At 40.8% G+C, this 72,089-nt stretch overlaps 6 protein-coding genes across 6 annotated transcripts; 4 read left to right on the top strand and 2 right to left on the bottom strand.

Moving 5' to 3' along the window:
* The first annotated feature begins 19,776 nt into the window (after positions 1 to 19,776).
* Positions 19,777 to 29,586, top strand: LOC111982251 (neuroblast differentiation-associated protein AHNAK). The gene is made up of 5 exons (XM_024013795.3): positions 19,777 to 20,115; positions 26,263 to 26,319; positions 26,616 to 26,736; positions 26,951 to 27,123; positions 27,537 to 29,586. The coding sequence occupies exons 2-5, from the start codon at positions 26,317 to 26,319 to the stop codon at positions 29,583 to 29,585; spliced, it is 2,346 nt and encodes a 781-aa protein (XP_023869563.1). The 5' UTR covers positions 19,777 to 20,115; positions 26,263 to 26,316; the 3' UTR covers position 29,586.
* Positions 29,587 to 29,608: 22 nt separating this feature from the next.
* On the top strand, positions 29,609 to 33,117 carry LOC111982314 (neuroblast differentiation-associated protein AHNAK-like). The gene is made up of 2 exons (XM_024013880.2): positions 29,609 to 30,553; positions 30,749 to 33,117. Exon 2 carries the CDS (start codon positions 30,884 to 30,886, stop codon positions 32,885 to 32,887), a length of 2,004 nt encoding a protein of 667 aa, XP_023869648.1. The 5' UTR covers positions 29,609 to 30,553; positions 30,749 to 30,883; the 3' UTR covers positions 32,888 to 33,117.
* A 414-nt stretch (positions 33,118 to 33,531) lies between these two features.
* mrpl4 (mitochondrial ribosomal protein L4) lies at positions 33,532 to 36,098 on the top strand. Its single transcript, XM_024013973.2, has 9 exons — positions 33,532 to 33,738; positions 33,866 to 33,947; positions 34,192 to 34,363; positions 34,500 to 34,551; positions 34,709 to 34,826; positions 35,080 to 35,186; positions 35,327 to 35,436; positions 35,514 to 35,587; positions 35,792 to 36,098. Exons 1-9 carry the CDS (start codon positions 33,691 to 33,693, stop codon positions 35,935 to 35,937), a joined length of 909 nt encoding a protein of 302 aa, XP_023869741.1. The 5' UTR covers positions 33,532 to 33,690; the 3' UTR covers positions 35,938 to 36,098.
* Positions 35,987 to 43,276, bottom strand: hyls1 (HYLS1 centriolar and ciliogenesis associated). The gene is made up of 12 exons (XM_070433793.1): positions 42,971 to 43,276; positions 42,408 to 42,510; positions 42,128 to 42,244; positions 41,799 to 41,869; positions 41,417 to 41,658; positions 41,263 to 41,318; positions 38,708 to 38,862; positions 38,249 to 38,294; positions 38,100 to 38,163; positions 37,914 to 37,995; positions 37,744 to 37,770; positions 35,987 to 36,238 (listed from the first exon to the last, which is right to left on the bottom strand). Exons 2-12 carry the CDS (start codon positions 42,505 to 42,507, stop codon positions 36,107 to 36,109), a joined length of 1,092 nt encoding a protein of 363 aa, XP_070289894.1. The 5' UTR covers positions 42,508 to 42,510; positions 42,971 to 43,276; the 3' UTR covers positions 35,987 to 36,106.
* Positions 43,277 to 44,161: 885 nt separating this feature from the next.
* LOC111982253 (collagen alpha-1(IX) chain) lies at positions 44,162 to 60,718 on the top strand. The gene is made up of 32 exons (XM_024013797.3): positions 44,162 to 44,419; positions 45,012 to 45,086; positions 45,264 to 45,302; positions 45,393 to 45,455; positions 46,911 to 46,964; positions 47,192 to 47,227; positions 51,077 to 51,100; positions 51,209 to 51,262; positions 51,409 to 51,462; positions 51,738 to 51,770; positions 51,913 to 51,969; positions 52,102 to 52,155; positions 52,249 to 52,302; positions 52,470 to 52,523; positions 52,756 to 52,809; positions 52,948 to 53,001; positions 53,174 to 53,227; positions 53,413 to 53,466; positions 53,570 to 53,623; positions 53,736 to 53,780; positions 53,883 to 53,936; positions 54,084 to 54,137; positions 54,512 to 54,565; positions 56,489 to 56,560; positions 56,648 to 56,683; positions 56,935 to 56,979; positions 57,060 to 57,092; positions 57,495 to 57,641; positions 58,334 to 58,388; positions 58,526 to 58,714; positions 58,935 to 59,012; positions 59,202 to 60,718. The coding sequence occupies exons 1-32, from the start codon at positions 44,345 to 44,347 to the stop codon at positions 59,405 to 59,407; spliced, it is 2,064 nt and encodes a 687-aa protein (XP_023869565.1). The 5' UTR covers positions 44,162 to 44,344; the 3' UTR covers positions 59,408 to 60,718.
* Positions 60,719 to 61,167: 449 nt separating this feature from the next.
* Positions 61,168 to 63,402, bottom strand: ptp4a1 (protein tyrosine phosphatase 4A1). Its single transcript, XM_024147824.2, has 5 exons — positions 63,298 to 63,402; positions 62,995 to 63,087; positions 62,740 to 62,870; positions 62,418 to 62,492; positions 61,168 to 62,271 (listed from the first exon to the last, which is right to left on the bottom strand). Exons 1-5 carry the CDS (start codon positions 63,400 to 63,402, stop codon positions 62,154 to 62,156), a joined length of 522 nt encoding a protein of 173 aa, XP_024003592.1. The 3' UTR covers positions 61,168 to 62,153.
* Positions 63,403 to 72,089: the final 8,687 nt, after the last annotated feature.

Genomic DNA, 72,089 nt, shown 5'->3' with positions numbered 1-72,089 from the left:
GCAGATCTGATATCCCAGGTAGAGCACATATAAAAGATTTGATATGCCAGGTGGAGTATATATAAAAGTGCCTGTTGGGAAGTCTAGGAAGGTCAAAGGAAGGGCTACGTATCCCATTGCAGATATTGATTTGCCAAAAGTTGATTACCAAGTGTTTGGTGTGGATCTGAGAGGTTCAGACGTTAACCTTGACGACCTCACAGTGAAATCATAAATTCCCAATACCAAGACTTCTAAATTGGGTAGTTATACCAGATATAGACTCAAGTCTTCCCAGTATTAACGCCTCAACCCCTATATTCCCACTCCAAAGTGTGGATTAGTGGTTTCACAGACAGATTTTAATTTGAGAAGAACTGACCTCAAGGGCAATAAACAATYGGAAACCCCAACTGGTGAATGAAACCGGCAGATAGAAAAAGTACAAAACAGTCTAAAATTGTAGTCCATGACAATTTTGACTCATGGTTCAAACCCCCAAATTTCTGAAGATCAAATATATTTAATCACTGTACAGTATTTCCCAAACATGCCAAAGATGATGTACCAGACGGAACTGGGAGCCTGAAAAATTGGCACAAGGAAGAGTCAAACCGTAGATCTCATACACTCAGATGTCTCGACTTCAGTGCATCAAATGTGGACCTTAAAGTTCCAGAAGATGAGACCTTAAAAGGGTCAAAGCTTATATAGGATTCAGACAACTGACTAAATGTAATTTTAGGCTTGTTTGAATCACAATCTTCTGTTGAAACATAATGCAGAAAACTTCTGTTACTTGCACTTATTTGTACTTTTTATGTAAATTGATTGGTGTTTGTTATGAACATGTTGAAAATGTATGTGTAAAGGGTTCTCATTTTGTCAAATTGTTTTACAAAATGGATGAAAAGCTATTTGAAAAGGTGTTTTTACTGTACACTTGCTGTATTACAATAATTTGTTTTATCTTTACATTAATGCAACAAAACAATTAATTCTAAATAAATTCTTAATGCATTAGCCTAGACAACATTATTCTGACCAGATTCTGACAGTAGGCCTTATTTTCCATATTTTTGCTCTTGAAATAACGTCTGGAAAATTAATTTTGTCAAGTATGATAAAACATTTAACTCAACTGCTATTTTTGTCGACATTTTTATTTATTAGTTTGATTTTAAAAATTATAGTATTGCTTCAGCTATTAGAGATTTTCACCTCCGCACCGCTCGGTGGTAGTCTTACCACACTTGACTTTACACAATATAAACGTCATCAGTACAATATCTTTTGCACCATCTCGCAACCTTTCTGGTATTTCATTCCAAACAATGTTTTTATTAAATTGGGAGGTCTTCAATTTTTACTGAAATGTAATTATATTCCTGAATGATTACCCGCTAAATTGGCTAGGTTTCACCAACAAGCTTTAATCAAATATAATAAAATCAAACTTTATTTGTCACATGCGCCGAATACAAGTGTAGACGTTACCGTGAAATGCTTACTTACAAGCCCTTAACCAACAGTGCAGTTCAAGAAGAGTTAAGAAAATATTTACCAAATAAACTAAAGTTAAAAGTTATACATTAACATAACAATAACGAGGCTATATACAGAGGGTACCGGTACCGAGTCCGTGTGCGGGGGTACAGGTTAGTTGAGGTAATTGTACATGTTGGTAGGGGTGAAGTGACTATGCATAGATAATAAACAGCGAGTAGCAGCAGTGTACAAAACAAATGGGGGGAGGGGTCAACTTAATAGTCCGGTGGCCATTTGATTAATTGTTCAGCAGTCTTATGGCTTGGGGGTAGAACCTGTTAAGGAGCATTTTGGTCTTAGACTTGGCGCTCCGGTACCATTTGCAGTGGGGTAGCAGAGAAAACAATCTATGACTTGGGTGACTGGAGTCTGACAATTTTATGGGCTTTCCTCTGACACCGGCTATTATATAGATCCTGAATTGCAGGAAGCTTGGCCCCAGTGATGTACTGGGCCGTACGCACTACCCTCTGTAGCGCCTTACGGTCAGATGCCGAGCAGTTGCATTACCAGGTGGTGATGCAACCAGTCAGGATGCTCTCGATGGTGCAGCCATAAAACCGTTTGAGGATCTGAGGACCCATACCAAATATTTTTAGTCTCCTGAGGGGGGAACGGTTTTGCCGTGCCCTCTTCACAACTGTCTTGGTGTGTTTGGACCATAATAGTTTGTTGGTGTGGACACCAAGGAACTTGAAACTCTTAACCCGCTCCATTACAGCCTCGTTGATGATAATGGGAGCCTGTTCGGCCCGCCTTGTCCCGTAGTCCACGATCAGCTCCTTTGTCTTGCTCATATTGAGGGAGAGATTGTTGTCCTTGCACAACACTGCCAGTTCTCTGACCTCCTCCCTATAGGCTGTCTCATCGTTGTCGGTGATCAGGCCTACCACTGTTGTGTCGTAAGCAAACTTCATGATGGTGTTGGAATCGTGTTTGGCTACGCGTTTGTGGGTGAACAGAGAGTACAAGAGGGGATTAAGTACACACCCTTGAGGGGCTACAGTGTTGAGGATCAGCGTGGCAGATGTGTTGTTGTCTACCCTTATCACCTGGGGGCAGCCCGTCAGGAAGTCCAGGATCCAGTTGTAGAGCGAGGTGTTTAGTCCCAGGGTCCTTAGCTTAGTGATTATCTTCATGGGCACTATGGTGTTGAATGCTGAGCTGTAGTCAATGAATAGTATTCTCACATAGGTGTTCCTTTTGTCCAGGTGGGAAAGGGCAGTGTGGAGTGCGATTGAGATGTGTCATCTGTGGATCTGTTGGGGCGGTATGCAAATTGGAGTGGGTCTAGGGTATCCGGGAGGATGCTGTTGATGTGAGCCATGACCAGCCTTTCAAAGCACTTCATGGCTACCGACGTGAGCGCTACGGGCGGTAATCATTTAGGCAGGTTACCTTCGCTTCCTTGGGCACAGGGACTATGGTGGTCTGTTTGAAACATGTTGGTATTACAGACTCAGTCAGAGAGAGGTTGAAAATGTCAGTGAAGACACTTGCTAGTTGGTCCGAACATTCTTTGAGTACACGTCCTGGTAATCCATCTGGCCCCGCGGCTTTGTGAATGTTGACCTGTTCAAAGGTCTTGCTCACATCGCCTACCGAGAGCGTTATCACACAATCATCCACAACAGTTGGAGCTCTCGTACATGCTTCAGTGTTGCTTGCCTCGAAGCGAGCATAAAAGGCATTTAGCTTCTCTGGTATGCTCGCGTCACTGGGCAGCTCGCGTCTGGGTTTCCCTTTGTAGTCCGTAATAGTTTTCAAGCCCAGCCACATCCGACGAGCATAAGAGCCGGTGTAGTAGGATTCAATCTTAGTTCTGTATTGATGCTTTGCTTGTTTGATAGTTCGTCTGAGGGCATAGCGGGATTTCTTATAAGAGTCTGGATTTGTGTCCCGCTCCTTGAAAGTGGCAGCTCTAGCCTTTAGCTCCATGTGGATGTTGCCTGTAATCCATTGCTTCTGGTTGGGATATGTACGTACGGTCACTGTGGGGATGACGTCGTTGATGCACATATTGATGAAGCCGATGACCGAGGTGGTATACTCCTCAATGCCATTGAATGAATCCCGGAACATATTCCAGTCTGTGTTGGCAAAACAGTCCTGTAGCGTAGCATCCGCGTCATCTGACCACTTCCGTATTGTGAAAGTCACTGGTACTTCCTGCTTTAGTTTTTGCTTGTAAGCAGGAATCAGGAGGATAGAATTATGGTCAGATTTGCCAAATGGAGGGTGTGGAAGAGCTTTGTATGCATCTCTGTGTGTGGAGTAAAGGTGGTCGAGAGTTTTTTCCCCTGTGGTTGCACATGTGACATGCTGGTAAAAATTTTGTAAAACTGATTTGTCTGCCTGCCTTAAAGTCCCCGGCCGCTAGGAGAACCGCTTCTGGGTGAGCATTTTCTTGTTTGCTTATGGCCTTATAGAGTTGGTTGAGTGCGGTCTTACTGCCAGCATCGGTCTGTGGTGGTAAATAGACGGCTTCAAATAACATAGGTAGATAGTGTGGTCTATAGCTTATCATAAGGTACTCTACCTCAGGAGAGCAATACCTCGAGACTTCTTTAATATTAGACATCGTGCACCAGCTGTTATTGACAAAAGACACACACCCCCACCCCTCGTCTTACCAGACGTAGCTTTTCTGTTCTGCCGGAGCATGGAAAATCCCACCAGCTCTTTATTATCCATGTCGTCGTTCAGCCACGACTCGGTGAAACATAAGATATTATAGTTCTTCATGTCCCGTTGGTAGGATAATTGTAATCATAGGTCATCAATTTCATTTTCCAATGATTGCATATTAGCAAGTAGAATGGATGGCAGTGGGAGTTTACTCGCTTGCTTACGGATTCTCAGAAGGTAGCCCAATCTGCGTCCTCTTTTCCTCCGTCTTTTCTAAACGCAAATTATGGGGATTTGGGCCTGTTCCCGGGAGAGCAGTATATCCTTCTCATCGGACTTGTTAAAGGAAAAAGGTTCTTCCAGTTCGTGGTGAGTAATTACTGTTCTGATGTCCAGAAGTTATTTTCGGGCATAAGAGACGGTAGCAGCAACATTACGTACAAAATAAGTTACAAACAACGCAAAAAAACTAACAAAATAGCACAATTGGTTAAGAGTATGTAAAACGTCAGCCATCCTCTTCGGCGCCATCTTAATGTTGTCACGTCTGCTCCCGCACTTGAGGGTGCCAGGCTTCCCTGCATCACGCACTCCTATCAACCATTATGCACACCTGTCTTCCCTCGTCACGCGCATCAGCGATATTGGACTCACCTGGACTCCCTCATCACCTGTTATTACCTCCCCTATATTTGTCAGTTCCCCATCTCTGTTCCCCGCTTCTGCATTGATTGTCTTTTGTTTGTATTACTAGTTTGCTGACGCTGTTCCTGTCTCATTCCATGTCCGTTCTTTATTAAATGTTTGACTCCCCGTACGTGCTTCGTCTCTCCAGCGTCATCCCATGTGACAGAATGCAGAAGACATCACACAAAGCATCGGGGAGTACTGGCGTTCCGGTTGATATGGTGACATCGGCTCTGGGTTGCCACCGATGAAACCGGGGGTGCCTAGTCAGCTCATCGGGCTTCCACGCCCTAGCTGGCTCGAGAGGTTTCCTTGCCCCGGTTGGCTCGGATGGCGCCCATTCCACGTCGGGCCTCAGCCGGATTGTCAGCTCTTGTTCGCTCAGCCGGTCCAGGAGTTTTTTTTGTTTGTTTTTTGTTTTGTTGGTGATGTCGGGGTGGATTCCACCGCCGATGGAACTGAGGGTGCCTAAGCCAGCCCGTCGGGCTTTCACGCCCTGGCCTGCTCGAGAGGTTTCCTTGCCTCTGTTGGCTCGGCGGCTTCCCATCCCACGTCACACTCCACCGGATCTTCGGGCTCCCTCTCTGCAGTCGGATCGTCGGGCTTCCATGCCTCAGCCGGCTCGCCAGGCTCTCACGCTCCTGCCGGTTCGTTGGGCTTCCACGCCCCAACCGGCTTGCCCAATGCCCATGTCTCAGGCCGGTTCGCCCAGGTGGGACGCCGGGTGGCACCCCTGGGGGGGTACTGTCACATCTGCTCCCGCTCCCCCCCCCTGGCGCTTAAGGGCACCAGGCTGCCCTGCATCATGCACTCCTATCATCCATTACGCACATAATGTTTCCTGCACAATTTTTCCCCACATAAAGCTCTTTTGTGGAATAATTCAAACATAACTATGAGCAATAAGTCATTGTTCTACCCTAGCTGGCATGAGAGTAATATTCACTTTGTTCTTATTGCTTTCGACGACAGGGGTAATATTCTTGAATATGAACAGTTTCCAATACCTTTCAGAGAGTTTATTTCTGTGATCAAAACCATTCCCAGTGGTCTAACTACACTAATGAAAACTCATCTTCAGTTAGGTGATGATCACAGAGCTTATCCAGAACTCAGTTTGGAAGGCGTGGGCTTACTTGAGAAATCTTCTTGTAATAAATACATAAGTCAAATTTTCCATTCACGGAATCAACTTACGCCTAGAGGAATATATTTTTTGGAACATGCTTATTCCTGACATTGTCTGGAAAAAAGCTTGGTTGATGCCTTACAAATATTGTATACCAAACAAATGTAAGGAGGTGCACTTTAAGGTTCTACATAAGATATATCCATGTAATTCTATGTTGTCCAAATGTGTGGCTGTTGATGATATCTGCGTTTTCTGTGAAAAAGGTGAAAATCTGACTCACTTGTTCTATGAATGTATATCTGTGATAGATTTTGGGGAAAACCTTGCAGAATACTTATTACCTTTTTGAACACTACCCATGTTTTTGACATGAAGGATATAATATATTACTATTGCAATGATAACAAGACCATTGAAATGATTGTGAATTTTTTTATTCTTGTTGCCAAATATACATAAACCAAAATTCCAGAATTCTATACCAAAATATTTTTGATTGAATTAAATAATCTTGTTAAGACATTAACCCTAGTGAATAACAAAAATAATAACATTTTCCTGAATCATTATAATGATACTTTTTCAGAGTGAATACAATTGCACTAGAATTGGCGTTCTTTAAAACAATTATTTTGTTTATATATTTTTTGGTTTGTTATTTATATATATTATTTTTTGTATGTATTTAGTAATTTCTTGTTTATATCTGTGTTTTTTTTTCTTTCTTAGACATGTTTGATATAGGGATGGATGTAAGTTGTTGGTCATTTTTTATTATGAATAAACAAACAAAAAGAAAAAATATTTTAAAAAAATACAAGAAATGTGTTGTTGCTATATCAGTTAATGTTACAGTGTGTGGTAGAGGCATTACTAAAAGTTTGAGTATTAAAACGGGCTAATGCTAACTTAGCTAGCGGTCACTTTATTGTAGAAATGTAGTGGCTGGTATGACCAATAGTACATATAAATGCTGATCATCAAATGTCCTTTTTTAAGTTGCCTTTATCTTTCTTTGGAGTGAATGCTCTACCCTTGAATGTATCCATTCCTTACAAATTTGTGGACCCTGCAAGATCAAGTAGGTCTTCTGCTTTTCATTCATTGCCTTCTTATTATGCACTTAGCCAGAATAGATTCTGGAATCTACAGTATTAAAGATCAGAATATATTAAGGCTTTAATGGGGCAGGTTTGCAAGTTCTATACAGATGTATGTAGACTGCAGAACCCTGTCCAGACTCCAGACACAAGCAGATTATTCCCTTATTCTTGAATGCAATGTTGGTCTGTCATTTTCAGAGCATTCATTTCCAACTAGGTCAGATGTAAGAAAGCAATTTGATGTTTTATGATCTCTTCCCAGAGAGGTACCCTCCTCCATCAGACTCCAGTCTTCCTGTGTTGAGGAGGTGTGATGCTGCCGTCCCCGTACACTTGAGCCCAGTACAGACATGGGTGGAGACGTTGGAGAGGCGGGACAGTGAAACTTTGGGTTTGGTTGACAGCCACCCTGATATCTTTGCAGTCCCTACAAGGTAAAACTGTCAATGTGTAGCCATTCTATTTACATTTAAAGGACAAGTTCACTGTTTTACAAATGTATGTTAATGGTTCCTCACCCTGAAATTAGTCTATGTAATCCATGGTTCAGTTTTCAATAACCCCTTAAGGTCGATGTCGGCCAATAAAATCGAATTAGCATAATACAATCCCCATCAAAATCTTTGTTTAAGCTAGAGATCTGAGGTGGCAGAGCTAGAGCAGTGTTTCTCAGACCATGAGACATCCCGAAAATCATTCTTCTCACAAAATCATCTGTAGCGTCCGAATCATTTGGCCTAAAACTATTATGACCCCTCTATGGAAAGATGAGACTCTCATGAACACGATGTTGTTTTGCTCTAGGATGCCCACAAGCCTCACAAGACTCGTCTGAAGGTCACCGGTACTAGTGTGCAAAGCTGTCATCAAGGCAAAGGGTGGCTACTTTGAAGGATCTCAAATATAAAATATATTTTGATTTATTTAACACTTTTTTGGTTACTACATGATTCCATATGTGTTATTTCATAGTTTTGATGTCTTCACTATTATTCTACAATGTAGAAAATAGTAAAAAATAAAGAAAAGCCCTGCAATGAATAGGAGTGTCCAAACTTTTGACTGGTACTGTATATGGAGATAGTTTGGTGCCAAAAATAAAGGGTTAAAGGGGAATGGAAACACTAGGATTTAGAACACTAGCTAACTGTAACTGTAAATCGCCGTATTGGCATTGTTGCGTCACTGGCAGGAGAGAAAATGTTGGAACTCCCAAAAATGTCTGAATTTACAGAGTAGATCTGAGTCTGAGAATAACTTTATTACAGAGAATGAAATAAATGTTAGTTAGGGAGCCAATAAACCTACTGAAGCCGTTCACGTTTGAGCTGATCGTTGCCCCAGATCAAAGAGTTCATTCTCGTAGCAGTGACAACACAGACGTGCCGCCTAAAACACCTCAGCTAAAGGGTCGGTGTAGCCAAACACAAACTGGTGTGAGTGGGGATGCTGCCAGATAATGGCTAGAGTATGAGTATTTGTCTTGTAGAGAGATGGTGGTGATACAGCACAAAATTCCAGCGGATGGTGGCTGTATTATATCCAGTCAGAGGTTCCTGTCAGTCTGTCTGGATGGCGATGTATTTATTGGACGTGCCACTAATCCTTATGAAGGACTTCCTGGCAGAAGAGGTTACTCGACCAGTCAGCAGCCAATATACTGGTTAAATAATTGGTGAAATTTAGCTTGATTATAAATTATTTAGGTTAATATCAGTAGGTGGGTGCTCAATATATACAGTTGAAGTTGGAAGTTCACATACACCTTAGCCAAATACATTTAAACTCAGTTTTTCATAATTCCTGACATATAATCCTAGTAAAAAATTAGGTCAGTTAGGATCACCACTTTATTTTAAGAATGTGAAATGTGAGAATAATAGTAGAGAGAATKATGTATTTCAGCTTTTATTTCTTTCATCACATTCCCAGTGGGTCAGAAGTTTACATACACTCAATTAGTACTTGGTAGGGTTGCCTTTAAATTGTTTAACTTGGGTCAAATGTTTCAGGTAGCCTTCCTCAAGCTTCCCACAATAAGTTGGGTGAATTTTGGCCCATTCCTCCTGACAGAGCTGGTGTAACTGAGTCAGGTTTGTAAGCCTCCTTGCTCACACACGCTTTTTCAGTTCTGCCCACAAATCTTCTATGGGATTGAGGTCAGGGTTTTTGTGATGGCCACTCCAATACCTTGACTTTGTTGTCCTTAAGTCATTTTGCCACAACTTTGGAAGTATGCTGGGTGTCATTGTCCATTTGGAAGACCCATTTGCGACAAAACTTTAACTTCCTGACTGATGTCTTGAGATGTTGCTTCAATATATCCACATAATTTTCCTGCCTCATGATGCATTCTATTTTGTGAAGTGCACCAGTCCCTCCTGCAGCAAAGCACCCCCACAATATGATGCTGCCACCCCCGTGCTTCACGGTTGGGATGGTGTTCTTCGGCTTGCAAGCGTCCTCCTTTTTCCTCCAAACATAACAATGGTCATCATGGCCAAACAGTTCTATTTTTGTTTCATCAGACCAGAGGACATTTCTCAAAAAAGTACGATCTTTGTCCCCATGTGCAGTTGCAAACCGTAGTCTGGCTTTTTTTATGGCAGTTTTGGAGCAGTGGCTTCTTCCTTGCTGAGCGGCCTTTCAGGTTATGTTGATATAGGACTCGTTTTACTGTGGATATAGAGACTTTTGTACCTGTTTCCTCCTGYATCTTCACAAGGTCCTTTGTTGTTGTTCTGGGATTGATTTGCACTTTTCGCACCAAAGTACGTTCATCTCTAGGAGACAGAACGCGTCTTCTTCCTGAGCGGTATGAGGGCTGCGTGGTTCCATGGTGTTTATACTTGCGTACTATTGTTTGTAAAGATAAATGTTGTACCTTCAGGCATTTGGAAATTGCTCTCAAGGATGAACCAGACTTGTGGAGGTCTACAATTTTTTTCTGAGGTCTTGGCTGATTTTTTTTGATTTTCACATGATGTCAAGCAAAGAGGCACTGAGTTTGAAGGTAGGGCTTGAAATACATCCACAGGTACACCTCCAATTGACTCAAATAATGTCAATTAGCCTATCAGAAGCTTCGAAAGCCATGACATMATTTTCTGGAATTTTCCAAGCTGTTTAAAGGCACAGTCAACTTAGTGTATGTAAACTTCTGACCCACTGGAATTGTGATACAGTGAAATATAAGTGAAATAATCTGCATGTAAACAATTGTTGGAAAAACTACTTGTGTCATGCACAAAGTAGATGTCCTAACCAACTTGCCAAAACTATAGTTTGTTAACAACTGTCACGACTTCCCCCGAATTCGGTTCYTCTCCTTGTTCGGGCGGCATTCGGCGGTCGACGTCACCGGTCTTCTAGCCATCGCCGATCCACCTTTCATTTTCCATTTGTTTTGTCTTGTTTTGTTTTCCCACACACCTGGTTTACATTCCCTCATTATTTGTTGTGTATATAACCCTCTGTTCCCCCCGTGACTGTGTGTGGAATTGTTTGTTGTAAAGTGTATGTGCACTTCTGACTGGTTCGCGACGGGWATTTTGTACTCATATTTTGTTGTTCTGGGTCCCGTTGGTTTTGCTTATTAAATTTCTCMGATTTTTACCCAGTTCTGCTCTCCTGCGCCTGACTTCCCTGCAGCCAGTCAYGCACCTCTTACAACAAGACATTTGTGGAGTGGTTGAAAAACGATTTGTAATGACTACAACCTAAGTGTATGTAAATTTCCGACTTCAACTGTATAATCAGTATCCTATAACACTGTTTATCACCAGCACTGTTTGGCGCGATGGTAACACATATACCTTTTGATTAGATGACCGGAGTTTGAATCGCAGACAGCATCATGATTTATTAAATCTAATTTTAACCAATAATGGGGCGTGCTCATTATAAATACATTGTGATTTAGTTTCGGTATCAGACTAACTTTTCTTATGATTTTTGTTTGCAGAGCATACAGGCTGGCAGTTTATCGCCAGTTCACCCTATGGGCAAATGGGAGAATTGGACGTGTGTCATTTCTTCCATAAAGCGCACATACAGTGTTGCCAACTCCTCAGTAAGGAAAGTAGCTATTGGCTGTCCTAAAAGTCGCTAGAAGTCGCTAAATGACGTCATCACCTAATTTGCATAATTTGCCATGTGCATGTAATTGTGATGGACGCTGTAGGAGAGTGGAATAACGTCGTGGGAGAGACAAAAAGTGGGTAAAGAACACCCTAAATATGTTTAGAACTATAAATGAGCACGCTGCAGAGAGTGGCACACACAGCGAATAAGAACCAGATATTTGAGGCCTGTCGTGGCAATTTCCTGTATTACCAAATGAGGAGAGTTACAAACCACACACCAGTCAGAGTTATACTTAAACTTCATCTTTAATTATATGAGCTTCACCATAGCCCTTTGACTCTCAGATCAATTCAGTGTCTATAATGAATTCTGAGAGTCCCTACATTCGAATACAAAGATATAGCATTGGCTATAAATTATTGTTCAGTTTGGTCTCTAAGACGAGGYTCTAATCTCGTTCCTGGTACTTCATAGTACCAAAACATTACCTCATCCAATGCATAACTCAATTGTCAACTCTATATTCTCACATCTCAAGTAAACCCCCTCTTCTCCCCACTCCTGGACAAGCTCACTGAGGGGAGTGACTTGCGCACAGACATTGTGGAGCCAAGAGATAATTGGTTCCCCCTTAATCACACCATCCCTTCACATGGTTTAACAGATACATTCACATATGAAGACAATGTTCCATTCTGACCTCTCCCTTTCTGATATTCTGCATATTACCAGACATGTAAAAGACAAGCCTGACCTCTCCCCTCTCTGGGCCCCAAGTGACTTTTCCCTAGCTGAGAAGGGAAAAGTGCAACTGCCAACAGTATAGTCCAAAGGGAGACATTCTAATAACAAGTATCTCACATAAGCATATTATGTAAATAAAACATCTTATTTATCTATGTTACCCAAGTAATTCTGATTCATCCTCCACAGGCCATACTCCTCCTTCAGCACTTTATGGACCCCATTGTTAATCCCCGTCATAACAGAGGCATTGTCAGTCCCTATCCCCAGGAGTTTCTCTTTTTTAAGACAACATTTCTCGAGGAAAGCCACAACAGCATGGGCTATAGATTTGGCATCTCCTCCCTCCAACTCAACAAGCCCCAGAAATGGTTATACAATTGTCTGCTTGGTGTCACTAAAGTACCTTATCACAACCGCCAGGTACTTAGAAACACTTACATCCGTGGACTCATCGAGGAGGAGGCTGAAACGCTGGTCACCCACATCTGCAACCAACTTTTTCAGAAAGTATGGTGCTAGAACACCATTAATAATTTCTGTGCACTYTGTCCTGTGCATTTTGAAGTGGGTAGCAGCAGTGGAGTCTGAGAAAGCAGCTCTACGTGCTTCTCCAATGTGATCACATGCCAGCATGGAACAGTGTTCAGCGATAGCTAATGCCATGGTGGCCTCAGCCTATTTTTTTAACCATAAATTGCAGCTTGTTTTGGGTGGAACTGTTATAAGGCTTTGCCTTTGAGTATGTTTTTGAGTTGTCATGTGTGTTTTTACATCACTAAGTTTGGCGTAGAAATCAGCCTTAGAATACAGGCAGTATGCCCATGTATCATCTMCAATTCAACCAGCCTTTGAATTCAGGGTTTGATTCCCACTCCTTTCTGTATTTTTGAGTGCATAGTTTAGACTGAGACATGATGAGCTAGCCAGCTAGATGTTTAGCTTATGTCACAGAGAGGCACACACACAGTGGACAAGGTGAGTAAGTGACTGAGGYTGTGTGAGTCAAATGCAGTGATTTATTTTTGTGCAGTGATTTATTTCAGACAAAGAACATTTTACATTTACATCCCGCACTGAATGTAAGCCATGATGGKATCAGCCAGCGACGGCTTCCCGCATGCGCGATTCATTTGCAGTCTGGACGCGGAGGGGTGAACATCTCCTGGGAGGGACTGCTGCGCGAGGACTGGGCCGCCTGTGAGTGCTTTGGGTCGCTAGAGGGGTCTGAATACACGCTAAATATAGCGACATGGTCGTTAACTTGGCAACACTGCGCACATACCCAGAAGCAAAGTYATTTACATAGAGTTTGAGTTTGAATAAAACCAATTCATTTGGTAAATCTAGCCTGCTATAATTATTTCAAGACATAGACCTAATGCCTGCGCCTTATGTAAAAATAGTCTTAGTTAGCTTGTCCACTATAAAAACAGGTTCAAGCATAACCAGATAACCTTGCTTGGAAGATAAAACTACTTTCAACGCACACTAATCCCATGTCCCTGTTGCTAGAGTARTGAATTCAAATAGCTTTGGCTGCTACTATTGGAAAGGAATGGTAACTACACGGAGTCAAAGTAGACTTAAATAATATATGCTATTTAGCAGACGCCTTTATCTGGGTACATGGTAGTCTAAACAGATCATAGAAACAGGATTACAATTTTGATATCATGGATGGTCAGTCCTTGCATCTATTGCTCTGTCTACGAATTTGAGAGTGAATACATTTCTCCAGCCCCATCCCTCAGCTTTTTACCAAAAGAGGAGCGGGGAGGCACTTTGTTATTGTTTCTAATGCTGATTGCCACTAAGAAGTTAAAATGCAGATTAAATACACACCAGAATATGTTACAGATCATGTACAAATGTCCCATCACTCAGACAGTTAGTGAATACACCACGTCCAGCACAGCAATCAATCAATCAATCAAATGTATTTTACAAAAGCCCCTTTTACATCAAAAGAATAACCACAGTGGTTATAGAGGGTGCAACAGTTCAACACCTCAGGAGCAAATGTCAATTGTCTTTTCATAGCTGAGCATTCATAGGTTGAGAAAGAGAGTCGAAACAGCAGGACCGGAACAAGGTAGCACATCCGTTGAAACGGGTATAAAAAAAAAAAAAGTGGAAAAACAATTCCACTCCGATTCCCTTCGTGGATGGGTGTAACTTTGAATTCATTGTTGAATGTCCTCCTCTATTTTTGGAACACCAGCCCGCTCCCCCAAGGTGATCGATAGTATATCTTGGCTCGCACTGTGATTATTGTGATTCTGAGCTCGCAGGTTCATACAGCGASTTATGGTCTTCACTGATCTCACTCTCCGTCAGCTCCATCTGTGGCGTATAGGGGCRGGACTATGACCTCTTCTCCACCGCAGCACCGGAACACTCTGGCACCCAGGGGTCAGTTTGGCATGCTGTACTAACCGTTCTTTCCTATTGGTAGAAAACAATTAAGGCATCTATTAGGCTATAGTTATATTCAAGAAACACTGCATATACTTGAAATARACAATAGTCTTAGAAATAACATTTGCATGTACCTCCTCTGCCTCCTGCACAGTCTCCTCCAGGATGAAAACATTTTCAGGGATGAAGATGTCATCCTGAAACAAACAAATGTTTCGTTACAACTGAACCCAAATATATCAGTTGGCATTAACAAGCTACCTGTCTTGTATGCTTTGTCAACACACACACACACACACACAGCAAATACAGGGACATTTATTTTTCAGAAAACATTAGCTATGTCAACTTCAGTCTAACTAAATGAGGTGGAGGTAACGAAACATTACGAAAACAAATCCGTCAACAAAATGTATTACAGTACTTGACTAACTGAGGTGGAAGCTAGCTACAGTAACTATCTAATAACGGGTACACGGAGAAACTGTGTTGCAATTTTCATTGCAGTTGAGTTGCTTGCTAACGTTATTTGCGGGAGGGTGTTACACTAAACACTTCAGACGCAATTAGCTAGTTACCTTCAACTAGAGTTGCAACAAAGTTATCCAGTATCTAACGCTAGCCTATTCAACAACAGTCATGACCGGTTAACGTTACGTCACTGCATTGACTGGCGTCGCCTCCTCCTTTCAGTCGCTTTTGCTTGACTCCAAAGTCAGCAACGTTGATGATGGTCGGTCGGTAACCCCTACACCATAACCCCTACACCATAACCCTCAATGTCAAATGGAGGTGCAAGAAGGACATTCTATGCCATCAAAAGCAACATAAAATTCGACATACCAATTAGGATCTGGCTAAAAATACTTGAATCAGTTATAGAAACCATTGCCCTTTATGGTTGTGAGGTCTGGCGTCCGATCACCAACAAAGGACTCACAAAATGGGACAAATACCAAATTGAGAGAGCAGAACTAGGCCGATGCCCGCTAATTATCAAAATCCAGAAAAGAGCCGTTAAATTCTACAAACACCGAAAAGGAAGTGATTCCCAAACCTTCCATAACAAAGCCATCACCTACAGAGATGAACCTGGAGAAGAGTCCCCTATGCAAGCTGGTCCTGGGGCTCTGTTCACAAACACAAACACATCCCACAGAGCCCCAGGACAGCAACACAATTAGACCCAACCAAATCATGAGAAAACAAAAAGATAATTACTTGACATATTGGAAAGAATGAACAAAAAAACAGAGCAAACTAGAATGCTATTTGGCCCTAAACAGAGAGTACACAGTGGCAGAATACCTGACCACTGTGACTGACCCARACTTAAGGAAAGTTTTGACTATGTACAGACTCAGTGAGCATAGCCTTGCTATTGAGAATAGTGATGGGTCATTTGCGAACGAGTCAGCTCAAAGAGCCGGCTCTTGTAGGTGAACGTTGGGAGCCGGCTCGCATATCAGAAGAGCCGAATCTATTTATAAAAATATTTAAAAAATGTAGATATGAATAATCAAAATATTAAAATTAATAGAATTAACTAATTCAAAGAACGAAAAAAGCAATAAAATAATATAGGCCTACAYGCTCAAGCACACACACGTTCGTTCTGAAAGATCTGCAGATCTTCTGAGCTGGTGGAAGAACAAGGCCTCTGTCTACCCACGGCTTACTAAAGTCATGACAGGGAGACTCTGCATAGTGGCCACATCCGTTCCCTCTGAGAGGGTCTTCTCGAAAAACRGGACAAATAATTACTGAGAGAAGAAACCGCATCAGCCCCTCGAAAGTGAGGCAGCTTGCATTGCTGAATGCAAATCTATCATAAAAGCAAAATATGGTCTCCATTGCTGTGTGCTGCTGGTTATAACATGGCAATAAAGAAGAGAGAGAAAAGAGGGACCAGTTTAATGTTTTAAGTGGGATGCTGCAGTTTTGCACATTGTTATTTATTTTTTTGATATRGTGCAATACTGTTCAGATTGTATTCATTTTGAATGGTCAGATTTATATGCACTTTGTTAATATACATGAAAAAGTTATACTTTAAATGCAAATGCTTAATAGCGTTCTTTTTCATATCAAATCATTGCATTTTTAAATACATTGTGGTTAAGGTAGAGTATGATTTCATTTAATAATTTAATTAGAATTGTTTTAACACCAATCATAGTCAAACTATCGCAAACTGTTTGACTTGAAAAAATACAAGTCGTTTGGGAGCCAAAAAAGCCGTCTCTTTTTGGTGAGCTGAGCCGAACGAGCCGGCTCWCTGAAAAGAGCCGGAATGCCCATCACTAATTCAGAAAGGCCGCCGTAGGCAGACCTGGCTCTCAAGAGAAGACAGGCTATGTGCACACTGCCCACAAAATGAGGTGGAAACTGAGTTGCACTTCCTAACCTCCTGCCCAATGTATGACCACATTAGAGACACATATTTCCCTCAGATTACACAGACCCACAAAGAATTAGAAAACAAACCCGATTTTGATAAACTCCCATATCTACTGGGTGAAATACCACAGTGTGCCATCACAGCAGCAAAATTTGTGACCTGTTGCCACAAGAAAAGGGCAACCAGTGAAGAACAAACACCATTGTAAATACAATCCACATTTATGCTTATTTATTTTCCCTTTTGTACTTTAACCATTTGTACATTGTTACAACACTGTATATATACATAATATGACATTTGTAATGTCTTTATTCTTTTGGAACTTCTGTGACTGTAATGTTTACTGTTCATTTTTTATTGTTAATTCCACTTTTGTATATTATCTACTCCACTTGCTTTGGCAATGTCAACATATGTTTCCCATGCCAATAAAGCCCCTTGAATTGAATTGTTCTACTCCTCCAGGCTATCTCTATCTCGGGTCACACACACCACATCTTATCTATGGAATGCCAGCTGTAGGTCAATTGTCAGCTCAAGCCCTCGAGGCCCAACTCAGTCCCACAGACACAGATGAGAGAGTACTCATCCTAGCYAWTYGATGCATAAACAGTATTAGCATCATCTTGTAATTTTTCTCTCACAATATATTTTTTTGATACTTCAATGGTCTTAAAATTCCAAATCAAATAGTTAAATKATCCTTGGTATGACCTTCTTAAAACAATTCCACACACACATACACTAGCCACCACACTAACACGCAATGGAAATGATGGGGGCATGTTTTAAAAAAGGAATGTCCATGTCACCTGAAATCAATGATGTCATCGTTGTAGTAGCTAGATGTGGATGTTAAATTTGCAAATGTCTACAGTAACAACTGACATGGACGATGTTTTAATATGCTGATGTGGAACATTTTATACCTGAAAAAAGATATCAAGGATGCATATAGAGTAGGTGAAACCATACATTTTGAAGAGACTGAATTGGCATATTTTTGTACAGTGGTATGTAGAGTACAGTACATATTAAAAGTTAAATATTCACAAGCATACAGTTTGTCTTGAGTCAATAGAGAGCTCATAAAATACAACCTTAGACTTGGAGAAAATCTCAGTCAGCCTCTAATCTCTTACAGCTCTGCACAATGTGAATGAATGTCAAATAATAGGAATTATTACCTGAAATCAATTCAAATCAATTCCATATTTGGTTTGATGTAACTTTTATTTCAGGTGTTTTGGCCATTAAAAAAGAAACATGCTCATATGCCCCCATCACTTCCATTAAATGTTAGGTTAAAGTTAGCTGAAGGTTGTAGTGGATGTTTAAACTAGACTGAACCATGGATTACAGTTTATCTTGGCCCATAGACTACTTTCAGGGGGAGGAACCATCTAACATAACTGTAAAACAGTAAACTACTCCTTTAAGGCATTTAGCAGAGGCTGTTCTCCATAGCGACGTACATATTCAGTGCTTTATCGTTTGGTGGGAATAGTGACTCATAAAGACCTTGATTCTCTCTCTGTCAACAAGATCAACACCATCATGTACTCAGACAGAGTGCTGGTGATGCATTCTGGGAAGGTGGTGGGGTTTGACAGCCCTGCTGATCTGTGTCAAAGCGAGGACTCCATTTTCTGCAAGCTGGTTGGTGCGTGGGGGGATAGAGTAGAAGCCATCAGAGGACTAATGACAATAGGAAATGTCAATGGGGATCTCTCTCTCTGTTTCCYCACAGGGGGGGGGGGGGGTAGAAGTTGGCCCTATAATAACTACTGGTCCAGGGTTAGATTTTTTAAATCCCCATGATCGTTAAGGTTAGGATTGGGAAGGGAAATCTGATCCTAGATCTGTGGTTAAGAGCGGAGACTTCTTCCTCGAGGCCCACCGACTGACATTTGAACTTTGACCTCAGAGAGTAAGGTCTGAATAGTCCAACCCGAGCAAGATTATTATTTTACTATCTTTCAGGAAGTCGGGTTAATTTTCTAGCTTTTTATTCATGAAATACGTTAATGTGGTACGAAAGAACTGACGATGTGTCAATAGCACAGAGGTAATGAAGGAACATGGAATAAGCACTTTAATTGCTTTTGTATGAAGGGAGTATTTTATAGCRCTATAATGGATTTTGACTGAAAAGTTGTCTTCCTAGAGCAAGTCAGTCATTCACTTTGCAGCATCGTCAATCATTTATGAATGTCTGAGATTCCTTTTGCACCTGGTCTGTTGGCAGTATTAGTAATAGCTAGAAAGAGCGCACATTAATGGACATACTTCACATAGATAAAATGCATGTTTACACACTGTTTGCTGTACGGACGTACTACAGACGAATAGACTTTGTGATAAATAAAGACAATTTAAAGTTACTCTTTTTCTATTTGTTTGCCATTCACACAGAGCACATTTGTTTGGAAGCTCCTCACAATGTTGTTACGTCTGATTTCAAGCCATTCTGTAGCAGAACTACTGTATATCAGTCATTTGAGAATGTTTCTGTTTTGTAATACACTGTAAGAGAGAACATCTCAGGGAGAATCGCCTTTACATGCAGCGTTTTYAGTAGTGGTCAGTACTCTCATRTACAGTAATATGAAGGTGTAACATATTAAAAATAAAATGTCTGCACTGATTTTACACGTCTGGTCACTTTTTTGATTTATTGAGTTTGCTTGAACATCATGATGACAATCGTCATAATTAGTCATTATATTTCTATGATTTACACATCCAATGTTATTGTTTTGTTGAGTTTTTGTTCATCAGAATGTCATCACGATTACATAATTGTCATTAATGGTAATTGGAAGGAGTAGCTCCACCTTAAAGGTATGGTTACATAGTAAGAATGTTATGTCTCATAAATCAGTTCTATTCGAGTCTTAATCCCTAGATCATGCCACCCCTTCATTGTTGTGCCTTATAATTACCATGAGTCATGAATGAACGCCTAGCTGCCCCTCCCTTGAAACAAGACAACTTTGGCACACCTCTGCATTTTTTTCTATTGCCATACTATTTGTTTTCCTCCTGTCTTGGCGTGGCGAGTGCTCTGTTTGTTTTTTTCCCCTTTATCTCACAGTTCCAGTCTTGAGAGGCTAGGTTTCAGTGATCACGGTGCCTACCTGGACTGGGGAAGTTGTGTGTGACGGTGTGTGGCTGGGAAGACATGCCGAATGTGGAACCAGTTTGTCTGCTTTGGGGAGAGTATGCTTTCGCTGACGTGAGGCACGGTGTAGGCAGTCTTACAGGAGTAAACGGCAGGGACCGATAACATTGTGTCGCAACTCTCTCACATTGACGGTTAAACTCTTCAATGGCTGAATAACAAGAACAAACACAGTCAAAATACCCCAATGGAGCCTAAGGTAAGAGTTGTTGTCAACTTTTGCTGAAGTACTCCATCCAGACTATATGGTGCCATTTACTATTACTATTGTTTAAGAAGTTCACAATGATGTCATCGTTGTAGTAGCTAGATGAGGATGTTAAATTTGCAAATGTCTACAGTAACAACTGGCATGGACGATGTTTTAATATGCTGATGTGAAACATTTTATACCTGAAAAAAGATATCAAGGATGCATATAGAGTAGGTGAAACCATACATTTTGAAGAGACTCTGAATTGGCATATTTCTGTACAGTGGTATGTAGAGTACAGTACATATTAAAAGTGCTTCTACACCTGCATTGCTTGCTGTTTGGGGTTTTAGGCTGAGTTTCTGTACAGCACTTTGAGATATCAGCTGATGTAAGAAGGGCTATATAAATACATTTGATTTGAAAAGTAAAATATTCACAAGCATACAGTTTGTCTTGAGTCAACAGAGAGCTCATAAAATACAACCTTAGACTTGGAGAAAATCTCAGTCAGCCTCTAATCTCTTACAGCTCTGCACAATGTGAATGAATGTCAAATAATAGGAATTATTTGAACAGAGTAATTGTCAATAACGTGCCATGTTTCATGAAATATGATAGCAGCTTTTAGCTTACTGTCAGTGCACTCTTCTTTATGAGTGCATATACAAGTAACTGCCCAAATAAAGGAAACACCAACATAAAGTATTGGGTCACCACGAACCACAACAGCTTCAATGCACCTTGGCATAGATTCTACAAGTGTCTGGAACTCTATTGGAGGGATGCGACACCATTCTTCCATGAGAAATTTTGTCATTTGATGTTTTGTTGGTGGTGGTGGAAAACGCTGTCTCAGGCGCCACTCCAGAATCTCCCAAAAGTGTTCAATTGGGTTGAGATCTGGTGACTGAGACTGCCATATGGCATTTGGTTTACATCGTTTTCATGCTCATCAAACCATTCAGTGACCACTCGTGCCCTGTGAATGAGGGCACTGTCATCCTATGAGGGCATAGCCATAGTAGCCAAAATGGGGAATAGCCATGGTAGCCAAAATAATGGCCTGCCCAGTATTTTTTATACATGATGGTATGTWAATTGCTTAATTAACTCAGGAACCACACCTGTGTGGAAGCATCTGCTTTCAATATACTTTGCATTACTCATTTACTCAAGCTTTTCCGTTATTTTGGCTGTTACCTGTAGTTACCATTCCTAAATGCATCTTTCATAAGACGTTGTTGGGGGTGTGGGATAATTACATTCAATCTCTGCTCCTGAATGAAAGTTATTCCATTCACTGTCACGCTTGCTCCTGCTCCCCCTCCCAGGCGCTCGAGGGCGCCAGGCTGCCCTTCATTACGCACACCTGTCACCATCATTAAGCGCATCAGCGCAATATTGGACCCACCTGGACTTTGTTGATTTCCCCCTCTATATCTGTGTTCCTCACTGAGGCTTTCCCGCTTTAAGTTACAGTTTTAACAGTGGCCAACAGTGGCCACAGTCTGGCCTACCAGACAGTGGCGGTCAGTGCCATTTAAGATGAGGGAGGATGATTATTWTTTTTTTCATTAGTAGGCCTTATTTCTATTACAGCATATTTGATGACTGTCGATCATATTCCATTCACCCAGTTGATTGTAACTGCGATAGGTTTAGGCTACTACATGATACTCCCTATACCCATCATGAGGTTGCTACAACCTAGCCTATGAATGAAAGTTTACAACGTAGGTGCACACAGGTCGAGAGAAAAATGTGAGATGACAGCTAGTGACACATGAACACACAGTGACACATTCAATACTGTCTTGCACACTTCTTGCCTGCTTCTAGCTGATATAGGGTGTAATTGTTAGTCCAACAGTTGCAAACGAGAGATTCTATTGGACAAATTCAGGTATGTTTATCCCTTTGATCTGTTTGCTTCAGTTTAATAAACTTTTTTCAACAGAATCTGCGGAATGAATACACCACTGATCACGTTTAAACACAGTTCACTTTCAGAGCAGCCATGTTGTATTCCTTCTTCCATCTATGCACTCTCCGGCTCTCACCTTTTCCCTTCGCTTGTGGACTTCAATGCACAACACAGCTTTATGTGACCAGGCGAAAAAAACTTTCCAAGCCAAACCATATCATAACACACAGCCTACATCCTTGTCACCATATTAGCTAAAGCAACGTCATAGTCAACATAGCTAATAGAACTAACGCGTTAGTAAACATGCTACAATCATGTAGTAACGTTACAGTGTGCAGTAAGTAAGCAGTTTAGCACTTACACCGGCAGTCCCCGGTGGCAATAAATTAGTAAAACCAAAAGCTTACCTTGACTTGGAAGAGTTCCAATGTTGTGTTGGATAGTCATAGCTACAGTAGCTAGCTAACATAGCATCCCTCTGTTTGAGCAGGGTGTTTGAGTAAGCTGAACTAGTTAGCTGCATTTGCTAGCTAAGTAAGTGAAACTGAAAATGGAAAAAAAATACGAAATCTCTCTCTCTCTCGCTCTTGCTTCTCCATTTTGGAAGAAATTAATTTGTTCAAACTGTTAAAATATTGTCTTTCTCTCTCAGAGTCAACTACTCACAACATTTTATGCACTGCAGTGCTAGTTAGCTATAGCTTATGCTTTCAGTACTAGATTCATTCTCTGATCCTTTGATTGGGTGGACAACATGTCAGTTCGGGCTGCAAGAGTTCTGATAGGTTGGACAACATCCTCCGGAAGTTGTCATAATTACTGTTTAAGCCTATGGAATGGGGTGGGAACCATGAGCCTCCTAGGTTTTGTATTGAAGTCAATGTACCCAGAGGAGGATGGAAGCTAACTGTTCTCCGGCTMCACCATGGTGCTACCCTACAGAGTGCTGTTGAGGCTACTGTAGACCTTCATTTCCAAATAGTATGTTTTAATGAATTATTTGGTGATGTGTTTATATTTAGTATAGTTTTATAAAAAAACATAACTTTTTTCATGTTTATTTTATGAAACTGGTCCTCCCCTTCCTCCTCTGATGAGCCTCCACTTCTACCAGAGTGGCCTACCATCAAAAACAATGGAGAAAATGCATCCCATAACATTTGAACATGAAAAAAACKGTTTTATCATTCAGCCTACAGTAGTAGCCGATGTGTGTTGTTCAATGTAGACCAACATTCCATGAAACTTTTGAAAAAAACATGCAGGGCTTGACATTAACCTGTTTATCCACTTGTCCTTCAGACAAGGGAGGTGACTGAAAAATGTTGTTGTGATGTTTGATGCGAGAAACCACTTTACAACATAAAATGGATTATTATTTTCATACCAGACAAATTATTGCTACCCTCTGCCTATATGCTACTGAGCTTATTAAAGCCTATCGCAAAATACAACATTCCCCTTTAAGACTAAAAAAAGCTCTTTACCTGACTGGCTTTTCAAAGATGTCTAAAAATGTACTCTCTTATTGTAGACTACAAGTTATCTATAACTGGGCTAATAACTCACTAACTAGCAAAGGAAATTAACAAAATGTGCACACGTGGCTACTATCATGACACAAGGCAAGACCCAGATGCAGACACGGGAGGCAGATGGTTGGAGTCTTACAGTATTTATTAATCCAATAGGGTAAGGCAAGAGAATGGTCGTGGACAGGCAAAAGGGTAAAAACCCGTTCAGAGTCCAAAAGGTACCGAAGGGCAGGCAGAATCAAGGTCAGGGCAGGCAGGATGATCAGGCAGGCGGGAAAGTAGTCCAGAGTCAGACAGGGGTCAGAACCGGGAAGACTGTCAATAAGAGAATAGCAAAAGGAGTACGGGAAAACACCCTGGTTGACTTGACTAACATACAAGACAAACTGGCACAGAGAGACAGGTAACACAGGGATAAATACACTGGGGAAAATAAGCAACACCTGGAGGGGGTGAAGACAATCACAGGAACAGGTGAAGCAGATCAGGGCATGACAGCTACATGCAGCTCTTGCTTTGATCTCAAAACAAGTACATCTACTCAAGACCACCCATGCTGTAAACACAGTCCAGTTCAAAGTAAATGGCACAGATCCATATACGGCAATGGTCTATTTGCATATAGGCCTGCTACAGCTCTGATTACATCCCTCCTCTCTCCCTTTCCACCACTGACACTGACCAAAAAGGGTCACCGTCTTTCATCTGATGGCAAAACTCGAGTCGCACCGCATTATTTCTGCCTCATGCACAAATTCATCCTGTTACTCCTATGTTATACTTGAGTAAAAGTAAAGATACCTTAATAGAAAATGACTCAAGTAAAAGTGAAAGTCGCCCACTAAAATACTACTTGAGAAAAAGCATGTGTTTAGTGAGTCCGTCAGATCAGAGGCAATAAGGATGACAGGGATCTTCTTTTGATAAGTGTGTGAATTAGACTATTTTACTGTCCTGCTAAGCATTCAAAATGTAATGAGTACTTTTGAGTGTCAGGGAAAATGTATGGAGTAAAAAGTACATAATCTTCTTTAGGAATGTAGTGAAGTAGAAGAAAAAGTTGTCAAAAATATAAATAGTAAAGTACAGATACCCCCAAAAATTACTTATTTAGTACTTTCAGGTATTTTTGCTAAAGTACTTTACACCAGTGCTCATTCATTACTGCTGCAGTGCTTGTTGTAACGCTGAGTGGAAATAGGAAGAATGCACATTTCCTGGTTTATAAAAGTGTTGAATACAAAGCCTTGACAGTGCCGAATAAGAACTTACACATGAACTCACTAGTCATGTCATCTCTAGTCATGGTTTTAAACGTTTTGAAATATCACAGTATCAACTTTGCTGTAGCTTTCTTTTATGCCTGCTACGTTACTGCAGACACGGTAATCTGAGCCCTCGGATTGGCCAGCATTAGGTATATAGTGCACTTGATTTGCTCTCCGGGCCCGCCGGGAAGGCAGAGTTGTACCTTCAGACACATGAAATGGTTCAAAATCGCAACAGTTCTCTACCAGGTGCACAGGGCAGCTGAATTGGGTGCACCTACCGTCAACAGCCCGAGACAAATAAAAAAAATAGATCGACCAATTGCTAAATCCACTTCAATCAGTGTAGATGAAGGGGAGGAGATAGGTTAAAGAAGGATTTTTAAGCCTTGAGACAATTGAGACATGGATTGGGTATGTGTGCCATTCAGAGGGTGAATGGGCAAGACAAAACATTGAAGTGCCATTGAATGGGCTATGGTAGTAGGTGCCAGGCGCACCAGTTGTGTCAAGAACTGCAACGCTGCTGGGTTTTTCACGCTCAATAGTTTCCAGTGTGTATCAAGAATGGTCCACCACCCAAAGGACATCCAGCCAACTTGACACAACTGTGGGAAGCATTGGAATCAACATGGGCCAACATTCCTGTGGAACGCGTTCGACACCTTGTAGAGTCCATGCCCCGACCAATTGAGTCTGTCTGAGGGCAAAAGGGGAGGGCATTAGGTGTTTCTAATGTTTGGTATACTCAGTGTGGTTTAGTAAGTCTGAGTGATGAATATTTTTACATATTCATCTTTTGGAGGTATTTGATGATGAAGTAAATTATGATTATTATGATCATTGTGGAATCGGTAGCAGAGCACACACGTTATTGCTCATAGAGCAGCAGTCTCACGAAGCATGTGACACAAATCACTGACACGACTTATGCTCTAACGATTGTTTACAAATCACTTTATTTGAGCATATGCCACAGCAAGCTTTTCAAAATAGAAAGTGGTGGGTGTGGTCATTTCTGAGTTTACACCCGATTATAGTGCACTTGTCTCTATTTACCTAGACAAACTTGTTCCTGTTGTTCACTCCATCTCCCAAGGCCACACCTCAAATACGTCAAAGGTGCAGCTACCTGGGTGTCAACCATGTGCCTATTTGCTTATGTAAACAGGTTATCCCTCCATAGCCCCTCTTTAGTGGTGATTTCAGCTGATTTTGGTCTTTATGGTAAAATGAGCTGTGCCATTATTGTATTTGTTTGTATTTTTTATTCTGGAGTGTAAATATGATATTTTTTTGCATTTGATACTCTTGAAGGCTACGAAAGTATGCTGCAGTATATAGGCCTATATGATTTGATAATTATTGAATGAAACCAAGCTGAGCATTTATTTTTAATTGATTCTTTCCTCCTCAACAGGTTTAAACAGAATAACTTTTCATTAAAGGCTGCTGTGAAAACATCAGAAGGATCATGGTATGTGAGATCATTCATCCATCAGCCATGATGATAGTAATAACAAGCAAATTCCAACACAATAAGCTAAGCAAAAGGAAATTTACTTTTTGAAAAACACCTATGCCCCAACATTACTTTCTAGAAGTGAATTCCATTTTTAAAATCTATTTAAAAATGATTGTAAATAACATGTATTTTYAAGTTCATTGTGGAAATTCTGTTTGATGTTTGGGTTATTGAAACATGACCAATGCTGAGGCCACACACCCGTCTTTGCACATTTCTTGTAACTACCTTTGTATATCTGCTTTTAGCCTGGTCACCGTAGGGGAAGGAGCCTCTCTGAGGGGCTAATGCTGGAGGAATCAGAAAAGGGAGGATTGGTCGTCTCCAGCGTTATCGGTGGCTCCTCTGGCAATCAGGGGCTCAAAGAAGGTATGAGTCTTTTATTTAATGTATACGATTTTTGTTGAGGTACTTATGTTTCTTTGAGAAAATGTAAGATTTCACATTTTGGATTGCTGTCTGAATTTTGTTGAATAGTAAAATACAGTGTAACAGTGAAGAAAAAATAATATAAAAAAAGACTTAGACACATTTAGAATCATTGAAATGTTCAGTCACCATGATTTAACTGTGTTTTTTTCAGGAGATGAAATTGTGGGTGCCACAATCAACTTTGACCAACTTTCGAAAGACGATGTGTTGAAAATCCTGAAGCTGATGGCTGATAATGGATTTGATGAGAAGGTTCAAGTTCTGACGAAAAATAATTTGAGCAAGAGTATGGGGACCTTGGACAGCATCAAAGCACCAGAGGAGGTTTGTGGAATATAGTTAGTAAATAGAATAAGCAGGGGGGAAAATTATTTCAGAAAGGTTGCTGGATAAAATATGTTGTTTTTTAAAGGGACAATTCGAGATGTTGGCAATGAAGCCCTTTATTTACTTCCCCAGAGTCAGATAACCTTGTGGATACCATTTCTATGTCTCTATGTGCAGTTTGAAGGAAGTTGCTAACTAGTGTTAGCACAATGACTGAAAGCTAGCATGCTAGCTGTTCCTGACGCTAGTTAGCTTTGGCTCGTACCTCCAACTACCTCCAACTTCCTTCATACTGGACGGAAAGACATAAAAATGGTATCCACGAGTTCATCTGACTCTGGGGAGGTCGATAAAGGGTTTCATTGCCAACATCTCAAACTCTTCCATTAAGGATTTGTTTCTCTTTACAGATGCTGAAGGATTCATATAATAGACTCTACAATGCCAAAATAAATAGGTTCATGAAGGATGACAGCCCTGGACAACCTGCAGGTGCTGGGAAAAGAGGCTCCCATAATGGACAGGTGAAGGGCAAGGGACCGAGACCTGTCTGGGACAAACCTAAAGTTAAAGGTGACCTCAAACCCCCTGTCCTCACCATGGATTACCCAGTTGTGGAGACACCCAAAGTAGATGMTCCTACCTACCTAGAGTCTCCAGATCTCAAATTCTCTGCTCCAAAGTTAGAGGTGCCTAAACTTGATGTCAAAGGCGTGGTACCTGATGCTCGCGGTGGAGAACTTTCATTGCCTAATGCCAACATTAGTACATCAGATCTCTCCCTGCCTCATTTAAATGGGTCACTAAACATTGATGCTCCAGCAGTTAACCTGGAAAGGCCATATCTTGAAACTGATATAGATGCTATTGATGCTCCAGAATTTGACATGTCTTTGCCCAAAGTTGACCTCAAAGGCCCTGATCTTGACCTGAAAGTTATAGATCCACTTCCCAAAGTTGGAGGAGATATCAATGTCCCGGAAGCAGAGCTCAATCTACCAGAGGGGGTTGTCACTGCACCTACTTTAAATATCAACACCCCAAAGCTTGATATTGAAAGAACAGGCAAAATGTTAAAAATGCCCAGATTTAAGGTGCCTGACTTGGGTCTCTCTGGACCCAGTGTAAATGTACACAACCTTGAGGTTGATACACCAAATATGAGGATCCCAGATAAAGATATGCCAGGAGTTAATCTCAAAGGTCCCCAACTAGACCTACAAGCACCAGATGTTAATCTCAAAGGTCCTAATCTAGACCTGCAAGCCCCAGATGTCAGCATGATGAATGTGCCTTCAAGTAAAATCAGAGTCCGGTCCTCCAAGAAACTGAAAAACCCAAACCTTGATGTGGATGATCCCTCTGGTTTTTTTGAATTGCCTAAGGTTAGGCTCTCTCGCAGAGTACCAAAAGGACCAGATTTAGACATTGATGCAGTTTTAAAGACCGCAGACATGCATCTTAAAACCTCTTTGATTGGTGCTCCTGAACTGAATGACCCTGATGTAGATTTACCTTCAGTAGACCTTAAAGGTTCCAAAATAGATCTAGAATTGCAAGATGCAAACATTGGTATCCCATCTGGGAAGATCAAAAAACCAAGTCTTGGTATGCCTGACTTTGATATATCTAGACCAAGAGTTAGGACTCCAGACCTGKACCTCTCAGCGGATGAGATGTGTCTATCAGACGTCTGTTTGCCTGACCTCAGTACTCCAGATATTGGCATACCCTCAGGTAAATTCAAACTAACGAAACCACATGCAGAACTCAAAGCTCCTAATTTCGATGTGGATGCCCCCTCTGGTAAACTGAAGATGCCCAAATTTGGCTTCTCTGGCCTAAAAAGACCAGATCTGGGCATTGATGCTGATGTAAAAACACCAAAGCTAAGTCTCAAAGCTCCCAAGATAAAAGGTGGACTTGATGCACCTGACTTGGACTTACCMAAAGTCGACCTGAAAGCACCTAAGTTAGATGGAAACACTCCAAATATTGACATTGATGCACCCTCAGGAAAATTCAAAATGCCAAAGTTTAAGATGTCTAAATTTGCCCTTTCGGGCCCTAAAGGGCCAGAGGTTGGCATTGATGGAGAGTTGGATGGACCAGACCTGAGCTTATCATCTTCCAAATTAAAACAGCCAGATGCGGATATTGGTAGCCCATCTGGAAAATTCAAGATGCCAAGTTTTAAAATCCCAGACTTTGGCTTCTCAGGCCCAGATGTTCAAGGGCCTGACTTTGAGGTAAAAAATCCAGACTGGGATCTTTCAGCCCCCAAGTTTAAAGGGGGAATCAGTCACCCAGATTTGAATCTGCCAGATGTTGACCTCAAAGGCCCCAAATTAGACTTTAATGCACCAGATGTAAACTGTAATATGCCCTCAGGTAAAGTCAAAGTACCTACATTGAAGAAACCAAAGGTTGATCTGAATGCTCCTGAATCTGGACATTGATGGCCCCTCTGGTAAACTGAAAATGCCCAAATTTGGGCTGTCTGGTAAAATGCCAAAATCCACAAAACTGAATCTCAAAGCCCCAAAGATAAAGGGGGAATTGATTCCCCAGAATTGAATTTTCCAGATGCTGATCTCAAAGCCCCTAAACTAGATGTAAACACCCCAGATCTTGACATCAGTGCACCCATTGGGAAATTCAAAATGCCCACATTTAAAATGCCTAAATTCAGAGGCTAAGGGACCAGATGTTGACATAGATGGAGACTTAGAGGGCCCAGATATAGATATCAATGCCCCCACAGCTAACCCAAAGGTCCCAAAACAGGTCTAAAAAGCAATTTGAAGATGCCTGATTTCGGGCTATCTGGGCCAGATGTAGATGAACCTGACTATGACTTACCTGATATTGGCCTCTCAGCCCCAAAGCTAAAAGGGCGAATCAGTCCCCCTGATTTAAGACTACCTAAGGGTCATCTCAAAGGGCCCAAACTAGATCTCAATGGTCCAGATTTGATGTTGATGCTCCCTCTGGTAAACTGAAAATGCCCAAATTTGGGCTCTCTGGTACAATGCCAAAATCTCCAAACTTGAGGCTCAAAGCTCCAAAGATGAAGGGGGGAATTGATTTTCCAGACCTGAATTTACAGATCTGACCTCAAAGCCCCTAAACTAGATGTGAATGCTCCAGATCTTGACATCAATGCACCTCAGGGAAATTCAAAAATGCCTAAATTCAGAGACCTGAAGGGACAAATGTTGACATTAATGGCGCTATAGAGGGACCAGATCTGAACTTCTCATCTCCAAAACTCAAGGGTCCCAAAGCAGACCTCAACATTCCAGATGCTGATATTGGCCGTCCATCAGGAAAATTCAAAATGCCAACTTTCAAGATGCACATTTAGGTTCCTCTGGACCAAAGGTTAAGGGGCCTGGCTGGGATCTTTCAGCCCCGAAGTTTAAAGGTGGATTGATGCCCCTGACATGGATTTACCAGACATGGACCTCAAAGCCCCTAAATTAGATGTAAACACTCCAGATATTGACATAGATTCACCCACAGGGAAATTCAAAATGCCAACTTTCAAGATGCCACATTTAGGTTCCTCTGGACCAAAGGTTAAGGGGCTGGCTGGGATCTTTCAGCCCCAAGTTTAAAGGGGGAATCAGTCCCCAGATTTGGATCTGCCAGATCTCAAAGGCCCCAAACTAGGCCTAAATGCACCAGATGTAAACTTTAATATGCCCTCAGGTAATGTCAAAGTACCTACATTGAAGAAACCAGGTTGATCTGAATGCTCTATCTGGACATTGATGGCCCCTCTGGTAAACTGAAAATGCCCAAATTTGGGCTGTCTGGTAAAATGCCAAAATCCACAAAACTGAATCTCAAAGCCCCAAAGCTAAAGGGGGGAATTGATTCCCCAGACCTGAATTTACCAGATGCTGACCTCAAAGCCGCTAAACTAGACATGACTGCTCCAGATCTTGACATCAATGCACCTTCTGGGAAATTCAAAATGCCCAAATTTAAAATGCCTAAATTCAGGGGCCTAAAGAGACCAGATGTTGACATTGATGGAGACTTACAGGGCCCAGATATAGATATCAATGCCCCCACAGCTAACCTCAAAGGTCCCAAAACAGGTCTAAAAATGCCTGATTTGAAGATGCCTGGTTTTGGGCTATCTGGGCCAAATGTAGATGCACCTGGTTATGACTTAACTGATACTGATCTCTCAGCCCCAACGCTAAAAGGGGGAATCAGTCCCCCAGATTTGAGGCTACCTAAGGATCATCTCAGACGGCCCAAACTAGACCTCAATGCTCCAGATATGCCTTCAGGTAGATTCAGAGTTCCAACCATAGAAAGGCCAAATGGTAGCATCAAAGCCCCTGATTTTGACATCAGCACTCCTACGTTCAAAATGCCCGAAATGCCTAAATTTATGTTGTCTAGTTCAAAAAGACCAGATCAAGACATAAGTGCTGACATAGGTTTGAAATTGTCAAAGATGAAAGGTGGGATTGGTTCACCAGACCTGGACCTACCTACAGTTGACATAGAAGCCCCTAACATGGATTTAAACACTCCAGATATGAACATTGATTCACCCTCTGGGAATTTCAAAATGCCCCACCTCAAAATGCCTAAATTCAGCCTTTCTGGTCTGAATGGTCCAGATGCTGGAATAGATGGAGACATTGATGGACCGGACCTGAGCTTGTCAACCCTGAAAGTAAACACAGGGATCGGTAGTCCAGATTTAGACATAAATGTTCCCTCTGGTAACCTCAAAGGCCCCCAAGCTGATCTCAATTTGCCAGACAGTGACGTTGCTATACAATCTCGAAAATTCAAACTGCCGTCGTTAAATATGCCTCAGTATGGAAATCCCAATCTAAGGGCAGGTACAGATATGGACTTTATGAAAACAAATGACATTTCTCCTCCAAAGGCTAAAGTGGATCTAAAAGCACCAGACTTGAAAGTTAGTCACCCAGATGTCAGCCTGAGTTTACCCAAAGCTGATATCAGAGGCCCAGAATACAAAGTGTCATCGCATAGTAAACGCAGATCTGATATCCCAGGTGAAGCGCATATAAAATTGCGGACAATGGACATAGATACCGAAGTGACACTGCCACACACTGATAGGAAGTCTAGGAAGGTCAAAGGAAGGGCCAGTGATCCCATTGCAGATATAGAATTGCCAAAAGTTGAGTACAAAGCATCTGGTTTAGATCTGCGAGGTTCAGACCTTAACGATCCCACAGGGAAATTAAAAATTCCCAAATCCAAGACTAAATTGGGTAGTCATACAAGAATACCAGACTATGATATAGACTCAAGTCTTGCCAGTATTAACGCCTCAGTCCCTAAACTCCCACCCCAAAGGGATGGAGTAGAGGATTCACAGCCAGATTTACATTTGAGTAGAACTGACCTCAAGGGCAATAAACATCATAGAAAAGCCCCAGCTGGTGAAACTGGCAGAACAAAAAGGAGAAGTCCAAAACAGTCTGAAATTGGAATGTCTATACCAAATTTTACCYATGGTTCAAACCCCAAAATGTCTGAAGATAAAGAAGGATATTTTGTCACTGCATTTCCCAAACATCTCAAAGGGGATGTACCAGATGGAACTGGGAGCCTGAAAAATCGGCACAAGGAAGAGTCAAACCGTAGATCTCATACAYTCAGAAGTCTCGATTTCAGTGCATCAAATGTGGACCTTGAAGTTCCAGAAGATGAGACCTTAAAAGGGTCAACATTCTGGCTTTCAAAGCTTATATAGCGTTCAGACAACTGACTAAATGTAATTTTAGGCTTGTTTGAATCACAATCTTCTGTTGAAACATAATGCAGAAAACGTCTGTTACGTATAAAACAAGCATCAGATTATTTGCACATATTTGTACTTTTTTATTGGCATTTGTATTGGCATTGGCATTTGTTATGAACATGTTGAAAACGAATGTGTAAAGCTTTCTTTTGTCAAGTGATTTAAAAAATGTATGAAAGGTTTATGTTCTGCTGATAAGCTATTTGAATGGTATTTTTACTATACACTTGCTACATTGTAATAAAATAAAATGGGATTTAGTAACTTTTATAAAATCTTTGGTTTTATCTTTCTTTACATGAATTCAACAAAATAATTATTTCAAAACAACTTCAAAATGCATTAGCCAAGGCTTCATTATTCTGACCTGATTCTGACAGTAGGCCTTATTTCCCTTACTTTTTAACATTGAAATAATGTTTGGCAAATTCAATATTTCAAGCTGAGAATATATATATTTTTTAACTCAACTGCTATTTTTGTAGAAATATTTAGGTTTGAAAAAACAAGTATAGTATCGTTTCACCTGTTAGAGATGTTCACCTCCGCACCGCTAGGTGGCAGTCTTATCACGCTTGCCTTTACGCAACGTAAACGTCATCAGTATGCGACAACACACTAGCACTGCCGCATGACCTTTCTTATTTGGAAATTGAAATATCTAGAAAATGCATGTTTGTTTCAGAATATGATCTCTTCAAAGACTGTTTTGAAGAAATCGCACGTATTTAGTTGTCTTAATTAGGTTTTCAGAAATGTTTCGTTTATCAGTTATAGTGTGTGGTCGAGGCATTTGTAAAAAGGTGAGCGTTAAGCTAGGCTAATGCTAACTTAGCTAGCTGTCACTTTATTTGACGATATATAAAGATGTAGTGGATGAAGTTACTGCTGGCACATATAAAAGCTCATTGTCAGATGTTCTTTTTTTAGTTGGCTTCATCTTTCTCTGGAGAGAACGTTCTACCCTCAAATTTACGCATCCCTTCCAATCTCGTGGACCGTGCAAGAGCAAGTAAGGTCTGCTTTTTCATTCACTGCCTTCTATCATGCACTATGGATCATTGAACTGATGGTGCGAATTTGAAGAAGCTAGTTCTATACAGATGCATGTAGACTGCAAGACCCTGCACAGACTCCAGACACAAAGATTTATTCCSCCATTCTTGAATGCAATGTTGGTGTGTCATTTTCAGAGCATTCATTTCCAACTAGGTCAGATGTAAGAAAGCTATTGATGACTTGTGGTCTCTTTCCAGAGAGGCCTCCTCCTCCATCAGACTCCAGTCTTCCTGTGTTGAGGAGGTGTGATGCTGCCGTCCCTGTACACCTGAGCCCAGTACAGACATGGGTGGAGACGTTGGAGAGGCGGGACAGTGAAACTTTGGGTTTGGTTGACCTCCACCCCGATGTCTTTGCAGTCCCTACMAGGTAAAACTGTCAATGTCTAACATTTGTATTTACATTTAAGTAATTCAGCAGAGGCTCTTATCCAGAGAGACTTACATATTCAGTGCTTTATCGTTTGGTGGGAATAGTGACGCTTAAATTATTTTGTTCCCACCAGGATTGACATACTCCAYGAAGTTGAACTCTGGCAGAGAAGTTTCAAGAGAATTGTAAGTAGCTGCTGTTGTGGCCATATTATTAAAATTAGGTGATGAGAAGTACAGGCATATTTGTGTAGGTTTATACCCAAAGCTCTGTACTTATGAGTTGAGCTATATTTGACTAAATGCACCTGCTCCTACTATAATAACTGAAAATCTCCCTTAGAGCCATGCCCACACTAAGGTCAGATCGGAGGTGAGAGGTGGAGGAAGGAAACCCTGGAGACAGAAGGGAAGTGGCAAAGCACGACATGGAAGCATCAGGTCACCTATATGGAGAGGAGGTGAGGGTCTCAGTCTGTATGGGCCAAGTCAGTAGTATTGTGATAAGTGGAGGACAGCATTTTACTGGACACATACAGTTCAACACACAGTGACAAAACAAACATTACATTTTACAGTGCCAGTTCCAAGAATGAACAGACACATCTGTCATCTAAATATCAGTCCAAAAGAAGGAACAGTCCCAGCTAAGAGCCAAAGTCATTGGAGAGATTTAAAACAATTAGAATAAATTACATAATTTCTGTTTTGCAGGTGGTGTTTCTCATGGACCCAGAGGACCAACTAGTTTTTACTACATGTTGCCCATGAAAGTACGTGTTCAAGGACTAAAAATTGCCCTCAGCTCCAAACTGGCCCAGGTATGTACCATTTTATTTGTGAAAACACTTTTCACAAGTACAAGTTCATTCACATCTTAAAAACGTCCTCTGTATTGTAATGAATGCTTTTTAATTATGCCATCTACATTCCTACTGTATTAATGTTGGGTGTTTTTCAGGATTATCTCCATGTGGTTGACACTCTGAACATCCCCACACCTGACCCACAGTACCTCATGGACCTCATCAGATACCGACACTGGGGGGAGTCTGTTTTGATAGTGGATGCGTAAGTATCAGCAGTGAAAGAGAAAAAAACCCTCTGTGGACATCCTAGCTGAGGATTGAGTCTTTGATATTTTACAGGGGCGAAGAGCTTCCTGAGAACATCCTTCAGGCCACTGAGAGCTTGAAGACTGTGAATGTCATTCCAGCCTTAGGTAAGATGACACTGATTTWAAAAAATCGGGAGGGGGGGGTGCGCAACTAAATATTAAGGTGTTTAATGTTTTGTACACAGTGTATAATTGATCTAGGAGCAACATTGTTACATAGTACCATGTAAACTGTAATTACTGTTACTACACAGGCGAGGGCAAATTAATGTGAAGTTCAAATGTTTCCTGTTGACTTTTCTTCTACAGGCCTGAACGTTCATAGCATGCTAAAACACGAGGTCCTGATCCTCACCCTGGAAGCAGTGAAGTTTCTGGAAAACAAGCTGCTTTGGCACGATGAACGCTTCACACCGCTGTACCCGTTCAAACTCCCCTACACTGACCTGCCTTGAAGGCACTGGGTGAAGTAATAACGTCATGTAACATATTCAACGATCCAAATGTTTGTCGTGCATTTTAATATGTTCAATAAAAACTTGTGAATAAATTAATGTTAATGATAAAATATATGCAAACTGGTGATTAAAAGAGAGCCTATTTAAGGCGTAAGGTACATGATGCCTAGAGTCGATAGTTGTTTGGCGGTAGGAGTCCATTGGCCAAGTCATGTCGTATTTCCCATCTCAGGGCGGAGCGTTTCTTCTCTGTAGGCACCACGTAGGTGTTGGGCACAAATACTCTTCGAGGCTTCGGCTGAGGGAAACAATACAATATGTCAATGTTTTCAGTCATCGCAAGGTATTTACCCCCCCAGAAAAACATTGTTTATATATTTTCAGTTAGGCCATGTATGACCCATGTCTGTGGTTTCCAGGGAGCAATGCAGCACAGCTCAGTGCATCCTCAGTGGTTTTACTTATTCCTGTTCAAATTCTTTAAAAAGTGGACCGTTCCTTGAAGTATTCACTAATTTGTCATGACTGGAAAGGTGGAATGTGATTGGTTAATRATTAGTGGGCATGGCTTGGGAGGCAGGTTGGCTAGTGGGTATAACACCTTGCCCAAACCCCATCGTGCAAATTTATTTTGCCCCCCCCCCACCCCACACCAAACGCGATCACGACACGCAGGTTAAAATATCATAACAAACTCTGAACTGATGACATTAATTTGGGGACAGGTCGAAAAGCATTAAACATTTATGGTAATATAGCTAGTTAGCTTGCACTTGCTAGCTAATGTTAATTTGTCATATTTAGCTAGCTTGCTGTTGCTAGCTAATTTGTCCTGGGATATAAACATTGAGCTGTTATTTTACCTGAAATGCACAAGGATCTCTACTCCGACAATTAATCCACACATAAATCGTTTCTAGTCATCTCTCCTCCTTCCAGGCTTTTTCATCGTATCTAAACTTTCATTGTATTACCACGACTACCGGCAAAACAGTTCGTCTTTCATTCACCCACGTGGGTATAACCAATGAGGAGATGGCACGTGGGTACCTGCTTCTATAAACCAATGAGGAGATGGGAGAGGMAGGACTTGCAGTGCGATCTGCGTCAGAAATAGGAATGAGTTCTATTTTAGCCCTTGGCGTCGCAGACGCTCGTTGGTGCGCGCGAGCAGTGTGGGTGCAATAACTGAATAACAAGGATTTCTACATTTATTTTGCGACGTACGCAACGTGTCCGGTCTGGTCAGCATGTAAGACAACAGGTCCCAGGTTCAACACCTGATGCTGATTTTGTTTTTAAAGAACAGTGGGTTGGGCTTACAGCGATTAATGGTGAAAAGGAGAAAAGGCATGCCTGGGTCATTGCCCCCAAGTGGCAGAGAGCGTAACATGGGTTGCAATGCAGCAGGTCCCTGSTTTGAATGCGAGTCCCGCATTATACAATCTCTCAAGTTGGATTACTTGAATAAACAAATGAACGTAAAATGTGGTTATTCCCTCAGAACAACATGGAATAAGAAACTCATCTGTCCTGTCTTCTCTAAATTAGGGGAAAGAGGAATCAAAACACATACTTTGTCCATTTACCTTACATTCCACAGAAATGTGTCTTAACACACACTGGGCATCAGGATACTAAAAGCAATTTCTTGAAATATTGAATGTTGACATGCATAATTTATGCGGGGCATGGACTAATGACATTCTATTGTTTTGGGGGGGGGGGTCCATTTAAGGAATTTTCTTACCTGAAATAATGAATGACAGGATGGTTACAAGATTATAAATGAAGCATACTCACTGGTAGAGGTTGGTACGCGAGCTGTTCCTGAAAATACGAAGAGTGATTAATTCAGACATTATGGTCATGCATCCTTATAATTCATCATGATTTGTCCACTACATGCAAAAAGTGGTCTTCAAATAAAGTATGTAAGCCAACTGAGTTTGTTATGGAGAAGGTGTTCATACCCTGATTTCCCAGTGCAGTGCTTTCCTATCCTTCTCTCCTGGCGCCTTGAACATTTCCCAGTCCTGCTTGTACTGGAAATACCTTTGGAAGATGGAACAATATGAAAATGTAGCACAGATCCACAGCAGTAATCTTTCAAAATATGTATACTGATTATTTAGACATTTTGGTAATTATCCTTTTACTTTGCCACTGGGTCGGTCTTCTTCAGGCTTCTGGTGTGAGGGTGATCCATCACTGGGCGGATAACTGGAAGAGCAGACATGAGTGACTACGTTTAACTGGGGCACATTGTAACAGGACGATGACGTGTAACAGCAGTGTGGGTACTTACACGACWTGGGCCGGGGTCTGATGTCACTCTCGCTCTGAGATCTGGCCTGTAAGAGATTTAAAACATTTGTTTTCAACAAACATACATGTATACCCTTTGCAACGATTCTCAAAAAAGATCCTGGATGTGAGGATAAATTATATTTATTCCAAAAACATCAAACCCTACCTCTTCAAAGAGTATTCTAAATAATCCCACAGAATCCCCCCCTTCGTGAACTAACACTCACACTTTCTCCCCTCTTACTAGCTCAGACTTTGCTGATAGCTACTTTGAGGAAAAATGTACTTACTATAACTGATATGTGGTTGTCCCACCGAGCTATCTTAAGACGAATGCACTAATTTAAGTCGCTCTGGATAAGAGCATCTGCTAAATTACTAAAATGTACCCATGTTTAATCTTCTGAGATTAATAAACAAAACCGAAGTTAGCTCTCAAAAAGGCAAGAGTACCCACCATGCCTCTGTAGGCTTTGAAGGCACTTGGGAGACAGTCTGATTCAGACCTGTCACTCAGACTACCTGCATCCTCACTCTCCAGCTCCGACTCCTGGTGGGTGGACATGGACACATGAATCCCTCCCAGACGCTCCCCCAGCCCACTCACTGCACCTGAAAGGGAGACATAAATGGGGAAACAATTAACACGTTAGCCTTAGTTACCACTGTGTAAGGCCATAAGCAATGCTAGTAAGCTCTAGGCAGGTGTTTTATGATCACTGAGCCGGACAGGCCCAGCACATCTCACATTTTAGTTATACAAGTGCTGCAAGAGCGATTATAGTACTATGCACTGGAACAGTGGTTCCCAACCAGGGTACTTGACCTATCCACAGGGGGGTACTTGATAAGACTCATGAGACCATAGGCTTACTGGTAAAATGCACAAGGGGGTACTTCAGGGGCAAAATTCAGTTGGTGGTACAGCAACCGAAAAAGGTTGGGAACCACTGCCATGGATGACATGACTTTCAACTAAAATTTCAGGCAATTTCTTTCGCTTTGTTCTCATGTACCATAGCCTTACTGGTAAAATGCACAAGGGGGTACTTCAGGGGCAAAATTCAGTCCATTATGCACATACTTGGACTAAGGGGATGATACCTATAGAAATTCTATTTTCATACTATAGGGAGAATAGACCGGGTATGCGGTTTACCCCTTTTGTGTCTTCTGTTATCCTCCCACTCTTCATAGGTCTTAGTAGACTTGGAATCAAATAACTTAAAATCTTTATTGCTCGCCGGCGACTCCAAATCCTCCCACTCCTGCTCATCCTTCTCTTCTTTCCTGTCTTCCTCACTATATCCTTCTCCGGTGGGCCTCTCATTGTCTTTGCACTCAGTGAGAGAACTTTCTTCGGGACACATCCCATCTAATACTGCCTTGTCATTTTTAGTCTGAGCCAATGTATAGTCATCTTCACAGTAGTTCACATCAGTGCGGTCTTTGCGCTCCAATTCAACAGGAGGATGATCTTCACAATATGCCATATTAGAGAGGCTTTGACTGTCTTCCAACTTCTCCACAGCTTGTCAAAAAAGTCCACATGTAGTCTAGCACTAAGCTTTGTTTGTCAATATCAACAGTACATTTCCAATAGCGCCTAACGAACCTATTCACAGTTGAATAGCTTGTGACATTTGTTTCCAAAACAGACACGTCAAACATTTCCAAACCAACAATCATAAAAGATAGGCTTAGCTTGCACGTTAAACCAGTATTGTACTCATGGTCTCCTTCGTCAGCAGAGCTGCTTTGCTCCAAGAGTCTTGATAAATCCATAGCGTGTGGGACTTTTTACTTAAATGTAGTGGCTTTCGAATAGCCATGGGAAAACCAGTTGCAAGATTTGAGACGCAAATCCAAAATCCCATAGAAAGTCAAGAATCCAATGGCTTTAAACTTTAAATGTTTTATATGTAGAATCCAAAATGATAAGTGCAAGGTAAACAAAGGTTCCAATATTCCATTTAAATTAAAAGATCAAGGTAAGACGTATGTGGGTCCCAGTAACCTAAACATTTGCCATAACTAGCAGGCCCTACTTCTTGTCTCTAAATACCAAATGAACCTATCTGGGCGGGCCTGTCCATACTTTAATTCTGGCTAGAGGGCATAATTTACCTATTCTCAATCAAATCATAAGACCACATAACCAAATTAATATATACACACCTTATATAGAAATTAAATCAAGTTATTCTAAATGGAACAATATGACCTAATAAACAAATATTTGCATAACCAAAGAAATAGAAACTGGCTCCAACAACAGGAATCTGAAAACTAAATACAATAATATACCCTGTAGTTTGGATCCTGGGTGCTGATTGGCTGAAACAGCATTTCAGCCATGTGTATATCAGACAATATACTTGTTTACTGGTCTATTTATGTTGGTAACCAGTTTATAATAGCAATAATATACCTTGTGGGTTTGTGGTATATGGCCAATACACCATGGCTAAGGGCTGTATCCAGGCACTCCACGTCGCGCGTAAGAGCAGCCTTTAGTGTGGTATATTTAAGCAATAAAGAGTTGTGGCCAATATACCACACCCAACGGTTGTTTTTATGCGCGACACAAACCGGTTTCCAACATAAATATAACAGTAAACAAGTAGTTGTGTCATACCCGTAGTATATTTAAGCAATAAGGCCCGAGGAAGTGTGGTACATGGCCAATATACCACTGCTAAGGGCTGTTCTTAGACACAATGCAACGCGGCATGCCTGGACACAGCCTGTAAGCATGGTATATTGGCCATATATCAAACCCCCGAGGTGCCTTACTGCTACTATAAAATGGTTACCAACATAATTAGAGCTGTAAAAGTAATTGTTTTGTCATACCCGTAGTATACGGTCTGATATAACACAGCTGTCAGCCAATCAGCATCCAGGACCCAAACTGCCCAGTTTATAATGGCCAACATACCACACCCCCCCAGGCCCTTATATTTTAAATATAGTACTCCTAAGCCTTTATGCATAACATTATTGAATTACCTGAATCTTCACTATGTGTTGATTCATCGCAGACGTGAACTTGGCCTTGATGTTTCCTTTAGGAAGAAACAGAGTGAGGTTGACTCAAGTATCCTCAATAGCACACGTGACCATTATAGTCTTAACAAAGCCGCCTGGTGTAAACGTACCGTACCTAAGGACTTTCCTCTTAATAAAGGGTCTCCCATGCGCTCCTGTGTCTCGGTCTGGTGTGGACGACTGACTGACAGCGAACGATAACTGCTGGARGTCAGTTAGGTCTGGATCCACTTCCAGCCTATTAGGGGCTGTTGAGGGGCGCTGGTACTTGGGGGCAACAGAGTGCTGAGTGTAGGAGTCATACTCCTGTCTGGCACCATAGTTACTGTTATCTCTGCTGTATGTGGAGGTTAGCACCTGGGTGGAGCACCGAACAAAGTAACATGCCATTCTAGTATTAGCATTATTATTATTTATATATAAATACAACACAGCTAGCTTATCTGCTGGATGAAGGGGGACTGAATGATTTGGGACAAGAATATGTGAATATATACCTGTCTTTCATGGTGTGATGGACCAGCCTGCGCAAACACATTTCTGAAGGCTGCGGTGTTATCCTGATGTACTGTTAGGGGGAAAACAAGGAAATTACGATCAAGAGACTCAAGAGGAACCACACTGCGCATCAAAAGGTGCAACCAATACTTACTGACCAGGGCCCAGTTTCCCAAAAGCATCTTAAGGCTAAGTTCATTGTTAAAACCATAAGAACCATGGGATCCCATGGCTCTAAGAGGAACGTAGCCTTAAGATGCTTTTGGGAAACCAGGCCCAGTTATATTTGATTATGTAGTGGACATGAGAACACGTACAGTGATCTCACCTTTAACCTTGGTGACTGCAGGAGGACTTTTGAAGATGGTGCTTTGAGATCTTGTCGAGTTCAATTCACTGGACGAGTGGCTCTTAGATTTTTCATGTCGGATCAGGTCATCTAGATCTAAATACACACACACGTACACACACACGCACAAAGTTGCTTCTCCACCAATCTGACAGCTAACTTGCAGCGTGAAAGTCACAAGACATCACAGTTATTTCAGATTTAGTCAGCATTTGGTCATCAAAATGTAGGCCTATATTTGCTAATTCTATCAACCCACCTCTTTTGAATTCATGTAGTCTGTGTCTTGGTATGTTGTTGTAACCAAGTGCCTCCAATTGGTGTTGTATTTCATCTTCTGAGAAATCCATCTGTTCCATTTCCTGAAAAATAATTGTCCCATAAATGTAATATAAGCAAACGTAAGTAGTTAGTAGTTGGATAGTTAGATGGATAGCGAGATACTGCTAGATAGATAGATAGCTACATGAGAAATGATGGATAGCAGAGAATAATGATGTAAGTGATTGACTAAAATCAGCAACAAGTTGTTAGCTAACTTCAGGCTAGACAACCACCAACCAAACTCTCGCTACAATCAACCAAACGTTCATGATCGCTTCCTTATCTAGCTAGCCCAAATCAACAAAAGGGATGCACGCTAGCAACTAACGTTAGCTTCAAATACACGTTAAATGACCCAATGGCCCGCTAACGTTAAGTAGCTAAATTATAATATAACTATCTAGCTAACTTAGCACGCTAGCAGGATAACAAAGACAGCAGTTCAACACAACAGGCCATTTTGYCAATGCTAACATTGATTGATAAAATGTGTTTTACCTGTACAGTGTGAGCTTCTTATAATAAATGCATGACGTTAGCTACGTCTATTTTGCAGCACAAGTATTGAATGAAACAGTTAGCTAGTTACTGTTGTATTTTCAGTACCAAGACAACAACACAGCTGTTGTTCGAAAAAAACGACCCGCTTTGAAAACGACGCCCTTTCAGTATTTTCTTCGGTGGATTTAACGTTGTCCAGAAATATCGCCGCCTTGTGCAAGGAAGACCGTGTGGATACCCTGGCAATGCAGTCAGTGCCTATGATGATGATGCCTTTACAAGATTTTGTCTGAAATGTTTGTGTGCTCGCCAGTTAGCGGTGCCATCCCTATGGAAAATAAATGGGGAAAGAATAGGGTTTTGGAAAAAACGCCGAAAATATGGTCTGAAGTCAACATGATTAGGAGCTTGTATGCGTTTTGTTCTATAAGATAATAGCAGTCAGTTATCATGACCTTTATGAATTATGAAGCCTTTATGTGATATATGTWTTTTTWTTTTTTATTATTGCATAAATTATTCAAAATTCACAAAAAGTGATGTTAGTTTATGACGATTATCTCATAGAACAAAACGCATACACTTTCTTAAGCCTGTTTATCACAGACCTTATTTTAGGCGTTTATCCAAAAACGCCATTAATTTTCCTCAGAGGCTTTGTCCAACRAACCATGGCGGAGTTAGTGCCTACAAAAAAGACGACATTGCTACTATATTTCTCTCTATGAGATGGCTATATAAAAATAAGCATTAAAGCAAGTCAATCAAAATTGACAATGTAATCAGTGGGGATATGTGTTTGTTGAATAATAGATCTCACTCTCGTTTATTTCTTGTAGGCCGCCAACAATGTCTAAAATCAAATCAGGCTGACAGATTTAAATTCATTTTGCTCTCTCATTTACAAACTCTATGTTGAAGAAATATTGCATTGATGATTGCATCAGCAACATAATTTATGCTGTATGTTATACCTGTGCAGAAGCAGGCTAGGTTTTATCCTATGCTATTTGGGAAAAGGTTGGATTTGTTTTTTATTTTTATTTTTACAATATGTAATAAACTGTTGGAATACAAGCGTTTAGTTGACAAACTACAAGTCAGCGAAAGTTGCAGGTATTTATACATCTTGAGAGAACATTATAAATCCCACCCTTGTCTCACAGAGAAACCCTCGCCTTGTGCGCACCTTCCATCCATCCAACCACTTTCCAGCTCTCCAGTCCATCATGAATAAACATGAATTTTAATAGTACATGGTACCTTTCAGTCTACTGTGGGGTTCAGTTGGGGAATATTGACAGGTGGTCCGTAAATCCCAACTAATCCGGGAAAAGGGACTTTTGCGTCTTTCTTGTCTTTGGGAAGAGCATGGCTCGCGCCAGGATATATCGGGAGTCATTGCTGGTGATTTTATTGCAAATCGTCCTTTTTTGCTCTGCTCAGGTAAGTCACAAAGTACGGTTATTTTCTTCTCAAGTGGTTCACATAGATTTGTTTGCCAGCTACAATGTATGACTGGTTTGTATGACAGGCATGTATGACTGCTTTTCTTCATATTATATTGTCATGTGTTATTGGGATGGAATTTCCCATGGATGGGATAGGCTGGGATGCTCAGACTCCCAAATGATTTGAAACACCTTATATGCATTTACAGATTYGTTGAACCATATAGTTTACATATACATTAGACCTACCATAATATACCTATTTATTAGTGGACTATTTCTTTATTTTGTAAATAGCTGCATGATTTAGAGGTGTGTGTAGGACTAATAACTCCCTATGCTGACATATGGAACAAATAGGTTGGAATCTCAACAAAAATATTCTCAACATATGCAATTACTTAAAGAGCGGTCCCTTGTATAGTGGATAAAGGCTTGTGGTTTTCTTTTCTTGACCTTTCTTCCCACAAAATGACTGATTTCACACAATGGATCTTTTTGTGTGAGGTGACCAACGGACCGCCAACAGCCATGAGTTGGAGCTACATTTCATTTGGTGTATTTATGTATTGTGTATTTATCCACAGAGGGGCCCGGTCGGTCTCAGAGGCCCCGCAGGACCCCCTGGAATAGCAGGAGTGCCTGGAGTTGATGGCATTGATGTGAGATATCTTCATATTTTATTGTTTATTTGTGTCATTTCAGGCTTTAGACTCATCTTTTGTACAGCACCTCACCTGGTACAGACCAACATGAATTGTGTTATTCTATCATTTTCAACCTAATGTGGATTTTTACATGGTTATTAAATAAACATTCCTTTTTCTATTTCATTTCAGGGAGACAGAGGGGACGATAACTTCATAGAAGGCGGCCCTGTGAGTGGACTATCATTTCCTTTGCCATAACCTACCAATAAATGGTTGATACATTTTAGCATAGTATTGAAATGGTCACTCTGTTCCCAGGGCCCTGATGGGGAAGACGGMAAACCAGGAACTCCCGGAACACCCGGCCTACCAGGGGCAGACGTAAGTTACACAGAATACACACATTTACAACCAGTTTATCATTCATACTCCCTAAGCAGATAAGCTTAGTGCAAAATCAGATAACAGACTTCATTGAGTCTATTGAACATCTGTAACTTCTGAAGCTCAACGGGCTGTGGTTCTACTGCTGTGTCAGTCGTTTATATTGGCTCCTGAGCAAAAGGTTTGGAGGAGGGGGGTCAGTGGGATACATCAACCTGGGTATTTAGAGAAGAGAAGAGGAGAACGCTTCAAATAGCTTCCTGACTGAAACAGAGAAACAGAGGTCCTTTTGTGTGAGTCGGGGGGTGCAGGGGATTCGGCCGCCCAGTGATGGCTGACAGGAAAGAACTGTATGCTGGGAAAGGTGGAACAGAAGGGCCACAATGTGTGTGCTGTCCGTTTGGGCGATAATGCTGAATACAGTGTCTGGCAGAGTAGGTAGTGTCCAGGTGTGTTGAGGTATGCACTAGTTTTGGCCGGGTAGCTCGCTATTCTCTTTTGTTTAGTGAATAGTGATCATATTTTTAGGAATAGCATATACCTTGATAACACTGACTTCAAGTAGTGAACTATAATAAATGTTTTCTGTTCCTGATTTGAATGATTCCTAATTTCTGTTGTTTGTTGCCTGCCAAAGCTATTGACTAGTTAGAGAGTGGTAGTAGTTCCTTGATCTTGAGAGGATACTTCAGAGCGTCTTCTCTTTTCAATCCATTGATTCAAGCTTGGCGGAGGACTAGTTAGCTTAGTTAAGTGACCTCCTATGGTTTATGTAGCTGGTGGAAGAGGAGGGGCTAAACAGTGTGAGAGAAGACACACCCAATTTTAATCTTATAATTGATAAATTACTGTACAGGAAACACGTCATCCATGAAATGTCAATGATGAAATTTACTTTTATGTAGACTAAATATGCAATGGTTTAGTTAGTACATTGTTTAGTTAGAGCATTGATCACATACTGTGTAATATATTATCTTCAAGATACAAACGCAGAATATAAGAGTAGTCTCAATTGAGATGCCTTCCATAATTTGGATTACAAACCTTCCTTTGTGTTTATCAAACGCAAATGTTATTATGGAAATCAGATTTACAGTAATATTGCCTTGAAGTAAGGCAACCCTGTTACTGATGGTGATCTCAGAGAGTACTGTGTCAGCAACTCAGTGTTGGAACAGTTCTATTTGAAATCAATTTATTTCAGGAATTGAGGAATGGATGGATTGTTTCTAATGAATATTTTCACAATCATGTCCTTTTAAAATTTCCCAGGAGTCCCATTGAATACTTGTAAAGAACAAAATATAAAATATCACACTAAGAATGGGTAACGAGCATGAAATTACTTCTTTCATTGGAGGGTATAAGACACATATTGACGTTTTATATAGTTTACTCATGGACATTCATATTTCTGTGTGGTTGATATGAGCTTTGTTTTCTCTATAGGGTGTCACTGGACCTGTTGGAGATCTCGGCCCAGATGGGCCTCCTGGACCAAAAGTACGTTTTCTTTATTTGAAATCAAATGTATCCAGAACCTTCCTATCTGTCTATTATCTATATTGTTGAAATATAATGTATATACACTCTCAGTACTCAGTGTGTGGAGGCTGGTCAGAAGAGTATGAATGAGAAAATATCAGTATGCTCCAAAGCAATGAAAGGTTGAGATTATTTCGCTGCCATGTTATTGTCATCACCAACCATCTTGTGTGCTTCTCTATCAGGGTGAATCCGGAGAGGCTGGGGAAGTCGGGGAGATTGTAAGTAAGCATGGTTAACTAAATGTGTTAACAGAATGAATGTATAATAGGGATGTAATAGGGATATTGTTCATTATGACATACAGTTGAAGTCGGAAGTTTACATACACCTTAGCCAAATACATTTAAACTCAGTTTTTCACAATTCCTGATATTTAATCCTCGAAAAAATTCCCTGTTTTAGGTCAGTTAGGATCACCACTTTATTTTAAGAATGTGAAATGTCAGAATAATAGTAGAGATAATTATTTATTTCAGCTTTTATTTCTTTCATCACATTCCCAGTGGGTCAGAAGTTTACATACACTCGATTAGTATTTGGTAGCATTGCCTTTACATTTTTTTACTTGGGTCAAACATTTCAGGTAGCCTTCCACAAGCTTCCCACAATAAGTTGGGTGATTTTAGGCCCATTCCTCCTGGTGTAACTGAGTCAGGTTTGTAGGCCTTCTTGCTCGCACACAATTTTTCAGTTCTGCCCACAAATTTTCAATGGGATTGAGGTCAGGGCTTTGTGATGGCCACTCCAATACCTTGACTTTGTTGTCCTTAAGCCATTTTGCCACAACTTTGGAAGTATGTGTCGTGTCTTTGGCTATGCCGGATTAAGTGATATGACATGCTATTCTATAAAATAATTTCCCTGTAATTAATATTACCTGATTAAGCTAATCATGTAAATGTAATTAACTAGAAAGTCGGGGCACCACAACATAATGTTTATAGAGCAGTTATCTTCCGAATAAACTCTTAAAGACCTGGTAATCTTTTACATCAATAGCAGTCAATATTTAATCGTCACCTTGTTTAGTCTCATCTGAAAGTGGTAAATTAAATAAATCTTCTTCATCTTCACGTTATCTTCACGAACCCTGGCTAACAAGTTGAATCAGCAAACTATACTTTAGTATAATTATTTATTTACTAAATACCTAAATAATCATACAGAATTACATAAACACAGAATGGATCATACATTGATTACTAATTATGTACTACAAGAAAACGTCCCTGGGGGACGGAACCTGTACGACGGCTGGTTACACAAAGAGAGGGGGTTGGGCTTAAATGAAAGCGCAGGAGGACTGAAGAACAAAGGGAGAAGCTATGCTATCGTAAATACAGAATCTTATGCATTCTAACCACCCATTTGGAAAAGGAAAATGCAATAAATATTGAGCTGCGCTTCAATAGTTTGGTTGTAGATGGAAGGCCGTGTTGCCCAACAGAGATCTTCCTTGTCCTTTGAAGAGTGTCTCTGGTGGTAAACTGGATACGTTGTAGTATCGTCGTTGTGTGGTAGACTGGATACGTCGTCCGTCCTTTCCTAGCCCACGTTTACAGCGGCCGCTGCTAACTCAACGGCTAGTAGGTATCACTTCTGGAGTGAATAAGAGTTCAAAGTTCATACCAAGTTGCCATACTTTTAGCTCATGCTATATTCTGGCTGGTATAGTCTAAATTCCTTCTTTCGGCGTGTTGATTGTCATCTTCACGTTGAAATTCGATGCTAATTTCATTAGGTTATTATCTGAGCCCTTTCAACGTGGGGGACCGTCATCCTCTAGTCCTCAGAACACAAAGTTACATTTTCATCAAAGGCTTTGTATAGGAGGAGAGAGAAGGGCGTGTTTCATAGTTTATAACCAATGTCTCTTCACATGGGCGGGGCCACTGAGTGAGCAGAGCTTTAACCTTATGAAAACCAAATTCTCTCATTTAGAAGCTAAAATTACATTTAATCTTTTCACAAATAGTTTCATATTTAAACATTTAAATTGCACAACAATTACATGTGAATCTGATAACTATAATGTGTAGACTTTCCAAGATACAGTTTATGTCATCCTATCATTATATTCATTAAGTATCAACGCATATTTTCAACTGGTTGGATTACCAAAATATGGTTCCTTTYCCCCCACCTTTTAATTTYCCCAGACTCTATATGTTTATCAAAGGCTTTTCAAGAGTCCTTCTGAAGAGTCAAGAGAGAGGAAAGGGAGAAAGGTATTTATAGGGGGGGTCATAAACTTCACCCACAGGCCAACGTCATGACATATGCTTGGGGTCATTGTCCATTTGGAAGACCCATTTGCGACCAAGCTTTAACTTCCTGACTGATGTCTTGAGATGTTGCTTCAATATATCCACATAATTTTTATTTCTCATGTTGCCATCTATTTTGTGAAGCGCACCAGTCCCTCCTGCAGTAAAGCACCCCCACAACATGATGTTGCCACCCCCATGCTTCACGGTTGGGATGGTGTTCTTTGGCTTGCAAGCCTCCCCCTTTTTCCTCCAAACATAACGATGGGCATTATGGGAAAACAATTCTATTTTTGTTTCATCAGACCAGGGGACATTTCTCCAAAAAGTACAATCTTTGTCCCCATGTGCAGTTGCAAACCGTAGTCTGGCTTTTTTATGGCAGTTTTGGAGCAGTGGCTTCTTCCTTGCTGAGCGGCCTTTCAGGTTATGTCGATATAGGACTTGTTATAGGTCTACAATTTCTTTCTGAGGTCTTGGCTGATTTCTTTTCATTTTCACATGATGTCAAGCAAAGAGGCACTGAGTTTGAAGGTAGGCCTTGAAATACATCCACGGGTACACCTCCAATTGACTCAAATTATGTCAATTAGCCTATCAGAAGCTTCTAAAGCCATGGCATCATTTTCTGGAATTTTCCAAGCTGTTTAAAGGCACAGTCAACTTAGTGTATGTAAACTTCTGACCCACTGGAATTGTGATACAGTGAATTATAAGTTAAATAATCTGTCTGTAAACAACTGTTGGAAAAATTACTTATGTCATGCACAAAGTAGATGTCCTAACCGACTTGCCAAAACTATAGTTTGTTAACAAGAAATTTGTGGAGTGGTTGAAAAATGAGTTTTAATGACTCCAACCTAAGTATATGTAAACTTCCGACTTCAACTGTAGCCTATATGGTAATCATGCAGAAATGACCAAACATAATCTGGAAAGGGATCGACCTCACTTGTTTCAGTGGATTATTATTCTACCATAAGGATGGGACCATCCCCTCTAAGGACTTGTCTTACCCATCCACTGAAATGACTGGACATCTGGAAAAGGCTACTCCCTCTCAAGAAACATATAACGATAGGACACACCCATAAAATCGTCTAATGCTGCGTTCATAACCAAGTGTGAAGGTGGTAATTACCAGTTGTGGATTTAGAAATACGATTTGGGTGCATTCACATTTTGGGAAATACTATCAAACATGGAGATCATTAGAAGGCTTGTGATTGTTTAGCAAATTTTTGCCCATAAAAAGTATATCTTGAGCTGCTTTCACTTTCTAAATCAAAAGGAAGATGAACAGAATACATTTTCTATCAACAATGTGTATTTTTTTCTTACCATAAACAACAACTGCTGAAGATGCCGCAATGCTTGCTGTCTTGTTTGTTGACAAATGACACTAGAGAGGTGCAAGTGAAAACCTCGGAGCACGGGGATAATAGATGAGTTTCCCACTAGTAATTACCAGTGTATTTTCCACAGTTGTATGCTGGTATTTGCAAAATTATGAGATGTTCTGAACTCAGCATAACACACCTTTATAAGAATTGTACACACACACCCATTAGTTGATCTGAAATCATATATGAAATGAATACGCCCACCTAGGATATGACAATTATAAGGGTATGACATACTATAAGGACTGATTTATTGAAATGGAATTGTTTAAAATTGTGCCTTTTATTACTGTACCCTTGTTACTGCATTGATTAACTTGTTTATACAGACAAATGCATTTTTACCTCAGTTTTACACCTTGAAGCCTCTCCATGAATTCTCTCTTGTCTCCCACAGGGCGAGGGACCTGATGGGCCTGATGTGAGTGCTTTACTATTGGTCCCACACCTGAATAAGGAAGAATGTATGTAAATACAAGAGAATACAGTACATTAGTTCTGTGTCATGTCCATTTTGTTCTGCTGACAGGGAGCAGCTGGTGCACAAGGGTTGGTGGGCGAGCTTGGCAAAGTCGGAACCCCAGTGAGTACTGACTGCTTTTTTAACATTTAGAAAATGATGGCTAGATACACAGGGCTTCCAACTTTTTGGAAGCCCTGCAGTCAATACTTCTAACTTGTTAAATTATTGCGTTCATTTACTTGTAAACGTATTATTATTATTTCTAGGGATCACTGGGAAGGAGGGGGCCAGTGGGGTTTCCCGGACCTGCAGGGCCCAGGGTAAATATAGTTATTTTCATGATCATTTAGTCCCATATTAGTGTTGTCATCCTTAGTACAGTTGAAAACCCACGTGAGTCCCATGTGATGTAATAGCTGCATAGTTCTGTGTGCCATGAAAAGTATCRAAGGGGAGACAGCCAATTTACAGCATCCTGTACATTTTTTAAGAGCACTGCAACAACCAACCTGTATGACAACCAGCCCCAGTTTCGCCGACAATAACTTCAAAGACAGAAATGTAATTAATTGTGTTTTTCTCTTTTTCTCCTCAGGGTCTTCCTGGCGTGTATAAGGGGGAAGACCTGGTAAGGCGTTCACAAGTTTCCTTTAAGGGCACCACAGCTATGCATGTGTACCCTGATGCTGACGATGGGGAACTTTTCAGCGGAGCCCCCCTGTGGCAGGGCTCTTAGATGACCTCAAATAGGCTTTACTTGTGYTTTTCAGTGTCCCAATWCCTGTCCTTCTGGYCTTAACGGATATTCTGGCCTCCCAGGCATGAAGGTGACTATATAACAAATACTYATACTATACTAYGGTTKSTCRTTGATACTAAWATRCTATAGATGTTGATGCTGTATCTTGTCAKTGAAACTRGYTTGCATATAGCTGTAACATTATATGGTTTCTCTTTAGGGCCACAAAGGGGTAAAAGGAGAGTCTGGTGAGCCTGGAAAGCAAGGACACAAGGTAACCTCTCCCCCTTTTTATCTAGATAGAATATCAACAAATACAATAAGGTCAATAATAATGATTGTGATATTTGTTTGATGTTTTCTACAGGGAGAAGAAGGAGACCAGGCAGGAGAGGGCGAGATGGGAGCTCAAGGACTACCAGTAAAATATTTGAATATTTCTCTCACAAATCTGTATCAATATGAATGTGCCATTCACAATGTGGCTATGAGACATGTATTTTTTWAAATTGAAAATGGCTTCTTCCTCTCTCTCTTTTTCTCTCTATCTCACTCTCACACTATTCTCCCTCTGCTGAGTGATTTTAGGGCCAAGGGGGACCCAGGGGAATAACAGGCATGATGGGCCTCAAAGGTGACAGGGTAAGGGTCATGAGGTCACACGTTGCTTGACATCATAGGATGAATGTCCAAGATGAGCTATGTACTGTATGTTACTGCCATCCTCAGCGGGTGCAATATTGCTGTAAAAATTACTTCAGCTTGGCCTGTTTCAGCACTGCCAAACCTCAACATCCCACAACTTATGTTTGAGCACACTAGTAAATGCATTAAAAAAACGTATATTTGACATCTGAAATGTGTTTGATAACAGGGACCACGTGGAACGTTTGGAGATCTCGGTCCCCAGGGAATTCAGGGTGGCTCAGTAAGTGCCTGTCTTCTTTTTAACACCGTGACGTTCACCTCCTTTTCATCATGACCTCTTTGCCACCACTCACATTACAGTAACATCTCAACTTATATTCTACTATTTTGGTTTAAAAAAGGTGTTTTTCTTTTTTAGGGTGACGTGGGCCAAAGAGGATTAGTGGGCGAGACTGGACCAAACGGTGGTCAAGTAAGTACTAAAACATCACACCATCATACAAATATATTATCACTGTTATATCATCATTATTATTATTACTGTTATATTATCACTGCAGAACAACAGAGCACATGGTCATTCACTTTCAAAAGCAAATAATGTACAGTATAAAGACTTTTACTCACTGTGTGTTGTTTTGCAGGGGGCCCGAGGGCCACAAGGAATAAGGGGCCTTCCAGGGGGCAAAGGGGAGCCTGTAAGTATTGTACACACCACAGCCTTAACAAATCTGATTTATTATCGACTAACATCTCATCTATGACGTTACACACAGCATGAGCTTATGTTCATGGACTCCATACAGCTGACTCAATACACATGCCATGAAGCTAATCTTCTTTTTTTAACGCTCAACTTCCCTGTTCTTTCTCCCATGGACAGGGTCTAGCTGGGCCCGATGGACGTGAAGGAATTCCCGGATTGCCAGCATCTAAGGTACAGCTCAAACTGCTGTTCAAAGACATAGGATAAATGAGGATGTACATACAGGAAATAAGTAAGATTGACATGCTGTTGTTTTTTTTTCTATAATTTTAAGGGTATTACTGGGAAAGTTGGCAGTCCAGGTGATGCTGGGCTCCAAGGACTCCCTGTAAGTGTGACCTCTGACCCCTAGCATCTCTGATTCATCATATCCATTCTAGATTTGTATTTGTTCGGGTTTGTTTGGTTGTTCATTTGTTTTGATGTGATTCTCGCCATAGGGTTTGCCAGGCGCTTATGGTCCAAAAGGACAAAGTGGCGAGATGGTAGGGGAATATTTCAAATGTATGAATAAAACCAGTTATTGACCATACAGTATATGAATCTCTATTGTAGAGAATCTTATGTTTTCCTCTCTTTGTTACTAGGGTAACTCTGGCGACCCCGGTTCTGTAGGACTAATGGGGTCTCCTGGGAAATCAGTAAGTCAAGAGAAAGTCTAATGATGAATATTAAATCACATGAATTGACAGTGATGAAACAAAATACTTTGACACGGTATACGTAAATCCCTTTCATACTTGCACCAGTAGCATGAGAGATCTCATGGTGACTTGCTTTGTTTACAGGGGGAACGTGGCGAGCAGGGAGAGGTGGGACCTGTCGGAGCAAGAGGTGGACCAGTGAGTATGTTCTATAGTATATGTGATTCACTGTGAGAAAGCCATAAACCACTATCAAGTTGGATTACTCTTTTCAAGGTCTTGTATGAACTTCAGCAGTTTGAATAAATAATTTGGAGCTGTGTGATTTAGCGACCCTTTTAGGGTTAGGGAATTAGGGATAAAGGCGTGAGCTAAATAACTGAACAATAGAATTAACAAGATCAGCACAAAGCATTTGAACTCTATTGCCACGCACAACCTTTGCTCTATTGTACTATAAGCATTGTTCAACAAGCTCAGAACTTCATGTGATTCATTTGGGAAGGTCTTGGACCACTAGCCACAATTTCTGCTCTATAACTCCCTACTATTCTTCTCTTGTTTCGCTGTAGGGTGAAAGAGGAGTGCGTGGCCCAGACGGACCTGCAGGGGCACCAGGACCCAGGGTAAGTCAACAGCCCAACAGACCAATATAACTGACATACTCATAGCCCCAAAACAAGCCCATTATATGTATCATGAACCACAATGAATAAAGCATTTGACAATTTGTTGCAAACATCCATACAATTACCACGGTATGAACCATGATTATCAAACTGACCAATGAACTTGAAACATACAAATGAACTAGGCTAAGATGCTGGTGAAATCTGTAACCTGGGTAGAAAACAGGTGGAAGAATAGAGGGAGTTGAGCATCTTCTGCACAAGAATGATGGGAAAAGCCATGGGAAGTGATGACCAAGTGACCAAGCACAGAACCCTGTGGTGCTCCAGTCATCARACTTTGTTGTGAGAAAATRCAAGGATTGGTAAGGTAAGATGYAGACAAGGAAATATCGGAGTGAAGCCAGTTCAATTCGGAATACAGAACAGGATTTTGTGGTTTGCAATGTGATGGATTATGATGATACTGTGGTGGGGAAAGAAGAGGAAGACAAGAACATGATGAAGACGGTGTGAAAGAGGAGGAAGAAGAAAACAAAGAGTATGAAATAAATGACCTTTTTAGGATCATGTGCTGTGTGGGAGAACAAGTCGATTGCTGGTCTCTCAAAATTTACTAGGGTGGCCATTAAAATGATGTGATGTAATTGGATATTTAATTATTTATGATTACTTTCTCATATGTTATTTTCATTACCACTGTCTTTCCTGCCCTACCTTTATTGGATAGGACACCGCAGAGTGCAAATAACACAAGCGCACACCATCCATACCAACAATCTTTTGCTATTTTATATATGACATAAAATCAGTGTAAACAATGCACTAAGTGTACAAAACATTAGAAACCTTCTCTTTCCATGACATAGGCTGACAGGTGAATCCAGGTGAACGCTATGATCATGATGTCACTTGTTAAATCCACTTCAATCAGTGTAGATGAAGGGAAGAGACAGGTTAAAGATGATTTTTAAGCCTTGAGACATGGATTGTGTATGTGTGCCATTCAGAGGGTGAATGGAAGCAGAAGACTTAAGTGCCTTTGACCAGGGTATGGTAGTAGGTGCCAGGCGCACCAGTGTGAGTTTTTCACGCTCACAGTTTCCCGTGTGTATCAAGAATGGTTGACCATCCAAAGGATATTTATTTAAATATCCAGCCAACTTGACACAACTGTGGGAAGCATTGGAGTCAACATGGGCCAGCATCCCTGTGGAATGCTTTCGACACCTTGTAGAGTCCATGCCCTAGATTAATTGAGGCTGTTCTGAAGGCAAAACAGGGGGTGCAACTCAATATTAGGAAGGTGTTCTTAATGTTTTGTACACTAAGTGTGTATCGCTATTATCTGCTATCATTCCATACATATACCATTTAACATGGGCATAGTTACCATAGTAAATATTCAGATCAACCAAGCTGACTGCCAGTGCCTAAGAGCAAACCCACTCCAAGGAAGTGGAGCCATATGCTCTCTCATATTGAGAGTGGCACCCATTTATAAGCCTCCAGACTGCAGTAATACTGTAATCCACCGATGAGGGGGCATGAATGGAGTCTTGTTAAACTGGTCAATGGGCCCATGGGTATTTCTTCAGAGAGGAGGATTCAGGCCAGGAAAATAGGCTGAAAAAGCCTGAAAGAACCCTCTGTTTCCCAGGAATTCCTTAAACCAGTCGGCCGAGAGTATGCCACAATCAGTACCCACACTTCAAAAAAGGTCTCGTGGAGTGTGCCCCCAATACCTTTTCCAGCTCACCCGTTTAGACACGTTTTTTTTCCCAGCAAACATTTTTTTTGGGGTGCAAATGTAGTCAGCTGAAGGCGAGGGGGGAGGTTGGAGCGTTGCACAGGCAATCCACTGTGTTCGAGTTTTTTAAGTGTGTGTGTATATTTATTTATTTATTTATTTATTTACAGGGAGGTAAAGGGGATCTCGGGCTTCTTGGTTTGCCTGGCCCTGCCGGCCTGGTTGGACAGAATGGAGACAGGGTAAGGAATAGAAAAGGTACCGCAAAAGCAGAAGCAGAAATTCATGTGTAAAAGCAAAATATAATTTTCCTATTCCTATCTCTCCAGGGTGCAATCGGTTTGACCGGTGCTCAAGGAGAACAAGTAAGTTCTATCAATACCATCTCAACCGACCGAAGAGTACATTCCTGCATAAGGGAGGTGACCATATTCTATGTAGCCATCAAATGATGGAAGAAGATGAATGGAGTGAATTCAAATGAGTAACATCAAGCACTAGGAGCTACCAGAAGAGTACAGAAGGCCCCACCAAGGCCAACTTGGGATGGATACGTGTTAATGATCCTGTAAGACATGTGTTTTCCCTAACAAAGACATTTTACTCGTTGATTTAGGGAGAAGCAGGTTCAGAGGGCACAGCGGGAGACAGAGGGGACTTTGTGAGTAAATAAAGAAAAAAACGTTGCTGTGCCCAACATTTGTTTGAAAGTGAAAGAGTACTGATTCTGTTTTACTATAGGGTGACGAAGGGGAGCCAGGAGAGAAAGGATCGGTGAGTCCAGTTTATAGCATCGCTTACTGCTACAGCTCTCTGTTGACATGGACTAGGCCAATTACAGTATGTCCAGTACACATAATGTGATACCTGTTCGTCCCAAAATCATGGAGGACTCATCATGATTAGATGCCACAGCTTCATAGAGCTGTCTAATGCTAGAGGTCACGTACACGTGAGCATCATCATTTCTCATTACTGAATCACTTCACAGTGTTTGCGCCATGCCAAAAGAAAGCCTTGCACACTGTAGGACTACATGCCTGAAACACATGATCCTAGACCTAGACGGACAGCATTGTCTATCCTCCCAATGGTCCAGTCTGTGTAATCCAATTTTACCTTTTGTTTTGAATGAATGCTGAATGCCATTGTGTCGCGCTCTGTCGCTGTTTTCAGACGGGCAGACCAGGAGAGACTGGAAACAAAGGGCCGGAGGGCGGCCGGGGCATACCAGGCCCAGAGGGCAAGCCGGGCCAACCTGGACCACGTGGCATGCAGGGAGACAGAGGGGTACCAGGACTGACAGGGACACAGGGGCCAGCGGTAGGCCCTTTAACAATTAACCAATTAACCATCTGAGGGCCTGAAACAGAGCAGGAGTCAAAAAGAGCTGTTTCCTAGTACTGCACTCATATGGACTAGACTGGAGGAGACAGCAGAATTCACATGATGTCTTTGCCCTGTGTTAAAGACATGCTCCCGAACTTTGGCGTCTACTAAGTCTTTTTTAAACCTCCCGTTTTGGGCTGTATGTGTCAATGTGTAGTTCATACATGCGTAATCTATGAGAATGACGGTCTTACCTCAATTAGTCACGAAATTCCTCGTTTTGAAAGCGACTGTTTTTCTGGAAGCTATGCTGCTCCATTTTCCCTACATATTCCCCCATGTGGGCCAGCCCCCTAGCAATTTGAGTTCTAGCCAATGAGCTTCAGCCCCGCGCCATTTGAGTGACAGCTAGCAAGAGGCACACACAGCAGAGCRAGAGAGAGATCAATGACGTGTTGCACTTATCTGCACACGTAACATAGTAGGCCATTTTCGTGGACCACTTTTGACTCATGAGCGCTACATTCAGAACTACTGGCTAAAGAGTTTGCAAAAGTACCAGAGAATCTCTTTAAGTATGTCCCTGGGCTAAGACATTTCACAAAAAAAGCCTGTGTAGCTAGCTATGAATAGCATTAGATACCGGTTAACACCACAATTCTCTCAACAACCACCTGTTTTCCCAGGGGAAAAAACCAAGCGATACACACATCACACAAGTTTGCATGAGGGTAATGCAAGGTAAGTCAAGATCATTTTCATATCAAACTCTTATCCATTTGATATTGACCATTACTGAACCCATCACATCTGATAAGGCAGGTCCATAGGTTTCATTGAATTGACCCCCCCCATCCTTTTCCCTTCCTGTGCCATAGAGCAGCTAGCCCAGCTAGCAGCCAGCCTGAGGAGGCCTGAGACAGGCATCTCTGGACTGCCAGGTCCTCCTGGCCCCCCTGGTCCAGCAGGCCCCTCCGGAGTGAACGGCTACCCAGGACTGGACGGGACCAGAGGACTGCCAGGTCTCAAAGGACCTCCAGGACTACTGGGTCGCAAAGGGCCCAAAGGTGAGTCTCTAAAGATGGTGGAAATATATCCGAAATGTAATATTATGGCCTAGTTTGTTAAGACAATGACAAGTTGGCTGAAGCAGGCTGGTAGCAGTAGTGTCATGATCCCCATTTGAATAATTAGAATTGTTTGTGCCATCACAAGTGAAGTTCACTACAACCATCCTGCATCCCTAAACGTCACTTGAATTGATGATCATGTATATGTCCTGCGTAGGTGACACGGGCGACAGAGGAGACAGAGGACCCACAGCGAGAGGGGTTAAAGGAGCACCTGGAGCACCCGGTCTGCCAGGTAAAGATACCAGTCACAAGAGTATTGTAAGGCTACACGCCCACACCATAATAATGAAGGCTATAGCCATAACCACTGTGCTAACTCAATATGCGCCAAGTCTCTATATGCTCAGCTATAACATGTCTAGCTAGCTTTTTAGCAGTTCCACATTCATGTACAAGTCTCAACCGACCACTCTATCCACAGGTGATCACGGTAGAGCCGCCTATGGCACAGACGGCCGCGACGGCGAGAGAGGGCCACGCGGCGTTCCCGGTATTCCCGGCGTTCCAGGGTCTCCTGGTCGTCCTGGCCTCAACGGCTACTGCGAGTCGTCACAGTGCATCCTTCCTATGGTGGCGTCACCGATATCGGCAAAAGATTCCGGCATGAAGGGGCCAAATGAGGAATAAGATGTGAGTCGGAGACCCAACGGGTCCCTGAACTGAGGGGCCACAGGGACCAAACTATTAAGAGACTAATGGAGGAACTTACTAACACGCCACGGAAGATCAGGGTTGAGGTCAATTCCATTTAAATTCAGTCAATTCAGGAAGTAAACTGAAATTGAAATGTTTCTCATTGAAAAGCAGGAAATTGGAATAGAATTGGAATTTCCGTTAACTTCCTGATTTGAATGAATTCAAATTGAAATGAGATGAAAATGTACCCCCAACCCTGTGGAAGAAACATGACTTTGTTTGATGTGTTTTGACTGTTTGTTTGTATTTTGTTTTATTGTTTTGTTACACCCCTCTAAAATGCATTTCAGTATTCCTTAGCTGTTGGAACACCCCTATCCCTCTGACAAAGTTTAGCAACGTTTTTTTTTTACCTCAGCTCTAGCTTTTGCCATCTTTGTACTGTAAAATAAAAGGAGCATTACATTTTTGGGGCAAACTAATTGTGATATTATTGGGTACTGTAGGCTTTGTTTTTTGTTAAATATGAACCAAGTTAAAACCCCAACAGACCAGACTAACTGTGCTTTAAGCGACAATGTGCCAACCATTTTTAATTCACTGAATTCTGTATGTTTATGTATTAGTGTCAATACCGAGCTTTCATACAAATTACCGGTATACTGTTGGTTCAATGACTTTCATTTGTTTGCGAGTATCTTTGTTGCATATACACTCACCAACCCCTATGCTTTAGCGTCTTCCTGACGTATGATTTTCTTTGTCATGATGACTGTTTTTGTGATGAGAGAACTAGGAGGGCAGTGTTGTTTGAAGACATATGTAGAAATTGTATATGCCATTCTTATTTATTATAAAAGTCGGAGGTGACATCAAAGGTTGTACAAAAGAGAAAATAAACACATTTTGATAAAGTCTTGCATGTTTTGTATGAAAGACTACAATGAAAATCCAGCAACATGTTTTTCGGCTAATTTCACACATCTCCAGTGGGCCTTACAGAGACATTTTCTGAGGCATGCAGAGTTCTACAGACTCAAATCATTGAATGGCCTATGGTATAAATATAGCCACAAGGGGACACTAGCAAGCTTGACTGTCACCATATCTAGGGTGTTACCAACAGCCATTTAAAAAACATCTCCATAAAAGTAATTGATTAATTTGCTGAAAATGCCATTTGTCTTTGTGCATTAGACTATAGTTATCCTATGCAGAAGAAGATTGTTATTAAGTATGCCCTGAGGGACATGTAACGAGGTTGGGGAGGGTTGAATCAATAAAGGACTGTCCTGTAATTGAGCCCACGCTTCTCATTTAAACCCAAGGCACTTAAGTATACCTTAATTATGGCAAGTTATGTGTCACTAAATGAAGTAAACTTACATTATCAGTTTAAAGCTGTTTACCATGGGAAAACCTCTACCATGACTGCTCACAGCTTATTTTTGTAGTTAGTCATGTTTTTTGGAAATATTCTAGCATAACTCTTTCATCAGCTGAATTGGTTTCTCATGATCTTCTATGAAACAGTATGTAATCTGCCTCTTTCTCTGCAGTTCCAGTCAGCAGTCCCATAGACAGATCTGACTCTGTTAGTGCCAATGCTGGTACTACAGGCAGAACAAGCCCACTGGGAGACAATCCATTAAACCAAACAAGGCCAATGTAAAACAAGTAAGGCATTAAAGGCAATGGTAAGGCATTAGAGTACAATTTGATATTAAAGTGCATTAAACGCCATTCAAAACCAAGTTTTCAGTGTATCATTTTAATGTACTCTTACAAGTTGGTGAACAGTTACAATTTGTTGCTCACAGTACTAAAACACACATCCATTGATAGTATAAATAGCCAACCTAATACACATTTTCAAATACATAAATCATCAAGTATCCAAGTATTAAGTTACGCACATCAAAATAAAAAGGCATACAAAATATCGCAGACGTTGAAGTCCAGTTTCAAAGCGAAAAACACAAATCACATTTCGGACATGGCAGTAATTAATCAACAAGATTTGATAAGAGAAAATAAAAAAATAAAAGGTCCCAGACTTTCAATAAACAAATATTGCAACAATTAAGCATTTCATATTAAAAATAGTTACTGAAAGGACTTAAGTGTGTAGACGTCCTGCACAAGACAAAGGCAACATTCTTTTGTTCCAAGTAAAAAAAGAAACACCTTTTCTAATGTAGTGGATGACAAACCCACTCGATTGCCTTTTCGTTCCATTTTAATTGTAAGGCATTTCAAGTTTTAACCATGTGGAGGAAGGCATACATCTTTCTATTCAGTATCGAACTGAATCATAAAATTTAAAGGGATACCTAACTACTCATGTTAAATCATTACAGTACTTTTTAAAATATTTTTTTTTAAGTAATAAGCACCCTTGCCAATTAAAACCTTGGGCTGTGTTCAACATGTATAAACCAACATCTGGATGTTCACAAAATTACTTCACTGGCTGTGCTCCTTTCCAATTCTAAGGGCACACATAGAGAACACTCACTCACTGTCACTTGTTCACTAACTAACCTCTTTTTTGACACTTGACATTTTTTTAATTGATAAGGGAAAACTTGAATTATTTAAGAATGGATTTCCGGTGGAAATACTTTAACACAATGGATTTACTAAGAAAAAACAAGCCTGCCAGGTAGATAAGATAAAGATATGAATGTATTTTATAGGGGCATTGTTGGCATGGACTATGAGTTAGTTGGCTTTACTACTGGATGCAGCAGTTGTTGCGGTGGCCGTTGGAGTCTTTGAAGCGCAGGCGCATCTTTGGACGATACTTCTCCARGTAGAAAAGCTGCTTGCTGTTGAACGCTCCGCGACGCTTCCTGTTACAAGAGAAAATACATTGTCATCTCACGTCATCTAAATTACAGGCCAGTGATATTAATTCAAAACAGTGGGGTTTAGCCTCCATTTTAAGATGCTACGGTATATAGAGATCTACATGAAAGTGTATTTGCATCAGACTTACTGCCGGATGAACTGGACAGCATCTTCGTACTTCATCCCACATTCAATCAAAGCCAGGGCAACCATGACAGGGGCTCTAGGAGTATAACACACAAAAACCATTGGTAAACCATTGGTAAAAGTTGACAAAGGCAGTTAGGGTACTATGGGACTTTTTAATACTGTGTATTATGGCTAATCGTTTTTTTGTCTTTCTTACCAAAGAACTAGCATCATCAATCTAACACAATTCTGAATATAAATACTTATTACATGTTTAAAATCCTTGTTACATGATTATAAATGTTTCTATACTAAGAGGGGAAATATGAACACTAGTTTACCTCCCCAGGCCAGCTACACAGTGGACAGCAATGCAGCAACCAGGCTCCTCCCTAAACTTAGTCTTCAGGAGGTTCAACCAATCATCAACAATCTGGTTAGAAGGAGGAGCTCCATCATCAAACGCCCAATCCTATTGGTGGAGGAGGGAAATGAGTTAATCTGCCCTCTTTCTCAGAAACCAAAACAAAGATGGTAGTAACATGGTAGTAAATAAGTTCTGCATTGGAGATGTAAACAGTGATGTTGAAGCTTACCAGAACCTGTATTCCCTCTTTCCCCACCAAGGTGGAATCATAGGTGGCCTCACATACTCTCACAACGGTGGTCACTCCATACTTCTTCAGTTCCTGTAGAAGAATGTACTTATATTTTCATATCATCTGCAACATATGCCATTGTACATTTGACATACTACACAGGGAAAACATGTATATTTTCTAAACAGACCCTTTATACTATGGAAGAGGGACTACCTATGAGAATCCAGAACATTCATTACGTTTTATAACAAAATTAATTTCTGATATCATCACTGTGTTAATGATGTGAGGGCTCACCTCAATGAATTTATTCAAAGTGGCATTGGTTGGATTGTGGGTAATGAGGAACCTCATGTTTTTGTAGGTGATCTCCACAGGGGCAGGTCGGTTCATACGCGCCATGGTGACAGACGGAAAAACGAGATCTTCCACAAAACAATCTAACAAAAACACTTATTTAGAGGGAGAGGGAATATCAACAAAATGTCAAACTATATTCCTGCAATAAAAATACACCGTGACCAGTGGGCTAAAGAAGGCTATGGGGCGAAAGGAGGTCGGATTTGGCAGAAAAAAGGGTGTGGACAACCAAAACAAACCCCTTCTCCTTTGGGAAAACAAGACAGGTTCCCCCTTGATTCTGACCAGGCAGAAGCCAACGAGGGCAGTGTGCAGCAGGTAGAGTTACCCCATCCAGGCTCGTTTTGCTGGTAGGTTAGGAGGTGTCCTGATCCTGCCAACGTTTCAGATCCTCCTCCTGTGGGTCCAATGTGTTCGGAGAGGAGGTGAGTTCTGCTGTTCACTCGTCTGCATAGGCAGCTGCGTGCTGTGCCTGGCAGTAGTCCCCACTGCCCTTCAGAAACTCCATAAATGTGTGACCCAGAACACCACAGAACTGCTGCAAGAGACGAGGGGGAGGAGGAGAGAGTAAGATACAAGGCCTCTAAACTCAAGTGGGAAATGGCTAAAACAATTGAAAAAGCGAAGGTTATGGAAACACATAATTGCTGCTTTTGTTCAGACCAGATCTGGTCTAACCATAGGTCTAAATTTATGGGTCTAACATGACTGCCAATGTGTGAAGGATGGATGTAGCTTACTAAGGTAGGTCACAGCTCAACTCTACATTTCATTTTTCTTTATAATTGCATACAAAAAGCAGTAATATCTACATATTAGGCCTACTATATGCCTCGTTGACAGAAGGAAAGATTTGTTAGAATTTCAGCAAAGCAATTTTTTGGGCCACAAGCCCTAAGCATTGCATATGTTTTTCTCTGGCTGGTGCTCCAAATACTGTCTAAGAAGCTTGAAGTATGGATAGTTAATCCGATATTCTCCGGCTGTAAAATTATGTTTTGTTCTGAACATTAGAGCCAAATTGGACCTTTAATTAAGAGACAATACAATGACGTCAAACCTAGACGTCAGTCCAACGACAAAACCCAAACAAACCGAAATTTACATATGTATGATGAAAGGATTTCGATTAAACTGTCCTTTGTGAGGGCAGACGGCGCCATCACCGGTATAGAGGCCTCATAGCCGAGCGCTTGTAAATGTCCATTGAGATAGAGAAACGAAATGTTGAATAGTGAGGTATTTAGCGCCTCGTTTAAGTACACTAGAGTTAATTAAGGTAAGAATGATTATAGAAACTGTCAATGATATTGCTGACAAGTTAATAAGAAAAATGCGTAAATTTTATACGACGGTAATAGCTACGTCGAAAATGGATCTCAAAGGCGCTCCACAAAGGCAACCCACCACCTCGTTTCACTCGAATAAAATGGCAAACGGCAAAGCCTATTTAATTTCGTATACACCTTTGACATACCGTTAATCATAGGAAAAACTCAGATGTATCAATTTCACAAAGACAACAAAGCATGTGTCGAAGAGGCCCGAGATTTAACATTTGAAAAATTGAAGACCAGTTGATACAGATTTACAACACGAGTAGTTAGCTACAATGTAACAAAATATTGCTAAATGAAAATTGACACTTACTGGGATATGCTTACTCATTGAAGATTGTAGCTTAATCATACAGCCGGTCCCTAAAAATAAGTAAATATATTAAATGGTTTTGCACCATACAGTCAAGGCAATTCCTCCGTGCGGAGTCGGCGTCTACTCGACTAGTACGACGCAAGGCAAATGGGCAATCACTATTCAGAGCTCGAGCTCTCTTGAAACCCCACCCTAGAAAGCCTACAAACTGGTCATGTTCTCTGGGATCAAGTTGTAGTCCTGCGCAAAAGAAGCCAACTATTCCGTTTTATTCACCTCTGTTTGAATACTTAATAAGGATTCCTGATTATTGACTATAAAGTGCTTATCATTTAGGGTTTCCACTAGCTTTCACAGCCACAAAGTCAAAATAAGCAATTTTTTTGTAGCTTTTTGGTCTTAATTTAAGGGATTTATTTTTATTTTACCTTTATTTAACTAGGCAAGTCAGTTAAGAACAAATTCTTATTTTCAATGACAGCCTAGGAAAAGTACTTTTTATCTCAAGGCTAACTATCAGGAAGTTTGAAAAGACAGGCTGAGTGGGGTGGATTTATATTCATGAGCTCGCCTTGACTGACAGCTCTTTGAAACGCCTATGTCAAGCAACTTGGATGCATTGAGCAGTGTTGCAGTAAAATCATCTCAAGCAAATTTGGTGATACACAAAGCAACAACATTGAAATTGCAACAACACTGAAATTGCATCAAAGATATCTATTTGTATTATCCCATTTGGCATGTCTCTTGTGATGCGGTTCACAGCAGCACTGACGGATGTCTTGACTTGACAACTGCGTCAGAGTTTTGAACAACCCTCGCACCTTTTGTTCCATGCTGGCTGAAGACCTTGCTAGCCAGTAACTAGCTAACACCAGACACAGATGAAAGAGGAAACATATACTAAACAAAAATATAAACGCAACATGTAAAGTGTTGGTCCCAGGTTTCATGAGCTGAAATAAAAGATCCCAGAAATGTTCCATACGCATAAAAAGTTTATTTCTCTCCAATTTTGTGCACAAATTTGTTTACATCCCTGTTAGTGAGCATTTCTCTTTGCCAAGATAATCCATCCACCTGACAGGTATGGCATATCGACAAGCTGATTAAACAGCATGATCATTGGACGGGTGACACCTGATGAAACTGAGGAATATTTCTGTCTGTAATAAAGCCCTTTTGTGGGGAAAAATTCCTTCTGATTGACTGGTCCTGGCTCCCATGTGGGTGGGCCTACGCCCTCCCAGGCCCACCGATGACTGCGCCCCTGCCCAGTCATGTGAAATCCATAGATTAAGGCTTAATGAATTTATCTCAATTGACTGATTTCCTCATATGAACTGTAGTTCAGTAAAATCGTTGAAATTGTTGCGTTTATATTTTTGTTCAGTGTATAAGTATCTGTGCCATAGATGAATAGGGTAAACTTTTAATTATATTTGCTGACACCCTACAGTCATACTTTGGCACCAGTAGAGTAGCTATCTAGCTATATAAACCATGCTCCTCTGCAAACACGCCTTCTCCATCGTTGGTTACAAAGCGGTACTTGTTTAAATTAGGTAAGAGAATATCATGTTACCGTTGGTGTCCTAAAATGAGAGTTAAGGTGATGTCACCTTTTCTTCTTAATAATGAATACAAGTGTTTGACATGGGGGGAGGGGACCAGTAACTTTATGATCAAACTTGATCAATGTAGCGGCAACAGTCATTTTTCATACTTTGGTCATCATACTTTGATCTGGTTTCCTTCAAATATCATCCAATTTCATGAAAAACATGATTTTGACGGTTCACCTATAAAGCAGATAAATTGTATAAAAATGTTTATGACTTTGTGGCTATAGAAGCCAATAGTGTGCAACTGTAGCCCACAATTCGGGACGTTCCTGCATGTGGGCATTCCTGCATCTGCAGGAACCCCCACCTCCCTCGAGCATTCCATTGATTTCTGCATGAACACCCCCCCCTTGAGCACCCCATCGGTTTCTGCATGAACCCCCCCTCGAGCATTACATCTTCATCACAGAGTTTCTAAACCCAGAGGCGCAACTTCGCAAGATTTCTGGGAACGCTTGTGAAGCAGACCAGGCCGGGGTTTGAGAAGTCAATGAGAGAAGTGAAAAATGTCTATTGGAGAAGCAGTTTCTGCCTATCTGTAACGCTCGTCGTTACAGAAGTGTGACCAGTGGACCAATGTGCAGCGTGGTACGTGTTCATGATACTTTATTTACTCAGAACACCCAAACAAAACAACAAAAGAATAACGAACGTCACGTTCTGCAGGCTTCTCAGAGCTAACAAAAAACAACATCCCACAAAACTAAGGTGGCAAAACAGGCTGCCTAAGTATGATTCCCAATCAGAGACAACGATAGACAGCTGTCCCTGATTGGGAACCATACCCGGCCAAAACATAGAAACACAAAACATAGAATGCCCACCCCACATCACATCCTGACCTAACCAAATAGAGAAATAAAACGTCTCTCTAAGATCAGGGCGTGACACTATCTTCATACTGTACTGTCTTTTGTCTTCATGCTTGTGTGACTCTTCTGAATGTGGGTCAAAAGGGTCAGAAAAGTTTTTCGCCCCTGCCTCCTGGAGTCCTCCTTACTATCTAGCAGGACGCGGTGCGACACCGGTAGAGTGTTCTTCGCTTCTGAATGCCAAACACCTGCCCTCACCGTCATTAACAGAACTGTGGTAAAACAGTGCCCGACAGGCGGGTGGGCGAAGGACACTGTCTACCGTAGCTACAACCTAGCCTCAGATCATTTCTTATTACTATGTACGTAAATCCGGGACACTCCCTTTAGTATGATATGTTACGTTTTGTATGGTATGTATTAATTTGTGGATGTCCATCATCCATTTAGTGTGATATGTTACGAATTACAATTCATATGATATGTTACGAATTTGCAAAATGTACAATATGTTATGAAGAGACCCCCCCCCAAAAAAATTAAAATAGGCCCATCTAAGCAAAATTATGTTGAAAAGACGTGTAAAATATGTATTTTCCAGACGTTAAGGTTTGGTTTAATTTAGGTTCTTAATGAGAGGTGAAAATACATATTTGCATATTTAAAAAACATATTTTCCAGGACGTTGAAAATGCATCTTTTGCAGACGTTGAAAAAATACGTATTTCAGTTCTGAATGAACGTTGAAAATAGACATTTTCCAGATGTTGAAAATATGTATTTTCCCGATGTTGAAATCAGCCTCATTTTTGGGTCTAAATGAAAATGGAAAATATTTATTTTATTTAACACAAGTCTACCATTAATCAGTATCCCAATGACCTTACATTTATTATACAAATGGCCCTCCTATGAGGCTGATCAGACCACAAAGGAAAGCCATGATAGAGGTCAAAAGTCATACCACCCTTTTACAGTCGTGTTTCATACTATAATATATAAATTAAAGAAAAACCATCAAACATTTTCTACATGTTATATCCCAGGTTCCCAGAACATTCCCTTTATCTAAAGAAATCACGTGTTTAATTAAAACTCAGAAAATAAACTTCTAATATTCCATATGTGTGTGTACTCCTTTAAGATATCGTCTCTAGGAAACATGGAAATCTCCTCAAACCCAAAGGCTAAAAACAAACAAAACATTTCCAGGCCTTTTCAATTTGGTAGGAACATGCCTCTATCTCACTCGCTCCCTTCAAGATTACAGCCCCCAGAAAACATTCCAAAGAAAGACAATGAAGCACTCCTTTTCACAGAAAAAAACCACTTGGTCAGCATTCATTATACTACCCCGATTCAGAAACCCAAACGTTTACCACAAACAAAACCTAACAATAATGATAATTCCATTGTACTCCCTCCAATCATTAGTTTTAAATTTCCTCAATGGTTCATTATACTTAATTGAACGTGCGCTACCCATGGTTACAATACTGTACTTTAAATCCATGAAATTCCCCTACTACTTGACTAGTTTAGCCCAAGCTTGCTTTGCAACATTAAATCCCATTCAGTGTGTCTGCAACAGTCTCTCAAAATGCTTGATATGAATATCCTGCCCTTAGACCCCCACAACTGTGATTAATGTGCACTGTCCCTGCAAAATAAAATTAACTCAACCTGCAATCCACTTTACTAACCTAACATTGTTCCACGTAATGGAAACAGATTATAATGTCAGAGTACATTAACTTCCTGTTCAATTTCACTGGTGTTACCTAAACAATCAAACCAAGAATCAATAACCAGAAACTAACACAAAACTTTTACGATTCAACTATTCAGACCTGAATCTCTTACAGCCAAATATAGCCCAGTGAGCGTGACTAACTGTCCTTTTCTTACCAGTGGACAAAAATATGACCTCTCCTCCAACAACGTTCTGCCTTACCGCTATCGTACGATTAAAACCAAACTTTACAACTGTCCCTTCTTTCGGCTTCACCCTTATGAATTGTTCCAGCCTTAAATGTAAAATAAATCGCCAAAATGTATAACCTACATCAGTCAATCCATAAGAATAAAAACACATTTCGATGGGCACAACTCTATCGCAATTATCTCTCCGTTATTATTTAGAATTCATTAGATTTAGGTAACTGTCTCTTCTATGATTCAGTCATTTAAATACGACTCCATTCTCAATACGTTATTCCAGCAGACCATTTAGGCAAGACAACGTATTCCATCGAAATCGCCTTGCTATTATTTAGAATGGATTAGTCTTTCAATTTAACCTAAACAATCTATTAAAAAGTTAAATGTATCCCTTTTCCAAACACTAGCGACCGTATCTTTCCAGGCAAAACATAACAATAGGGGTTGTGTCCTACTCGGTCACAATGTTTACAGCCTTACACTCCCGGGCGAAATGTCCTGTCTCATCGCAATTGAAACAATTTGTATCGTCTGATCCTGTCCATTTTTTTCCCTTCTCTCTTAGGTCCCTTCCCCTTAAGGCCTCCTTTATGTTTGTCTATAATTATCTCGAGGTGATCTGCTTCTTTCTTTTCTACTCCTCCTCTAAGTCTGGCTGTAGGCGCCTGACCCTTTCCTCTCTGTTCTTGCCTATCCTTTCTGTCCTTTCTACAGTCTCGGTGATWGTGGCCCACCTTTTCGCAGTGCATGCATAGTTCCTCACACTCCTTAGCCAAATGTCCTGGCTTGCTACAGTTGTAACATTTAGGTCCTTCTCTGTCTTTTCTCTTCAGAGTTCTTTGTCTTTTCTCATCTCCCGTTAATTCCGGGATTCCTTTGGAGGATTTACTACTCATGTTTATTCAATTACTATTATCCTTCCTATTTTGATAAATACCCCCCATTAATCTTTCCTAGAATTTTACAATAATTATTTGTATGAATCCTGATATATTATTTAGATCTCACACTTTATATGACTATAGGTTCTACTTATTCTTAGTTGTTCCTTATGACTTTTGACTGATAAATATATCTATCTCCTTATTCTATGTGTGTGCTTTTAAAATTCTGATTAAATTACTCCTATGTGTCTCACTATTGATGTGTACAGTGGGGCAAAAAAGTATTTAGTCAGCTACCAATTGTGCAAGTTCTCCCACTTAAAAAGATGAGGCCTGTCATTTTCATCATAGGTACACTTCAACTATGACAGACAAAATGAGAAAAAAAATCCAGAAAATCACATTGTAGGATTTTTAATGAATTTATTTGCAAATTATGGTGGAAAATAAATATTTGGTCAATAACAAAAGTTTATCTCAATACTTTGTTATTTACCCTTTGTTGGCAATGACAGAGGTCAAAAGTTTTCAAAGAGAGAACAAAGGAATTTCTTCCACCTCACAGAACTTGAGATTCGAACAACATTCATGTTCTGGAGAAGGTATAAAAGATCGGTGAAGAATCCAGCTACGAACTGGTCCGTTTGGTACAATTTTATGAAACAATTTTATCGATACCGACAGAATAAGAACAAGTCTTTAATATCAATTACTAGTCTGCAGCTAGGAATTCGGTATCATTGAACGTGAAGACCGACAACCGCCGAAACATCTTTTCTATAACGACATGAATGAATGTCACTCTGAACTATCCATTCTAACCACGACAGAGAGAGAGAGCGGACAAACTCTCCAACAGAAACAAACTTTTCAACAGAGATCCCGTCGACACACTGAGCGTAAATATATATATTGATTGCAATTGTTCCCGAATGAGTGAGCGTTCATGTGCAAAGAATTAGCATTTCAATTGTTATAATTATCAACTGTGTGTGGTCTTATCTCAGTCGACCCCCACTTCCCTTTTGTACACCAAGCCGCGATGCCGGTTTAGCCCACTAGGGCACATCCGCTATCATTTCTTTGTAACCATATCTACTGTTTGTTATGCATTTCTGTGAGTACTTAGTAAGTAAATAAATATTTTAAGACAATTGATGTATGAATGACTCATAGTGAAGACTGGGTTCGTGCAGATAACCAACAATTTACAACGTTTGGAATGAGACTATCGTGAGGTAAAGAATACGTCATTAATCAGAAGACTAAGTGATCAGATATCAACATATCTGAAAGTTATATTAGGAAAATTATAACTTTGTAATCTGAATATGTTCCTTGGTGCCCCGACCTCCTAGTTAATTACAGTTACGTGATTAAGTAGTTTAATCACGTAATAATAATTACAGAGAATTATTGATAAAGTTTCATCTTCAGTTTAATGATGCCAAAGACACGACAGCGCCTTGAATTCTAAATAAATCACAGACAGTGTCACCAGCGAAGCACCATCACACCTCCTCCTCCATGCTTCACGGTGGGTACCACACGTGGAGATTTTTCGTTCACCTACTCTGTGTCTGACAAAGACGCGGCGGTTGGAACCAAAAATCTCAAATTTGGACCATTGCTCATGTTTCTTGGCCCAAGCAAGTCTCTTCTTCTTATTGGTGTCATTTTATAGTGGTTTCTTTGCAGCAATTCGACCATGAAGGCCTGATTCACGCAGTCTCCTCTGAACAGTTGATGTTGATATGTGTCTGTTACTTGAACTCAGGGAAGCATTTATTTGGGCTGCAATTTCTAAGGCTGGT

This window comes from Salvelinus sp. IW2-2015, linkage group LG21 (assembly GCF_002910315.2).
Source record: "Salvelinus sp. IW2-2015 linkage group LG21, ASM291031v2, whole genome shotgun sequence".
Lineage (NCBI taxonomy): Eukaryota > Metazoa > Chordata > Actinopteri > Salmoniformes > Salmonidae > Salvelinus > Salvelinus sp. IW2-2015.
This window is presented reverse-complemented; position numbering and strand designations above follow the sequence as displayed.